Genomic DNA, 72089 nt, shown 5'->3' on the forward strand with positions numbered 1-72089 from the left:
ACGTGATCCAAAAACTTGTTTCCGCTCATAAGGATGAAAAATTGATGAAATATTCCTATCATCAGATTCTTAAAACAAGGGGATAGTTTTCAATGCCATGCCTTTCCGGTGATATGGTTTCTTCATTGCCCTCATTTCATCATCTTCTGTCTCAATTCATTTTACATCCGCCCAACTATCGTCATCTTCATGTTCTATCACATCGGAAGTTCATCTGATGGTTCTTTGTACTGCAAATTCAGTGACTCTTTATTCCATGTCATTATTGTGATACGACATATTATGCCATTTTCCATAGAATCCTCATTCTGTCCTTACTTCTTAACTTACATATACCACAACGATTGCATTCTTCGAACTACAATGATTGTTCTTATATTTGATTTTATTCTTACTCGCAACCTATTAGATCTTATTTCCTTAAGTTGGGTTATACCAAACTTGTAATGTAACTTGCCTTTCGATTTTTTTTTCTATTTGATTCTGATTTAAATTTTCAGTTTTGTTCTCCCAAACTTGCGGAACGAAAATAATCGTGCCAAGTTTCATTGTTCCAAACTTACTGTACAAAAACGTTTTTTTGTCTCACTCATTATAATTCTTTTAGTTCTTCTTCCTCCGGCACCGCACATATTTTTCCTTCGACTTACAAGGCATTTATTTTTGTGGTCCCAACTAAGCTTGCTCCACAGCACCCAGGTGGCTGAGGAGCGCCAGATCCTCTCCTCCACTCTTGCTTGGTTTCTGCTGTCGTCTGTAGATCTACTCTCTTTTCACTTGTACTCCTGTTGGTCACTGCAATTTCACTGCTCGAAGCAGCGGCACCAGCAACAATTAGTGCCGCTGTTCATTTGTCATTGCTCTCCTCACTCTCCATAGTCGAGAAAACCCCAATGGAGTCGAACGCAATGCATGAGATCCAGGAAAAATTGCATGTATCCTGCTTAGCCTTCTTCAAATAAGGGTGCACGTGTTTCTTTTGTGCTGATGCTCTGTTCATATCCGTAATACGTGCACCGGAATAACGATGCATAGTTTTTTTTCTCGGCTTGATGTTAGGGTTCTTATTCATAGTGCCCAATGTGGAAGGACTCAAAAGGTCTGTGCGGCCTTGCCCAGACGGCAGACACCTTCAATCTTACTCTACCACAAGACTTTGTATATCGCATGGTATCTTAGTACAATCCCCGTTGTCTCGTCCATACGGTTAGGGTTTTTGAAATATTTGTCCACTCGTTTTTCTTAATGTTGGAACTATATATGAACTAGTGTTTGGAACTATCACATTTGAGTCCGTGTACTATTTGGAACTATCATATTTGAGCCTACATACCTATGAACTAGTGTTTGTATAGTTTGGAATTATCATATTTGAGTCTCTGCAGTATTTATTATTATTACTTAGAATTTGTGTTATGTTATCATAAGAGAGTTATTGTTCTTATTGTGTGACCAATTGTGTTTTTGTGATTCATTTCTAGAATATTAATTATTTTATACCGCTACGTATTCATTCAAGTATCATCACATGTGAGCAGATTTCATTTTTGAGTCATGTATAACAAGGTATAATCTTCATGGCAATGTAGCTATGCAATTCCATATTTTATCATCCAAAAAAGATTTGGTTTGAAACATGAGAGACGTTGCAGTTTGCTTAGTGAATTGGAAGTCCAAATCAATTACGGAGCTCTCCAATACGGACATCCAAACAAAGCATGAGGGTTGAAATCGTCCCAGGAAAAGTGAATCTTTTGAGTCAAAATAGAGACTCTATATGAAAATGAAGAGTTCCTGATGGTTTCCTTGAGAAGAGATTCTCACCAGTGAACATGCGCCTACAGTGGAGATGATGACCGAGTGACTAGCTCGTCTGAATGCAAAAGCCAGCCATTGCTCCGCTCTTGTAGTTTGGCTTCCCGAGGAAGGAACTCCAACACAGCCATCTCAAAAACAAGTACGACGCCCTTCTTCTTTGCCGCAAGGTTGGCTGGATCTTTTTTCTCCAGATTCACACTAGCTTTCTTATTACCGGCGAAGGCGATGTTTTCCCCCCGCAAGTGGCGTTTCTTCCCTAGCGGGTGCAAGATCCATGACCCCTTCATCTTCGCAGCCGTTCACATCCCCCTCATGGCCTCGCTGGCCGGCAACACCAACTACGACGGCGACTGATACGTCTCCAACGTATTTATAATTTTTTTTATTGTTCCATGCTATTGTATTATCATTCTTGGATGTCTTATATTCAGTTTATATCAACTTTATATCATTTTTTGGGACTAACCTATTGACATAGTGCCAAGTGTCAGTTGATGTTTCTTGCTTGTTTTTACTTCGCAGAATATCCATACAAATGAAGTCCAAATGCCACGAAACTTTTTGAAGATTTTTTTCTACCAAGAAGACAACTTGGGAGCCAAGGAAGCACCTGAGGGGAGTCCCGTGAGGCCCACAACCCACCAGGGCACGCCGGAAGCCCCTGGCGCTGGGTGGTTGGGCCCACGGGAGTCCTCTCCACCGCCTCTCAGCTCTATAAATACTCAAATATTATATAAATCCTAGGGGAGTCGGCGAAACACAATTCCAGCCACGGCAAGTTCCAGAACCACGAGATCCAATCTAGATCCCTATTCCAGCACCTTGCTGGAGGCGAACACGATCACGGAGGGGTTTATCATCCTCATTGGTGCTCCTTTGATGATGCGTGAATACTTCACCATAGACCTATGGGTCCATCGGCAGTAGTTAGATGGCTTCTTCTCTCTCTTTTTGATTCTGAATACAATGTTCTCATCGATGTTCTTGGGGATCTATTTGATGTAATGACTTTTTGTGGTGTGTTTGTTGGGATCCGATGAATTGCGAGTTTATGATCAGATCTATCTATGAATATTATCTGAGTCTTCTTTGATCTCTTATATATGATTATTATAACCTCATATTTCTTCTCCGAAACTTCGGTTTGGTTTGGTCAACTAGATTGATTTTTTTTGCAATGGGAAGAAGTGCTTTGTGATGGGTTCGATCTTGCGGTGTCCTCATCTAGTGACAGAAGGGGTAGCAAGTCATGCATATCGTTGCTATTAAGGATAAAAAGATGGGGTCTATTCCTACATGAATAGATCTTGTCTACATCATGCCATCGTTCTTATTGCATTACTCCATTTCTCCATGAACTAAATACACTAGATGCATGTTGGATAGCGGTTGATGTGTGGAGTAATAGTAGTAGATGCAGGCATGAGGCGGTCTACTAATCTTGGACGTGATTCCTTGGATATCGTCATAATTATTTGGTCTTCTATCAATTGGCCAATAGTAATTTGTTTACCCACTGTATGTTATTTTCTCGTGAGAGGCCACTAGTGAAATATACGGCCCCCGGGTCTATCTTTTATCATATTGTTTTCAGATCTATTATTTCAAAAATACCTTGCTGCACTTTTTCTTTACTTATTTCTCAAAGAGGGTGCGGGAGGCCACCAAGGTGGGAACAACCCACTTGGGTGCGCCTGGGCTTCATGGATCAGATATGGACATAGGACACAAGTATGATCTTCCACATGCCAATGCCTCCTGACTTTGCTTGAAACCTTTTGCAACGAGTCTGGCCTTGTAGCGATCTACAGTGCCATAAGATTTCCTTTTAATCTGATACACCCACTTGCAATCAATTAAGTTTCTGCCTTGTTGTGGTGGAACCAAGTGCCACGTCTTATTCATCATTCATAGCCACCTTCCACCTATCATCACCAAGGGCATCCATTAGAGTTTTAGGTTCACCTGTCATACAAGATAATCCGTATTTGGAGAAGTTTTTATAATTAACTCGGGTAGAAACCCCCTTTTGTAGACGTGTGCGGAGTTCCACAGGATGTGCTGCATGTTGGTCGGGCCCAGAGGATCCTGGCGTGGAAGAATCACCCGTTTCCCCCACAGCGTCCGCGCCAGGAGATGCCACGCCCGATCCCGAGGCGGTCAGGGAACGCGTAGGCCAGGCAGCCATGCCCGATCCCGAGGCGGTCGGGGAACGTGTAGGTGAGGCAGTGTCGGGCGCAAGCGAGGCAGTGTCGGGCACATGCAATGTAGTGGCGGGCCCTGATGAGGCAGGCACGGGCCCTGGTGAGACAAGCGCGCCCACCCGCCCCGACGATTGGTGCGGCGCGCTGTCACCAACCGGGTGCGCGTGGTCACTGTCACCTGCCGGGTGCGCGCCAGGGACCGATCCCGATGTGGATTAGGATGCCGCCTGCAGCGGCACAGATCCCGAGGGGGATCTACCTCGTGACGCGTGGTTTCCTGGAGGGGGGCACATAAAATGACCTCCTGTTGTGGTGTTTTGCACTCTGTTTTGATCATCATTAATTGTTCCTGCAGCAATAGACTTTGGCATAATATAATGATTAGTCACAAAAGAGTCAGAACTATTATTTGTACCCTCATGATCAATACCGGTAAGGATGGAGGTAAGAGAAGTATCTCTTGACGAAGGAGAGCACCGACATTGGGATGACGATTTTCGAACGGAAATTTGGTCTCATCAAAAACAACATCTCTTGAGATGTAGACACGGCCATTAGCAACATCAAGGCACTTAACATCTTTGTGTTGAGCGCTGTAGCCAATAAAGACGCATTGCTTGGAGCAGAACATTAGCTTGTGGTTATTGTAAGGGCGTAGGTTTGGCCAGCATGCGTAACCAAAAACACGAAGAGGAGCATAGTCTGGTTTGATATGAAGAAGACGTTCTGTAGGGGTTTCATTGTTGATGATACGACTTGGTAAGATATTGATGAGGTGAACTGCGGTTAAGAAGGCTTCATCCCAGAATTTTAACGGCATAGATGCAGCGGCAAGGAGTGAGAGACCAACATCAACGATGTGTCGATGCTTGCGTTCAGCGGACCCGTTTTGTTAGTGTGCGTGAGGACATGAGACATGGTGAGAAATTCCTATCTTTTGAAAGAAAGAGTTGAGTTTCTCATACTCACCACCCCAGTCTGATTGCATGGCTATAATTTTACAGTCAAATTTTCTTTCAACAAGAGCTTGAAAGTAATGAAAAACTTGGAAGACATCAGATTGCTTTTTAAGAAGATAGATCCAAGTATATTTACTGTAATCATCGATGAAGCTCACATAGTAAGTGTGTCTACCAACAGAGGAAGGGGCTGGCCCCCATACATCAGAAAATATTAATTGCAATGGTTTAACAGACACACTGGTTGAAACAGGATATGGCAACTGATGACTTTTTGCTCTTTGGCAAGAGTCACAAATAGTTTCACAATTATGCTCACCAACAAACGGGAGATTATTATTACTAAGAACTTGAGGAACAATAGAAAACGAAGGGTGGCCTAGGCGATTATGCCACCTTTATGAAGAGACTCTAATGGCTCCGAAGGCTCGTTTATTGAACTTGCAAAGTGTAGGAATTAATGGGTAGAGACCGTCCACGCATCTACCGTGATAGAGAACCCTCCTCGTGGCCTGATCCTTTATCAAAAAGAAAAAAAAGGATGAAACTCAATGAAGAGACCCTTGTCAAGAGTAATTCTATGAACTGAAGCAAGATGTTTTGATGCATGAGGAACAAGTAGAACATCATTGAGACGAATATCACGATGAGGGGTTTTAATAATAGATTGACCAATGTGACTTATCATCATACCTTGACCATTTGCCGCGGTGTAGATTTAATCATGGCCATGATACTTCTCTTGCATGGTCATCCTCTCCATGTCCGGGGTGATATACTCGGTGGCGCCCGTATCTGCATACCAATTGGTGTCCACTCCATAGGACATATCTGCAGCTGCTGCAACTTTCTTCTTCTTTTCTTCATAGCGCTAGCGACAATCTTTTGCTATGTGGTTAGTTTTTTTTTTACAAATTTGACATTTTCCCTCATACTCATCATAACCTTGAAAGTTGTTGCCGCCGCCATAGTTTCCACCATAGCCACCACGCTGACGCCCCTGATTGTTGTTGTAGAAGGGACATCCATGGTGGTTGTTGTTGTTGTTGTAGAAGAAACTGCCGCCGCCATTGTTGTAGTTGCCGTTGGCGTTGCCGCCACCGCCATTGTTGTTGCTACCACCACCGCGATACCCGCCACCACCACCATCGGTGGGTTTGAGCGAGCCACGGTTATTGCCCTTGCCGCCGCCACCACGATTCCTCGCAGCCATATTGGCCGAGGACTTGAAGCCTCCTGCTCCAGAGCCGTGGAAGAGCTTGACTCGCTGGTCGAAGTTCGCCACCATGGCAAACAGCTCGTCAATGGAGATCGGGTCGGTGCGGACGTCGAGGGCTGATAGTCCATATCTAGCCCTGCGACGATGAAGGAAAGCAGCTCTTCTTCTCCGATGCCCCTCCCTGCAGCTGCAAGTTCATCTGAAAGCGATCTCATGTATCCAAAATAATCAGCAGCAGATTGGGAACCTTTGTGGGCATTGGTCAGGGAGATTCCGAGGTTGTTTGCGTGGGATTTGGATTGGGAGGCAAACATGGTGGAGAGTGCTATCCAGATCGCACGGGATGTCTCCATCGAGGCGACTTGCACAAAGATTTCTTTGGAAAGGTTTCTTGTTGACAAAAGCTCTCTACTAAAACTAATTTAGTTGTGTCTTTATCTAAACAGCCCCTAGCTTTTATTTTCGTGTTCTTTACTTTCTTGCAAGCTTACCCAAAAACACCTACAAAGTACTTCTAGTTTCATACTTGTTCTAGGTAAAGCGAACGTCAAGCATGCGTAGAGTTGTATCGGTGGTCGATAGAACTTGAGGGAATATTTGTTCTACCTTTAGCTCCTCGTTGGGTTCGACACTCTTACTTATCGAAAGAGACTACAATTGATCCCCTATAGTTGTGGGTTATCAACCATGCCTAGTGGTAGCTTCACATTGGGTTTAGAAAGTGAAATCTTTTAAGGCTCGACAATCACAATATTGGTCATACAAGCAATTCACGAATAATTAGTATAAGGAAGAAAACTTTCACATGCAAATACAATATATGGAAATCTTTTATGATTGTGAGTTCCCATCAAAATATTATATGCCAGAATTGTTGACGTTGGACAAGAAAGACAACATAATGGTTTATGTTTGTTCATATTCATATAGAAGTTATATTGTCATAGATCCTTCAACATGTGGTGCTTGCCCCCCATCTTTGCTAGCCAAAAATTCCGCACCAAGTAGAGATACTACTTGTGCATCCAAAAACCCTTAAATCCAAATCTTATTTTCAAGAGTCCACCATACCTACCTAGGGATTGAATAATATCCTCCAAGTAAGTTGTCATCGGTGCAATAAGGCAATAAAAATTGCTTCTAAAAGTGTTAGATCATTTAGTGTAAGAGAAAATTGAGCGTTGTACAAACTTGTGATGGCAAAGAATAAAAGCGACAGACTGCATAATAAAGGTTGCTATCATAAGGGGCAATATATCGTGACGTTCTTTTGCGCTAAGGGGTTGAGCATTCAAACAAATAAGTGCATGGCAACTTCTGCTTCCCTTTGCGAAGGGCCTATCTATGTATTTACTTTTATGCAAAGAGTCAAAGTTCTTCTCTCTATTCCTTTTTATTTTTCTCTTTTGGCAAGCATCATGTGGTGAGGAAAGATCTAGGCACATATGTCCAGTTGAATATGAGTAGCATGAGTTATTATTGTTGACATCACCCTTGAGGTGAATACGTTGGGAGGCAAAACAATAAGCCCCTATCTTTCTATGTGTTCGGTCGAAACATTTTGTTCATGTGTATGCGGTGAGTGTTAGCAATCATAGAATACTATATGATGGTTGAGTATGTCACTACTAGGGAAAAGCCTAGCAGTAGCGCTGGTTTTTGGCCTATCAGTAGCGCGGGCAGCCACGCTACCAATAAGGCGCTACAGCTATTACTTAGCAGTAGCGCGTGCGACAAGCGCTAGTGCTAAGACACATAGCGGCATCGCTTGTTCTGTCCCGCGCTGCTGCTAATCTAGCTAGTTGTAGCGTGTTTCTTATCCATCGCTACTAGTACTCTTTTTTTCATTTTTAGTGTATTTATACGACGTTATACAAATTTTGGTACAATACCAATTATGAGGTTTATATCATTGTGTCCATAACAGTGTGTCAAATGAAGGTGGATTAGGTTCAAGTGGAGGCAATATGTGGTGCATGTGAAAAGTATACTACTAATCCAAACTTGATCTAGTTTGGACTAGTAGTACTTTCGATGTGCACCACATGTTGCCTCCACTTGAATCTAATCCGCCAGCACAAGCTATTTAATCATCATCATAGTCATTACCACCAACAGTATTTATTTAATCACCATAGTCATAGTGTAGCACATCATCATCTTCAAACTCATTCTAGCTAGCTAATCATCACAAACACTAGCTGCGATAGCTATCTAATCACCACCAACACTAGCTAATAATAATCATCAATCATTACCACGAACACTAGCTATTTAATCATCATAGTCATAGTGTAGCACATCATCATCATCTTCAAACTCATTTCTAGCTAGCTAATCACTCCTGCTGCTCTCTCTCGGGTAAAATAACATAAAACATGTATAGCACTCCTCCTTCATCAAGTTGGAGCATGCAGATGAACCTGTCTCCTAATCATGGGCTGCGCTTTTGATTGCTGCCCCCTAGTACTTCTCTGCGATCATTCAAAATTTTGCTCCAGTCTTCCACTATTAAGCATTCCTCGCTATTAGAAATCCTGAATGCACTAAAGTGCATTGTAGGATATCTTGGCCATAAGCTAACAATATTCATGGTACCTTTAGTCTCGATCCAATCAGGCACAACATTCATCGGGAGTCCCTGGTGAAGAATATCGTATAGTAACATACTTAGCAATGAAGTTTAGCTTAAAAATAATGTATGCAAAAGATGAACTGAGGACAAATAGTAAAAATCTTACCATCTTTCCTAAATAGATGTGACCGTAGTTCAGTACAAACAATATTGGTCGCATGTTTTCAGTACTAACATTTCTAAGTGCAGGAAGAAAATTTGTCTTGACAGTATCAAGATCCTGAAGCCATGAAACATAATGACTTAGCTCCTCGCAGTTTAGTTCAGCCCCGGGACAGTAGTAGGTCCTGTCTACCAAGCACTGGTCATGTTTGCTTGAACGGAAATAAGCTGACAATAGAAATTAGTTGTCAACTATTTTTGAATAAACAATATCAAAGACATAAATATGGTTAAGAAACTCACATAATGGTATAACTGGAGGCGTCTGCACATCGACCCAGATGTCGGTATTACCTTCAATATCATCTTCCGGACGAATATCAAAGGTGATAACCATATCAGGCTCAAATGCATAAGTATTGCATAGTGCTTGCCAAGTTTTGCATCCAAAATACGTGTAGTCGTCTTCGATGTATAATTTTGCATGGAAAATATAACCATGCTGGGTCTTCAAGTAAACTTTCTTTACCTCCATAGTACGACTGAAACCTATCTCATCCAAGACAAAAACTCTTGCATGGCAGGGGATACGCTAGTAGAATAGTAAAAAATTTAAATTATAAGTTGAAGCAAATGAAGGAGATGTCATGCTTAATTATGAAAAAAGACTTGCCGTTGTGACTTACTGTATCCACTTCGAAGTTCTCGTCCAGCTTGATGCTGAAGCGCCTATCATCATCTAGGAAGATTCCGTCGCATAGGCCGCGCTCGTCTTCGCAGTACTTGCAAATACTAAAATCCTTTTCGTCGTCAGACATTTCCTATGTTCATAGTTGAAACATTAATTGAAAATCGATCGAAGACAACTACCAGGATACTCAACACACAAATCCGGGACACTCGATATTTCCTACATATTCTGGCACAAGTCATGCCAAAATTCACGGAAAAATCCGGCATGACCTTTGCTAAAATAGGACATCTTGAGCGCCTGAAATTTGCCGGAACGGAAATGAATCAACACTCCAGCAAAACATAGGCCACTCGGAGGTGTAACCTGCAAACATGACCGGCCACTTGGGCAAGCACATATCCTATTTGAGCAACAGAAGATATACACTTCAAAATATCTTATAGGACTCATATTGACATGAGTATTCAATAAGCAAAACCAAATCGTAAAATAAGTAAGTATTCAAATTAGCATGCATTCAATAAGCAAAAGTAAATCATCTCATGCGTCCGTACATCATCGAATATTATCACTAACACATCCCGAATAGTATCATACATATAACATCACTAATACAACTAAAACCCTAGCGCACGACGGGTATCGGCGCGGGCGGTGGACACCCACAGAGAAGGAACCATCACAGGATCATAGCTCTAGTGAGATCCCTGGAGAACCTGCCAGGTATTGGAGAACCTGTGCTCCAACGCAAACAAGTAGCGACAGACGTGCGCGTCCTCCTCACTGACACGGTGACGCACCACCTCCGCGGGGTCCTCGAGCCTCTGGACCGTCACTGGCCCACGCGACCACCACCAAAGAAGGTTCGGGTCAACGACGGGCTGACTCCTCACCAAGCTGCGCCCCCGGTAGGTAGCGCCTCCCAGTACCACCCCGGCGAAGCCCAGTCCCGGACATGACCCACCTGGTGACGCAGGTGTCCTCTGCCGACTCGACGACGAGGATGCGGGATAGGCATCGTCGACGTCGATGCAGGAATAATTGCTTTAACTAAAAAAGTAAACTAGTTCTATTAATTTTCGTACTAAAAATAAAATAGTTGTATTAACTCAACTAGTTCAATTAAGCACTTACTATGAATAAAAATAAACTAGTTTTTACTAAAAATAAACTAGTTCAACTAGTTATATTAATTTTCTTACTAATTCTATTAAACACTTACTAAAAAATAGTAAAAAAGCTAGTTAGATGAACTCTAAAATTTAACCCTAACCGATGAACTCTAAAATTTAATGAACCCTAACTAATTTGATGAACTCTAAAATTTAACCCTAACTAATTTGATGAACTCTAAAATTTAATGAACCCTAACTAATTTGATGAACTCTAAAATTTAACCCTAATTAATTTGATGAACTCTAAAATTTAACCCTAACTAATTCGACGAACTCTAAAACTAATTCTATTTAACAACTATTGCCATAATTAGCATCTAATTTGATGAACCCTAACTAATTAGATGAACTCTGAAATTTAACCCTAAGAACCCTAGCTAGGCAGAGGTAAGGGAGGAGGAGGAGGGCGTGCTCACCTCTGGCGCCGACAGAGTTAGGGAGAGGGGCACGCGGTGTCGAGGTCGGGGACGGGGTCGGGGTCGGGGCGGCGGGCGCACGACGGAGGGCAGCGATGTAGGGGGGCATCGAGGTCGGGGCCGGGCCGGCGTCGAGGTCGCGGTCGGGGGCGGGGGCGGCGTCGAGGGAGTGCAGAGAGCGATGGGTCGCGCGCGGTGGCCGACGGCGATGCGGGGCGGCGACAGCGGAGGAGTAGGGATTTGGGGGAAGTGGCCGTGGGGGAAGAACGAACCGCGCGGTTAAGTTAGAAGTAGCAGTAGCGCGTTCCAGGAAGTGCGCTTCTGCTACGGTAGCTATAGCGCGTTTCTTAACAAGCGCTACTGCTATTCCTTCTCTTTTTTATTTGCTTTCCATTTAATTTTATTTTCGTTAGCAGTAGCGCCTTTGTTCGTAAACGCATTGCTACAAAACAAGTAGCGGTAGCGCGGTTCTACGTAGATCGCTACTACTATGTGTAGCCTATCGGCTAAGCCGTGGGAATTTTAGTAGTAGCGCTTTTGTACTCGGGCGCTACTGCTATAACTGTATCTGTAGCGCGGTTTAAAACACCGCGCTGCTGCTAATTAGCACCAACGTGCGTTTTTAGCCCGCGCTACTGCTAATGTTTTGTGTATAAGGTTTTCCCTAGTAGTGTGTGGAGCTCTTACTTAAACTCTGTTGAATAAGTTGAATTACAATTGCTTAGTGACTGAGAACATAGGTTGTTGAGTTTCAAGAGAATTCATTGTTTGAACCTTAACATGTGAATTGGTTGCTACTATAACACGATAATTTTTATAATAAAGAATTGTTGTTATGATGCTAGAAAAAGTGATTGAAATTATCATTGATCAAACTTATGCCCTTTGCTAGCATTCACACTTCATAAATTATTTCTTTTATCATTTACCTACTCGAGGATGAGTAGGAATTAAGCTTGGGGATGCTGATACGTCTCCAACGTATCTATAATTTATGAAGTATTCATGTTGTTTTATTATCATTCTTGGATGTTTTACAATCATTTTATAGCAACTTTATATCATTTTTTGGACTGACCTATTGACCCGGTGCCCAGTGCCAGTTGCTGTTTTTTTGCTTGTTTTTTACATCACGGGAAATAAATATCAAATGTAGTCCAAACACCACGAAACTTTTTGGAGATTTTTAATGGACCAGAACACACAGGATGGGCCAGAGAAGCACCTGGGGGGGTGCCCTTAGGAGGGCACAACCCACCAGGGCGTGCCTGGAGGCCCAGGCGCGCCCAGGTGGGTTGTGCCCACCTTGGTGGCCTCCCGCACCCTCTTTGAGAAATAAGTAAAGAAAAAGTGCAGCAAGGTATTTTTGAAATAATAGATCTGAAAACAATATGATAAAAGATAGACCCGGGGGCCGTATATTTCACTAGTGGCCTCTCTCGAGAAAATAACATACAGTGGTTAAACAAATTACTGTTGGCCAATTGATAGAAGACCAAATAATTATGACGATATCCAAGGAATCACGTCCAAGATTAGTAGACCGCCTCATGCCTGCATCTACTACTATTACTCCACACATCGACCGCTATCCAACATGCATCTAGTGTATTTAGTTCATGGAGAAATGGAGTAATGCAATAAGAACGATGGCATGATGTAGACAAGATCTATTCATGTAGGAATAGACCCCATCTTTTTATCCTTAATAGCAACGATATGCGTGCCTTGCTACCCCTTCTGTCACTAGATGAGGACACCGCAAGATCGAACACATCACAAAGCACTTCTTCCCATTGCAAAAAAAATCAATCTAGTTGGCCAAACCAAACCGAAGTTTCGGAGAAGAAATATGAGGTTATAATAATCATGCATATATATATAAGAGATCAAAGAAGACTCAGATAATATTCATAGATAGATCTGATCATAAACTCGCAATTCATCGGATCCCAACAAACACACCACAAAAAGTCATTACATCAAATAGATCCCCAAGAACATCGATGAGAACATTGTATTCAGAATCAAAAAGAGAGAAGAAGCCATCTAACTACTGCCGACGAACCCATCAATGGAGCACCAATGAGGATGATAAACCCCTCCGTGATCGTGTTCGCCTCCAGCAAAGTGCTGGAATAGGGATCTAGATTGGATCTCGTGGTTCTGGAACTTGCGGTGGCTGGAATTGTGTTTCGTCGACTCCCCTAGGATTTATATAATATTTGAGTATTTATAGAGCTGAGAGGCGGTGGAGAGGACTCCCGTGGGCCCCACCACCCATCTGGGCGCGCCAGGGGCTTCCGGCATGCCCTGGTGGGTTGTGGGCCTCGCGGGACTCCCCTCAGGTGCTTCCTTGGCTCCCAAGTTGTCTTCTTGGTAGAAAAAAATCTTCAAAAAGTTTCGTGGCATTTGGACTTCCTTTCTATGGATATTCTGCGAAGTAAAAAATAAGCAAGAAACATCAACTGACACTTGGCACTATGTCAATAGGTTAGTCCCAAAAAATGATATAAAGTTGATATAAACTGAATATAAGACATCCAAGAATGAAATACAATAGCATGGAACAATAAAAAAATTATAAATACGTTGGAGACGTATCAGTCGCCGTCGTAGTTGGCGTTGCCGGGCAGCGAGGCCATGAGGGGGATGTGAACGGCTGCGAAGATGAAGGGGTCATGGATCTTGCACCCGCTAGGGAAGAAACGCCACTTGCGGGGGGAAACAGCATCGCCTCGCCGGTAATAAGAAAGCTAGTGTGAATCTGGAGAAAAAAGATCCAGCCAACCTTGCGGCAAAGAAGAAGGGCGTCGTACTTGTTTTTGAGATGGCTGTGTTGGAGTTCCTTCCTCGGGAAGCCAAACTACAAGAGCGGAGCAATGGCTGGCTTTTGCATTCAGACGAGCTAGTCACTCAGTCATCATCTCCACTGTAGGCGCATGTTCACTGGTGAGAATCTCTTCTCAAGGAAACCAGTAGGAACTCTTCATTTTCATATAGAGTTTCTATTTTGACTCAAAAGATTCACTTTTCCTGGGACGATTTCAACCCTCATGCTTTGTTTGGATGTCCGTATTGGAGAGCTCCGTAATTGATTTGGACTTCCAATTCACTAAGCAAACTGCAACGTCTCTCATGTTTCAAACCAAATCTTTTTTGGATGATAAAATATGGAATTGCATAGCTACATTGCCATGAAGATTATACCTTGTTATACATGACTCAAAAATGAAATCTGCTCACATGTGATGATACTTGAATGAATACGTAGCGGTATAAAATAATTAATATTCTAGAAATGAATCACAAAAACACAATTGGTCACACAATAAGAACAATAACTCTCTTACGATAACATAACACAAATTCTAAGTAATAATAATAAATACTGTAGAGACTCAAATATGATAATTCCAAACTATACAAACACTAGTTCATAGGTATGTAGGCTCAAATATGATAGTTCCAAATAGTACACGGACTCAAATGTGATAGTTTCAAACACTAGTTCATATATAATTCCAACATTAAGAAAAACAAGTGGACAAATATTTCAAAAACCCTAACCATATGGACGAGACAACGGGGATTGTACTAAGATACCATGCGATATACAAAGTCTTGCGGTAGAGTAAGATTGAAGGTGTCTGCCGTCTGGGCAAGGCCGCACAGAACTTTTGAGTCCTTCCACATTGGGCACTATGAATAAGAACCCTAACATCAAGCCGAGAAAAAAATTATGCATCGTTATTCCGGTGCACGTATTACGGATATGAACAGAGCATCAGCACAAAAGAAACACGTGCACCCTTATTTGAAGAAGGCTAAGCAGGATACATGCAATTTTTCCTGGATCTCATGCATTGCGTTCAACTCCATTGGGGTTTTCTCGACTATGGAGAGTGAGGAGAGCAATGACAAATGAACAGCGGCACTAATTGTTGCTGGTGCCGCTGCTTCGAGCAGTGAAATTGCAGTGACCAACGGGAGTACAAGTGAAAAGAGAGTAGATCTACAGGACGACAGCAGAAACCAAGCAAGAGTGGAGGAGAGGATCTGGCGCTCCTCAGCCACCTGGGTGCCCTGCATATAATGCCAGTGCACAAGGTCCACTATGGGAAGGTTCACCGGTTCCGGGTGTCGGAGCCGCAGTGCCTACTCCACGGGCAAGGGGACGGCAGCGTGTTCCTCCTGGCCGTTGGTGCCCTAGACATGGCCACCGTCGTGTCTGCAGTGTGCATCAGAGCAGGAGCGTCCCCATGCCCACGGTACGCTGTCAAGGTTTGGGCAAATGGTCCACCACTACCGAGCAGCGCGGCGGGCAGCATTCTACTGGACATGAAGGCGGTGACGAGCAGCACTAGGCCCGGCGAGGTCGCTGTGGAGGAGCTGCCGTCTTTCTTGGTGGTGTCGCCTACGTATCTGGTTGGTTCTGGGGCGTCCAAGGAGGTGTCTCTGGACGTTCGCATTGACAGGATGTAATCAAAGATGGTGCTCTTAAGTTCAGATGGGAATTAGTTGGTATTGTTCCAGTACGTGGTTGCTACGAAATGCTGCCAATCTATGGCCATACGCAGCAATACTATTATAGTATTTTGTTGCAGCTAGTACTCCAAATATGTTGCTTGATTGATCCCGAATTTGGGAACCTTGTGCTCATCCTAAATGTGATGTCTAGCTGCATAAAAAACCCTTCATGCAAGGTAGTGCTATTAAGAGGCATGTATCCTATGATATTCATGCCATTATTATTACCAACATTTCATTATACTCCCTCTATCGTAGTTTGTAGGCGTGCATGTTTTCTGGGATTTCAATTTGACCAATATTTTCTCCAATGGTGTGGTTTATGCTATACAAACAGTAATTATATCTTCTCAATCCCATGGCACAACATATATATCACGGGTTCTGTTCACCGATAGAATAAAAACACAAAGTACTCCAAAACATTTTTTGGGGGGTGATTGCGGCTTGTAAACAAATTTGATAGTTCCAACGAAAGAAAATTCAACTTCGCATCATCATATGTGAACTAGAGGTGTGTGTGATCATCGTGTTGCCAACCCCTCCGATGCCCGGCCACCACCCCTCCTCCTCTCTCTCCTCTCGGGCGCCACTTCGGCAAGCCCAATTGCCACTTCGCCGCCTTCATCTCCTCTTAAGCAAGCAAGTCCGATGTGTGTGCACCCGCAGCCACTGCCAATGGATCTGCCGAACCGAGTTGCCTCAGATCGAGCAGTCATGCCGCCAGGAGCATGAAGTATAGCTCAAACTGTGCAGCATGAAGAATGGATTTGTTTCTTTTTACGCGCGGGGGGGGGGGGGGGGGGTGGATTTAGTTGTTCAACCTACACCAACCATCGTCTTCCTCTCATTGATTCCTCCTACTCACGGGTGCCTAACCGACCCTGTTGCATCCCTCTCCATCCGAAATGAGTCATATCTACCTTTTTTAAGGCTAAACACACTCAGCTTTATTCATTGACCAAAATGTTCTTGTGAATAGAATGCAAATCTGGAGACAGTAGAAGCCATAAATGACGGCCTTGAGACAGACCCAAAGCGTGTCCAACGAGACTGTGTGCCTCGATGTTGGACTCCCTACTTTTGAAGATGAAAGAACAAGATCCAAAAAGAGCAGTCGTAGCTATAATATCCTTAATGATGTTTCCATGCAAGCTGCCAGTATCATTCCCGATGTCTTCAACAACCTCTTTGCAGACTGAAGCAATGACCATATGGGAGATATTCAGATCAGAAAATAGAGCCAGTGTCTCGCGACATGCGATTACTTCCAGACATGCAGGGTAAATGACACCCAAGAATTTTTAGAGCACATGACCCAACATAATTCCCCGACAAATCCCTACAAATGGTACAAGAAGATCCTTCATTGTTCCCCTCGCAATAGCCCCATCGACCCATTTTTCTCAACACCAGGTGGAGGAGGTATCCAACATGTGCTAGGCCCAGATATCCCCCTAGCTGCTCGAGTTGGAGCTTTTGGGGTTTGCAACTATCAACTTCACTGATGTATTTCTTGATAAATTGGTGGGTCGCCCGCGGGCCTTGAAAGAACTGTTTCCGCAAAGCTTCCAATATCCATCATCTTGCATCAGGTTCCATATTTGCCATTAGAACATCAACCAAGTCCGGCTCCTCGAGTGCTCAAACACAACACGACATGTTCTATTCCAAAAGCGAGTGTCTCTATGAATCGTTGCTCACACAAATACCGCAATTGCGAAGGTATGACATATGACGGTGCTGAAGCACGTCGACCGTTGGTAAAGATTGTTGGCAAGGACGGTGATGGCAATAAGGAGGAGGAAGAGGATGGCTCCTTCAGCATCATAGCGGCTCCGACATGGACGATGTCGATCAATAGATTAGGTTTATGCATTGGTGTTATTTTGTCACTAGCTATGTTTAGGGGTTATGCCTGTAAAATTTATAAACTTTAAATAAAATTTGTGTTGTTCACATGTTTGAATGTCCAATATTTGCCCTTTTAGTTACTTATTGCACAACGTGACAAGTGGTGACCCGCATTTCATTAGTTTTGTTAAAATAATTGGGTGTTTTCATTTAAACAATGCCAAATTTTCACCCAAACAGTCCAGAAGCGGCTTTATATTTTTTTCCCACAAACTAGTGCAATAAGATGGCTCAACACAAAGGCTTTTTTCATTTTCTTTGATTTTTTTTCTAAATAGGGTCAAACTTGCAATGTTGACCATTCATACCAAATGATTTGGAATTTCAACTTTAGTTATCCCAAGTGCATGCACCATCAACTTTAGAGCATAATTTTTTTCTCAAATTTTAGGATCAAAGTACATCACACTTGTAGTTCAAATTTGAGCAAGTTCTGATAATTCATTATAAGTCAACTAAATGGATGGAATATAGCAATAATACTCTGAAATTATTGAAACTTGGTCAGTGGGCATCCAATGTGGCCTACTTTTGATGAACAATGAAAATGCCCAATTTTCAAACTTATTTGAGGCACTTCCTTCACAAAAAAAGTCATTTGTGGGACTTGAAAAGTGGAAAACTATTATTTTTATTAGAAAAATAATTCATAATTCCAATGGCAAGATTGTTCACAATGGTAATGGCATAGTTGTGCCAAATTTGGGCATGTTATCATGGACTATGCCATGGATGTGGCCATGGCCATGGGCATATGGCTTGAAATCGATGCAAGTACATACTAGATAGGTCATTTTGTGAATGTTTTTTTCAAACTTGTTGTATTGTAATTTTATGATTTTTCCCACAAACTAGTGCACATAAGATGACTCAATGCAAAGGAAATTTAATTTTTGAGGCATTTTTTGTTTTTTGTTTTCAAAATGGGGTCAAACTTGCAATGTTGATCATTCATACCAAATGGGTTGAAATTTTAACTTTGGTTTGTGCCAAGTGCATGCACCACCAACATTTGAGCATAAGATGATTTTTTTTTATTTTCAGACCAAAGTACATCACGCTTGTAGTTCAAATTTGAGCAAGTTCTCATATTTCAGTATGAGTACACTAAATGGATGGAATATAGCAATACTACTCTGAAATTATTGAAACTTGGTAAATGGATATCCAATGTGGCCTACTTTTGATGAAAAATGAAAAGGCCCAATTTTTAAACTTATTTGAGACACTTCATTCACAAAAAAGTGATTTGTGAGACTTGGAAAATGGAAAACTATTTTTTATGAGAAAATAATCATAATTTCTATGGCAACACCATTGGAGACGGATCGAGGAAGACCACGCCGAACTAAGGATGAAAGACGAGAGCCACACAAGTGACCTTGTTATAGTATACGAAGGCTACTTAACTTTTTTTTGTCAACCAGAGTTCGTTTGATACTCGAACGGATTAATATGGAGGTGTGATAGTAATACAAACAAATAAATAAAGTTTGCAATAAAACTATCAAAGTGGGTTGCTATTTCCCTCTCTCCTTTCAGCCCAACACCCCACCTAACCCCCCCCCCCTAAATTCTAGCCCAAATAGCCCAATAACCCCCTGTTCCTATATAAGGCAGGTCACCCCCTTCCATTTGGGGCAAACCCTAGAGAGGAGTGAGATATCCCCCTCAAATTCCGCGACAGCCGCCACCTTCGCCGTCACCCATCCACACACCACCACTTGTTCGCTCGCGCCGCTGCTAACCTTCTCTTAACTGGTAAGGATGAAATCCCGCTTCTTTCGTTGTCAATCGCCGCCATACATCCTCACTACTCAAAGTTTTGGTGTGTTGCAACTGATTAGTTGGGTTGTAATCTGGAGTAAGCAGTGGATCGCCATGGACGGTGATAACCTACCAAGAAGATCAGCTAGGAAGAGGAAGGTACAATACCATCCTGGAATCCCACCATCGCAAGTGCTTCGATTCACTTTTTAAATCCCTCTTTGATTGATCCACTCATGCTATCTAGTATGTTTTCAAATCTCTCTAGTTTCCACATCTGCTTTAGATGTTACTACTTTTTCATATAGTGTGTGGGTCTATTCTACAAACACCCTTAAGACCTTATTCTATCTAACAAACCGCCTAAGAAAAAAATGCAGCTCACTCAAATCTGTACAACGCGTGTTTCAGAATAAGTTAAACGCATCAGCACCTCCAGTGCGCTTGGTCGTCGAATGAAGTTCACATGGTGTCCGACCATGTGAACTGCATCCAAAATTGCAGCGAAAATGGTAAAAAAATTAGTGTGCAGTTCTCTCTATTGCAATTTAGTGTGGTTGCCCGTTTGATGCACTTCACTTCATCGATGGATCCGCAAAAAAGTAGTGTCCGCATTTCGGTAAATTCAAAACCACTTAAACCATGATTAATTAGATAAAGTGTTATACATGAAAAAGTTCCGCCTTGTCGATATCTTTCCAACATTATATCATTTGCAATGTTTTGACGAGGGGTTTGAAAAATTTCATGAAAATACGCTTGCTGCCACTCATCGGGTGGCGCGCCATTTTTGAAACTGCTCTTAGACTATAAGAAATCTCGAAAAGTGTTCTATATGAAAAAAAATCGCCTAATTCATAGCGTTCTAATGGTATATCACACGCCTTGTTCTGTCAAACTGTTTAAAAATTGGATTGAAAACAATACCAAAATTGTGTGTAGTTTTTTTTTTTGGTGTTACAGTTCATTTGCTTTCTGCTGAAGGTTTAGAAGTGCTTGCGGAATAATGTATATACCACTGTTTATTGGTTTTCCACGCTTGAGCATTGTCACCAAGGAACATAGCAAATGGGTAGCTTCACATCCCTTTGGTAGCTTGATGGTAACTACTTTTGCACTAAATTCTGCAAACTACTTGTGATACTCTTATTTGTTTAAAACACACTATTCGTTGTTTTATAGTTCATACACCTTGTTTAAGAATAATGTCATGCTGGACTTGTTGTTGGGGAACGTAGTAATTTCAAAAAAATTCCTACGCACACGCAAGATCATGGTGATGCATAGCAACGAGAGGGGAGAGTGTTGTCTACGTATCCTCGTAGACCGAAAGCGGAAGCGTTAACACAACGCGGTTGATGTAGTCATACGTCTTCACGATTCGACCGATCCAAGTGCCGAACGTACGGCACCTTCGAGTTCAGCACACGTTCAGCTCGATGACGTCCCGCGAACTCCGATCCAGCAGAGCTTCACGGGAGAGTTCCGTCAACACGAGGCGTGGTGACGGTGATGATGTTGATACCGACGCAGGGCTTCGCCTAAGCACCGCTACGGTATGACCGAGGTGGAATATGGTGGAGGGGGGCACCGCACACGGCTGGGAGAGATCAACTGATCAACTTGTGTCTTTGGGGTGCCCCCTGCCCCCGTATATAAAGGAGTGGAGGAGGGCGAGGGCCGGCCCTCTCTATGGCGCGACCTAGGGGAGTCCTACTCCCACCGGGAGTAGGATTCCCCCTTTCTTAGTAGAACTAGGAGCCCTTCCAAGTAGTAGGAGTAGGAGGGAAGGAAAGGGTCTTTTTGACCGTGTGATTGGAGGGCGTCTTTTAACTACAAATACAAATACATGAGAAAGTTACATATATTGTTGGCCATGTGTATTATGCCGGTGCTAAGAACGTTATACGTGTCATAGGCGACACTTCCCATTTGTCAACGAAGGCTCGCACCATACAGACTTACCGAGGGACCCATTCATTGAGAGATTCCACCGCAAAGCCTAGGTTAACGACCCAATTGATCGTGTATCAATTCTAAATTGAAGACCTGAGTTGAATGAGGGGCTTTAAAACTAGGGAGCTTAAAAGTTAGAGATTTCATTGCCACAACCAAGGATTGACTGAGTCAAAATCAAGACATTAAAATTGTATACCTCAAATGAATGGGTCATCTCCAAAATTAATTAGGTACTCTCTCCGTCTCGGTGCATTAGTCATCTAACGAAAATCAAATAATCCCAAAATGCTAAGGCGAGAGACAGTACTACTAGTTGCATGCATATCAATTAGACCCCATCTAGACCCGGTCAAAATTAGATGACCTAATTTCAAATTGGAGATCTCAATTGGTTGTGAGGCCTTAAAAACTAGGAAGCTTAGTGTTACAGTATAGATACAATCAAAGTTGTAAAATTCATCTAAAATTTGTGTACGCAGTTTTTTGGCTAATTTTCTTTTGCATGGTTCTTATTAACATTGGCAAAAATGTGAAACATTGTATAAAGCCAATTAGCCCTTTGATACAAACCACTTCACGGGCGATCGTGTGACATTTTTTGACAAATGTGGATTTTATCGACTCAAAATGAAGCATCCAAGGAACACAAAAACAATGAGTCTCCGTTTGACTAGAAATGCACACAACGATGCCAACGCATGCACACAATGAAACACATCAGCAAATAGCAAAGTTTTACAAGACCAAGGGTACATTCCGCAAGCCAAACAGGTACATTCTTAGCACGGTCTTAAACGTAAGATGCCATGTAATGTAAGTGAAGGACACGCCTCGCACAAGCACATAGTCATGTTGTGACAAAGATTTGGCCTCCACTAATGGCCTCAATAAGATCATCTCCGCACATGCAATGAAAATTAATGATCGAGGAAGGTTAACGACATTGCCAAAATCCCAACTTGGGACGCTCCAATATTCCCACGTCGTCCCTCTCACTTCAACGTCCAAGACCCTCGGCCCTGAGGACCATCTCGTTTGGTCCCAGAGACCTCCACCCGCATATCTGTAGATGATATCATGATCGCTGACGCCCCGCCACAAAAGACCGTCTGCTCGGCCAAAAAAGTTGCCGCTGCTACACAACCATGCCCTCTTCCTCAGGTCATCTGCCATATACCGCGTCTCGCCTCAGGGTAGCCTCTTCAGTGCCTTGAGTGTCAAACCGCGACGGTGGCATCGGCGCTCACGATTACAGCTAGCGGGGCGTGGCCTAGTAATGCTAGCTCATTGTTCCGCTCGTGTGGCTAACTTGCTTCGTTCTGTTTTTGTGTGTGCTAGCTTTAGAAAAACCATCCAACTGATAACTAAAGAACACATCAACTACTGGCTAAAAAAATAGCTCTCGATTTTTTTGATAGATTTTGAAAAGTTCACGAATTCACAAAATGTTTGTGAATTTAGGGGGAAATCATGAATTCAAAAAACTCATGAATTTAAAAAAAATGTCTGTGAATTCAAAAAATATTTGTGAATTAGTAAAACTATTCATGAATTTTTAAGATATTCACAAATTTGTGGATTTAAAATTGCTCGTGATTCAAAAAAACACAAATCTGAAAAATGTTCACAGATTTAAAAAATATAAAAATGAAAACTATTTACAGATTTAAAAAATTTCTTGACTTTGAAGAAACTTCATTTAATATGGGAAACAATTGGTGAATTTGAAAATTGTTCACTAAATTAAAATTTGTTCGTGAATTTGAAAATGGAAATAGAAATGATGAAAGAAGTAAGGAAAGAAAGAAAAAGCGAACAAAAAAGAAGAAAGAACCGAAAGAAAAAAACTGAAAACAACTGAGAAAACAAGGAAAAGACAAAAAAACACGCATGAAACCAGAAATTCAATTCAGCTCCTGGGAGCACGTGCTCCGAGCAAAAAAATCATTTTTCAAATGCCAAAAAAATCAAGACAAAAATTTATGTGTTGTTAGTCACATCCAAATGCTACCTGCCAATTTTGAGGCAAAAAGGTTAAGCATTTTGGCCTGTTAAAAAAAACAAAATGAACACCAAATGTTACCCCGAAATGTCACCCCAAATTTGTTTTTCACCGACAAAACACTACTGCTTCGTTTCGCATGAAAATTATCAAGCATGCTTGTGACACTAACACTAACATCCATAAAATATTCAGAATTTTTTGAAAATATTTAATATATTTTTCACGTTACTGTTCACCCAGGAGCATGTGCTTTCGGGAGCCAAAACGCCCCTCGCGCATGAAACCTTCTAAAATCTTCACCAAACCAGTTGGGAGCTCAACCATACCCCCCTTAATTACATGGGCCGGCCCACTTAGGACCATCGCTACTGCACACTATATGTGTCACCAACAGAAGTACTAATAAGTTCGTCTCAAAAAAAAGTACTAATGAGTGGCTAAGAGGAAACGCCGACCTTCGGTGGATGTCATAAAAAGGTTCCTTGAGGTGGGACCGGACACCTCATCTTTCAGATCGATTCACATAATAATGCTTGCGCACAAGAGATATTTTACGGTGCATCATACTACCCAATATAACGGGTAGTATTAAACTGATCCAACGGTGTTGATCATTTCTAATTAAGGGTAAATATGTCCTTTGTTTCAACCTTTAATTGTGACGATTCATATATTTAATTAAAATATGATTCATCACGCGGTCGTCCTCAACCTCCGACATCCCGTCGTCGCCAATAACTACAGCCGGCCAAGCCTGGAGTCCGCCGGCGGCCGCCGGCCGCCCCTAACCTCCGCTTCCCAACGCCACTTGCAGTCCCCCACCCTCAGGACCTCCATCATCTTGACGCTCCCTGCCCTCCTCCAGGCGCGCGCGCCCTCATCTCCATGGCGGTGTGCGTCAGCAGGGCTGCCGGTTGGGCTGGCAAGCTTATGTAGCTGAAGGCTCATCCAGGTATGTAGAGATTGGTACAATTCTCTACCCAGCAGCCATACAATCCATCACACACACTCAACGCACTACAAATCTAGCGCCCCGCACACATCCAGTACTAAGCAGCGCACACACCCATCATCCATCCAGTACTCGCACGAATCAGCAAAACACACAGGCCACAGTTACCAGATGAGAGATAGAGGGGATGGACTGAGCTATCTTCGTGAATCGTGAGAGACGGGGGTTTACGAGGACGACGTCAGGTCGTTGGCGACGGTAGGCGTCGGTGGTATCACATGGGAGGAATCGATCTCCGAGCAGTGGCCCGGTCGTGGCGTCTGTGGCGTGGGGCTCTATGTGATGGAGAAAGGCAGCTCCGGTGCATGAGTAGACGGCCGCCGAGCGGCATGGCGAGGCTGCGTTGGATTGCCGGGTCGTCCGGCTGTGACTTCGGCGGGTCCTTGCCTGGCTGAGGTTTAACTGATGATTACTACCCAAAATACTCCTGCCGTCTTAATATACTACCCAAACCGTGCAGTAGTATTCGTAAATCTGGAGCGTTCGTCCGCTTAAATGGACGGTTAATATATCATGGATGTACTGTAAAAGGTCTCGCGCACAACGGTGCACACATTTTTCACTGACCTTCAAAAGCTCCCTATAGTACGGAGCACTCAAAGTTTCTCACACTGTCGAGCAAGACTTTGATATCAATTAATTTTTTTTCGAAATAACCACATATATTTCATTAGACAAACATATTACAAAGAGTACACATGTGATCATCGCAAGAGGCATACATAAATGATATAAATGTCTTGCAATATTGCATCAAAGATTTCGCAAGAAGTAAAACTAGAATTTCACTTCGGCAGAATCTTGTGCCACGTCAAAACGTCGCCCACCATCGTCCTCCTTCACCGCCGAGGCAACGTCAAAGAAAGAGGGAAACTTCCTTCATACCAAGATCTAGAGGAACACCTTTACATATAATGATGCTTTTCGAGCGGATGAAACGGACCTCCGCAAGAGCAAACACATCTTGGACGTTTCTTCACCGACTGGCCACTTTTGGGCCTGTCGGTGGAAGTCCTGGTTTCCGGCTCGGCAACGGTCTCTAGCTACGTTTGCATTGACCAACAAAGCATATATTGTGCAACAATAATACATCACTTTTTTTTGAACCGGGCGAATCCCCTTTCCATTACTAGAACATAAATAAAACTTCAATGATCTGTTTTGCGGCATGCAATTTACATTTCATTAGCAAATAGAGGACCAGGTGTGGGCGAGTGATGTACTTTGACACGGCTGCACTTTTTTGACACGTGTTAGCAAAAACCAAACCCACCATGCACGATGCGCCCTCGCCGACTTGAGCCATGCACGCCACCGCGCAGACAACCAGACATGGGCGAGCTCCACATCGATCGTCTTATTCCTCACGCACATACAGTAGGTGGCTAGGGGCAAACAGTACAGTACAGTAGGCTCGTGTGTTCTTCCGTCCTGAGGTGCATGCATGCAGGAGATGAGATCCCGTCTCCTAGCTCGATCGGTGTCGGGTGAAGACGAAGACGGGGGTAGTCGGCGCGCGGCGACGTGGCAATTCGACGACCACCTACGAGGCTTGGAAGAATTCGGCGCGACCGCTGCTGCTGGAGCTAGCTGGCCTTCTGGGGGTACGTGCGTGCAGCTGGTGCGGCCGGTGGAACGCACCTTCGTGTTCCCCGTCCACGTGCATCATCCCGCTGGCCCGCCACTTGCCAGGAAGATCGATCAGCCGCGCGCGCGTATATATAGTACATGAGCTCGCTGCGATGAACATCATATTCAAAGCTGATATCATTGCCACTTTCAGGAGAGTGCTCTGTCGAGGTTCATGGCGTCCATGGAGAACATCCATGTCCGGACGGACGGCGAGCCGGGGTGCGCTCTGCCGCCGGAAGCACACGCTTTCTCGGGGGATATCGGCGGCGGTACGACGATCGAGACGCCTTTCTCTGTGTCGTTGAGCGTTCCGGCCTCACCGATGGAGACGAAGATCGGTGTCCACCACCCCGCCATGCCCCTGAGGCAAGCCCGTCAACACTCGCTGCCGTCCCCGGTAGTCAGAGGTAATGCCGACGCGCCGGCCGTGCCGCGGAGCGACACCATGCGGAAGCGGGACCGGCGATTCGACCGCTTAAGGACCTTCTCCGGCCGCCTCGACCGCCAGCTCTCCACCCTCCGCGGCTTGTCACAGGAACTGCCGGCTGCTGACCCCGAGCGTGGCAGCGCCAATATCTCCGAGGAGGACACTGATGAGGACCACGACGTCCCCACCGCCGGCCGCTACTTCGCCGCACTCGAAGGCGCCGAGCTCGACACCCTTCGTGTATGTATATATCACATTTTACCATTTCCCGCAAGCAAAACCAGGGGTCGTTGCTTTGTTTTTTAACAACATGCTGAATGTTTGCAGTCGACGGAGGTGGCGGTGCTGCCCAAGGACGAGCTGTGGCCTTTCTTGCTTCGGTTCCCCATCAGCGCCTTCGGGATGTGCCTCGGCGTCAGTAGCCAAGCGATGCTATGGAAGACGCTCGAGTCAGAGCCCTCCATGGCGTTCCTCCGCGTGCGCCCCGCCGCCAACCATGTCCTCTGGTGGGTCTCCGTTGCCCTCACCGCCGTTATCTCCATCGTCTACCTCCTCAAGGTCGTCTTCTACTTCGAGGCCGTCCGCCGCGAGTTCCATCATCCGGTCCGCGTCAACTTCTTCTTCGCTCCCTGGGTCGCCTGCCTCTTCCTCGTCAAGGGAGTGCCCCTCCCAGAGTGGGAGATCCACCATGTCTTCTGGTACCTTCTCATGGCGCCCATCTTATGCCTCGACCTCAAGATCTACGGCCAGTGGATGTCCAGCGGCGAGCGGCGCCTCTCGAAGGTGGCCAACCCATCCAACCACCTCGCTGTTGTTGGCAACTTTGTTGGTGCGCTACTCGGTGCCAGGATGGGCCTCCGGGAGCTGCCCATCTTCTTCTTTGCTGCTGGGTTGGCCCACTATGCGGTGCTCTTCGTCACCCTCTACCAACGGCTCCCCACTAACATGCAGCTCCCCAAGGAGCTCCACCCGGTCTTCTTTCTCTTCGTTGCCGCACCTAGTGTCGCATCCATGGCATGGGCGAGGATCTCCGGCGAGTTCAACAACAGCGCCAAGCTCCTATACTTCATCTCGCTCTTCCTCTATGTATCGTTGGTGGTGCGTGTCAACCTATTCCGGGGGTTAAGGTTCTCGTTGGCTTGGTGGGCCTACACGTTCCCGATGACGAGTGTTGCCCTAGCGACGGTGTTGTATGCGTCAGAGGTGAACAACATGCTAACACAAATGCTTGCGGTCGGGCTATCAGGAATTGCCGTTGTCACCGTCATCGGCGTGTTGGCGACCACCGTGTACCACGCCTTTGTGCGTGGGGACCTGTTCCCCAACGACGTTTCCATCGCCATCACGCAAAAGAGGCCCAAATTTAGCAACATACTTGCACACCTCCGCTCGCCCACTCCGGCGTCAAGTAGCTCATCCTCTTCATCCTAATTTCATTTCCAAGCATGACACCTACTTTGATGAGTCTATCTCCAACTCTAGGACAACGTGCAGCGTCGGTGAGACTCCGGTGGTGCATGGGCATGGAAGAGCAGAATGTTATATGGTCGGTGACCTGCAGGATGCATGTTGTGAATGCACACAAGAGTTGATATTGATTAGTACTCCCACTGTAAACTAATATAAAAGCGTTTAGATCACTATCTAAACGCTCTTGTATTAGCTTACGGAGGGAGTGCCAACTTATTTGTACAAAGTTCCTTCTCTTTGTTTTCTTTTGTTCTTTTTCCATCATTTGCCAACTGACTACACGTAGTGGCAGATGGCAGTGATATCCTTGAGCAATTTGCATTGCCATGGACCATGGTACGATATATAATTTCTAGAATTAACATTTGTGTTTGCAAATTGAGTGGGTTCTTGAGAAGTTTAAATTAGTACAATATCGAATTTTCAAGTATTGGTCGCCTTTCTAAGACTCTATTCTCATCTCCAATAATTCCATCGGAGGTGCTAAAAATCAGTCGACTGAGACTTCGACTTCGCGAAGTCTCAGTCGACAGTCTGGCCGTTTGATGTTTGTCGCTTCAAGATTGACGTAATATAATGTCTTTCTATCAATTCGGCCTGTTAAGATGCGACCAGCCCACTTTCTTTTCTTTTTTTGCCACGAAAGGCTACACGCGGCTGGCCAGCGGCTGGATGGCCTTTTCCATTGTTTTGCTTTTGTCTACAACAAGCAGGAAACTTGCTAGCGCAGCCCACTCTCGTGTATACCTGTATTTTCTTTTTTGTTTTTATTTCCCTTTTCTGTTTAAATGTATATAATCATCAATTTATTTTTATTAAAATGGTTTATTCGTAATTTCTTTTTATCTTTAGGCAATATGGAACATCTAAATTTTGTAGAACAGACTTTTTTACATGCATGAAGGATTTTACGCTCGATTGTTGATATCTTTTGTACATGGATTTTTGTTTATTTGTATGTTGCCAGTTATTTTTTTTTTGTACATGGATTTTTTGTTTTTTTGTATGTTGCCTGTTCTTTTTTGTAATTTTTTTTGTTTCACTCATGTATTACCCAGGAATATATTTTTTGTAATGTTGATATGCCCTATTTTTCCTACATATGGTTGACAGAAAAATGGTTGCATTTTCTTTCTTTTTTTTGTCACAAAAACTCTTGTTCCCCTTACGTACAACTAGAATTATTGGAATCCATGCAACTACGTGGGTGCAACACATATGCAATTGTATGCATCCAAAACTACGTGCAACTCAATGGATAAAATGTGTCCGCAACTGTGACGAGACTTGTGTGGCGATGAGATCGAAACATGCATAATATGGGAAATTTTATTATTTAACTTTATTTTATTTTATAGTTTTTGTACTTTCTTTTTCCCATCCACATGGAAGTCGACATCCAGTGGGATATTCAATTTCTTTTGTTTTTCATGCAATTTGCCCCGTCGATGAGGTGTTTCTTTCTTTCTTTTTATTGCTCTTTTCAAACCTTTTTCTTGCTACCTTTTTTATTTTTCATTTTTTTATTAAATAACTGTTTCACTTTTGAAAATTGGAAATGTTGCCATCTAGTTGCACAATCGGCCCCAACTGCAACTACATGTCTTCAACATGATGGTAACTCAGTGGTGTTTTTGTTGGGGAGGGAGTAGCTAGCAAGGGTCACCCCTAAGTATAGATGTACATCTTCTACGGGATTGCAACTCTTTGGTGTTTTATCGGAATATGTAGTAGTTGCATGTCTATCACTAGGCACACAACTCCAAGTGCCCGCCAACTACAACTCTATGATTTTCCATCGGGAGGACAGTTGCATGCTTGGAACTACCATGCAGTTGTGTGTGTGTGGGGGGGGGGGGGGGGGGGGGGGGTGGAGTTGCATGTATGCAACTAGGCACGCAACTCTGATTGTCGTGCCCCATCTGCAACTGCATGTCTTGTAACCTGAACGCAAGTGGACTTTTTTGTTCTGTCGGAGGGGGAGGGCCAGTTGCAAGCCCGACAACAGCCCCGCAACTGCAAGCACCGCACCCGACCGCAACTGCATGTCCTCCAACACAGTTGCAACTGGACCTTTGTTTTGACGGAGGGGGCGGGCCAGTTGCATGTCTGACACTAGGCATGCAACTGCAAGTGTTGCACTCGACCACAACTACATGTCTTCTAGCTCGACGGCAACTAGACTTTTTTATTCTGTTGGAGGGGGTGCCGGTAGAGGGGGCGGACCAGTTGCAAGCCCGACAGCATCCCCGCAACTGCAAGCGCCGCACCCAACCAAATTTGCATGTCCCCCAACGTGGTTGCAACTAGACCTTTGTTTTGTCGGTGGGGGAGGCGGGAGAGGGGGCGGGCCAGTTGCATGTCCGACACTAGGAATGCAACTGCAAGTGTCGCACCCGACCGCAACTGCATGTCTTGTAACCCGACCGCAACTAGACTTTTTTGTTCTGTCGAAGGGGCGCCGCTAGAGGGGGCGGGCCAGTTGCAAGCACGACAACTGCAAGCGCCGCACCTGACCGCAACTGCATGTCTCCCAACATGGTTGCAACTGGACATTTGTTTTGTCGGAGGGGGCGATGGGAGAGGGAGCGGGCCAGTTGTATGTCCGACACTAGGCATGCAACTGCAAGGGCCGCACCTGACCCCAACTACATGTCCCCCAACATAGTTGCAACTGGACCTTTTGTTTGCCGAAGGGGGAGGCGGGAGCGGGGACGGGCCAGTTGCATGTCCGACACTAGTTGCACGTCCCCCCATGCGCAACCACATATGTTGTAGTCTGCATGCAATTGCAAGTGACACCACCTGAGCAAAACTAGGGTGTATGTGTGTGTGTGTGGGGGGGGGGGGCGGTTGGTTGCTTGGGCAGACCGATATGACAGGTTTATTTTTAGCTTTTTCATTTTCTACTTTTTTGTGTTTTTGTGTTTTGGATTTTGTGTTTTTCCTTTTCTTATTAGTGATGTCTAGGATTTTTATTTTAAATAACGCCACTCGACTTGCATACCCATGGGCCGAACAGTCACCTGTACTCGGGCCTTGCCCATCCATGTACAACTTAATATATTTTTATTTTTATAAGATAGTGCCACTAGTTATGCACGTGCCACCCGCATGTCAATCGTCCACGCGTAGTTGCATGCTCGTCATTTCTATGCAACCTTTTTTCTCAAAATATTGTCATCTGATCGCTCACACGTTGATCACACGCAATTGCATGTCCGTCATCTGCGTGTAACTTATTATTTTATTTTAAATATATTTTATTTTCCCACGGATCACCTAAAACTAGTGATACACACTAAGAGAGAAGTAGATGGTCCCAGACTAGGCATATGCAACATTAGTCTTGTTTCAAATTACATTTTTGTTGATCAGAGAGTGACCTTTAGTTTTCTACTATCTGCTTCCCCTTTTTAGCAGTTTTTACGACAGGCACCAGGAAGCTCATTTTTAGTTCAACCAAAGATGTTCTCTAATGATCTTAAAAAAATATGTTCTCTAATTTATTTTTCTATTTCTTGTGTCAAAAGTATGTGCTCAAGTAATACATACACACATTTTTTTATGCATTATGTTATGTTTCATGGAGACACACTCCACGCCTAGCAGCGTTGACACAGACACTGATATATTTGTCAGGCCAAATACAAAAAAAATAACCAACCAAGTAGGAGACTAGACAGCCCAGTACACTTCAGAAAAATAGGCACCGGAAAAGAAGACAGCCCAGCACGAGACAAGCTTTTGGGAGGACAAAATAAAGGAAAAGCAGACCACTTAAGAAAAGAGTCGTACACACAGCCCACATGAACGAAGAGGAAAATCAATCGTCCGGGTCAAGCCTATACGTACGATCCTGACGTCAGTCGATTGAGACTTCGTGAAGTCTCAGTCCACTGAGTCCTAGCTAAACCCTAATTCCATACATAACTAACAAACTGAAAATGGCACGACAGGGTGTTCCTACAATTTCATATAGATAGGGAAAAGAAAGAAAATACAAAGTGGCCTGGTTTTTTAAGAGGGAAACAAGGCCAAAGACCGAAAGAGAACAAACAATGAGAAACAAGTAAAAACGACTAAGCGGTCACCGGATGAACAAGAACAGCACCACCAGCATATCCATCAACTGAAGAGAACTGAGTGGTTTCTTGGAAGACGCCTTCAAAAAGGAAACATTGCACCCACAGGCACCGTTGCCGCTGGCATCGACCCTTGTCGAAGACTAAGGTTTCGCCCAGAATCACCCACGACCACATCGCTGAAACCATTTGAAAGGGTCCGGACACGTCATCTTCAAATTCAAGAGCCTCGGTAAATTGATGTGCACTAGTAGAAAACGGAGATTTAAAACCGGTTCGTAAGGGCCTTTAGTGCCGGTTTCATAACCGGCACTAATTGGTGGGCACTAAAGCCCCCCCCTTTAGTACCGGTTCGGCACGAACCGGCACTAAAGTGCCACCACGTGGCGTGAGCTCGCGCCCTGGTATGGGGGACCTTTACCAACCGGTACTGAAAGTTTTTTTTTTGAAAATTTTGGAAAAAAAATTTGATTATTTTTTTTTTCAATTTTTCTAAATTATTTGGTGATTTAGTCTTTAATCACCTCTCTTAACTGCTCAAGTGTGGATCACTCATTCTAAATCATCTAACTTCCCGACCGGTCACCCATCCCTCTCACTACTCCAGCCCGAGCACGCTTAACTTTCGGGTTCTATTCTCCTTCGTTTCCAAGTCTGCACTTGTTGTTTTCCTAACAATAGTAAGATGCCAATCCTATTAACCCTCAGGAGTTTAGCTTGAGCATGAAGTCACACATTTCACTGTTTGAGTTTTTGAAACTATTATTCTAAAAAACAGTAATTATTTAGTAACACTAATATTTCTTGAATAAGTTTGACCACAGTTTGACCATAGTTTGACCAGATTTGACCAAAATTCAAAAAATTGGAATAATTATTTAGTAACACTAATATTCTTGAATAATTATGTAGTAACATTAATACTTCTTGAATAAGTAGTTTGACCAGATTTAACAAAAAAAATTAAAAAAACTGAAATTTGACCATATTTTTTTTCCTTTTGGAATTTGAGGATTCTAAAAAATTGCAAACAGGCCACAGGCGGTCTCCATCGGATGCGGATTTTCGTGCTGAATTTTTTGATATATTATACGTTTTTTTCCGACATCGTATGCAAAAGTTATAGCCGTTTTACATTTTCCCTACACTTTTTGCGAAACATGTCCAAATTTAAGTTTTCAAATTTTCCTAACTAGTAGATGTAGTAATATAACTACCTCTCGAAGGATTTTATTTTTTGAAGTTTTTATCATTTCCTTTTGATTTTTTCAGAACTGAAATGGCGACACGCGGGGGGGGGGGGGGGTTAGAGTTTGAAAATTGCCCTATAGTGCCGGTTTGTGTCACAAACCGGTACTATAGGTCAGACCCCTTTAGTACCGGTTCGTGGCACAAACTGGTACTAAAGGTTAGCCCGTTAGTACCGGTTTATGCCACGAACCGGTACTAAAGGTGATCGTGGGGCCCCAGCCTGACGCCAGCCTGCCATCACCCCTTTAATACCGGTTTGTGGCACGAACCGGTACTAAAGGTTCAACACGAACCGGCATTAATGCATAGTCGTTCGAACCGGCATTAATGGTACCATTAGTGCCGGCTCAAATTCAAACCGGCACTAATGTGCTTCACGTTTAACCCTTTTTCTACTAGTGGTATCACCTTAAAATTCAAGAACCTCGTGAAACTTATGAACCAAATAAAGAACTTATCAATCAACCTGTCCATGGGGTCAAGAGGCCGACTTATTTTGGCTCTATGCGCCGTGTTAATTATTGCCAGGCGCCAAAGCTGATGGACCCAAACATACTGAGATATTTACGGGACAACAGCAGCGCACAGATTCAGATTCCATCTCGAATTTTATGGGGGAGCAATCCGAAAATGGAGAAGCAGCCAATTACCGTGCAGTATGCACGATGGCTTGGTCGGCAGGGCGCCAGGTGGCACCAGGATAGGGTACTGCTCTCGCTCGCCACGTCGGCCATGGCGCACAACAAAACCCTGGAAGGAGAGAGGGAGAGGGAGAGGGAGCAGTGCAGAGCAGAGCAATGGAGGCCGACATGGACGCGAGCTTGGACTTCTTGGAGCTGGAGGCCCATCTGGTGTTCGATCTCGGAGACGCCGATAGGTACGTACGTGATGAGATGAGATGAATTCAAAATATTGCATTGCTTCTCAATCTCGCGTCAAACTATTGCATTGCTGACGACGTCTGTTTCGCTCTGCCCTGCCTAGCAAACGTTGGATGAGCCTGGCTGACTGCTGCAGCTCGTACCTGCCGGCCGAGGACTCGCTCTCCGGCCTCGACTCCTGCTACAACGACTCCACCGGCTCGCCGGACGGCGCCACCAGCTCGCGGTCCACGGCGTCGACGAGGGCCACCAGGGCCAGCAAGAACATCGTTGAGGAGAGGGACCGGCGCAGGCGGCTCAACGAGAAGCTCTACGCCATCCGCGGCGTCGTCCCAAACATCACCAAGGTCTACTTCATACTAGCTAGTACAGTTTGATTTGATAGGGTTTTCTCTTAATTTGTGCGGCGTTAGATGGACAAGGCGTCCATCATCCAGGACGCCGTCGCATACATCGAGGAGCTGCAGGAGCAGGAGCGCCGGATCCTCGCCGAGGTGTCCGACCTCGAGGCCGGCGGCTGCACCGCCGTGGTGGTCAAGTCGGAGGCCTCCACCGGTAGCGAGGGGGTGGAGGACGCCGGCGTTGGCTTCTCGCCGCCGAAGAAGACGAGGAGGACTGCCTCCTCCTCCTCCATCAACGACCCCGTCACTTCTCCTGCAACGCATCCGGTCCTCCTTGAGGTAAAGATTGCTCGCCGGAGAAGTTGAGTAGCATTTTTCGGGTCTTTGTATATAAAATGATCGAGAAGTCCAAATGTAAATCTAGTGAGAATGTTTCTGACCAAAAGAATAAAAAAAACTTGTGTAACAACTAAAATGTTAGCAAAGAGAAATACTCTATGAAACATTTTATAGACAACAAAACGCTTCCAAGATAACATGGCAAATGTGAAACATTTTGGGGCAACTCTATGAAACAAGACCAGGATGTCAAAACACACCATTGAATAACCGCGTGGTTTATCATTTCTACAGCTGGAGGTGATGCCCATAGCGGAGAAGCTGGCGGTGGTGAGCATGAGGCACGACAACGCGCAACACGTCATGGCGAAGATGTACAAGGCGCTCGATTCGCTCCGTCTCAAGGTCATCACCTCAAGTGTCACCGTCGTGGACGGCCGCACAGTCCACACAATGTTCATCGAGGTAGCCATCCGTGATTTGCTGCATTTCTCGTCCAATTAGTTTCCTCTAGTTCTCCTCCTGATTTCATGAACGAAAAGCTTGCTTCCATCTCTTTCGCTCGGTCGCTCTCGAATTCTTTGAGTGATGTCACATGAATGACATCATAAGGAATGTCACTGTTGGTTATGGGAGTTCTTCTATACTAATATAAAAAGACCTAAATGGGCAGATCCCATTAATCTCGGCCATCAAAACATGCAATCCAACGACCTAGACTGCTTCAATGTCGAGCGCTCAACACGTTTAGCGTGCAGTTAATTTCATGTCAAATATAGTCTAATCACATAATAACACGCAAATAATATCATACTTAATATCCGCATGCACTTAATATACTTTCAAATTAACGTGCATTGCACGTATACATTGACTAGTAAATTTAGGAGTCATGTTTTACTTCACAAGGGAACCAAGTCCCTATTTGGTTTCAAAGGAAAATTACGGCAATAGTGGGGAAACACAATTCATACAGAAAGTTTTCTCTTCAGCCCACTTGGAACGTAGGATAGCAGCCCCACCCCCCCTCCCCCCCCCCAAAAAAAGTTTTTTCCTATCTTGTGCTCCAAACGAGGCCTAAGAGGGTTGCCATCATCTCTTGTTCTTCAACCCTGTCCAATTTTTGTATGTTCTGCATTTTTTGCTTTTATCATTGGATAACTGAGACGATTTTGCACATGCTCGAAATCCTGCCCACAGGTGGGAGATATTTGAAAAAGCATTGTGAAAAAAAGTAAATGTATAGGCATGATTTGAAGGTTTGGATACAATTTTTCTTGTCTATTATTTAGTTTCATGGATATGATTATGAAAAATATTATTGAAAAAATAACCATAAAAGAATGTATGATCTAACAAATGTTCATCTAACATGTCATCCTAATGGAAGACGACAAAGAAATAATGGGCACCAGTAGAGAATCATTCACCATTTCAATCTCCCCAAGTTCCCCACATCACCGACACCTCATTAGTCAGTGAGAGGCAAGGGAACCACTTATCAATGCTTGGTGTTCATTTCTTATACGTTCTTTGTTAGGTTTGTCTGCTTTCGGCGGTTGAGATGGTGTCATGCCGAACATAGATGTTTTGGCTCCATCACTTCCCTGGCATTGTTATCATGGTCTAGGTCTACCATATAGAGCCAATGGTTCTCATTAGTAGTCGCTTCATACTTTTTATATTCTTCCTCCTCAATGCTGACTAGGCATCATTTTGACAAGTTTTCCATGTGAGACGTTTCGACCCGTACATGGCTCATTTAAAAAAAAATCTTGAGGTGTGCAACTATTAAGTCTCTTTAAACGTTATGAGGTTGGCTCTTTAGACCTTATGAAGTTAGTCCAACTTGTATGGAATTTGTAACTTCATCATCAGGTACATGGGGAAACATCAAGATGGGATCTAAAGATGTCCGCTTCGAAGGACCTTGACATGATCTTTGGTCTTGTTGTTGGTTTTCATTTTAGGTCTTCTGATCTACTGGACTTTATTTCATGAATCAATAGAGCCATGCCGCTGTTCTGAAAAAGGGATTGCCAGCAAACTTATTGCATAACATAATTTTTCCAATTACGTTGATCAATGACCGTGTTGCCAGTTCATATGACTATGTATTTTAGTCACACTTTCTTTCATACGACTCATTAGACATGTGTTGGCTTGACTTAAGCTTGTGAACACATGGATTACACATATGCATTTGGTAGCATGCACATAATTTCACTATATTTTGTGCAAATATCTGCAGCCATTTATATTCTTTGAAAATCTAGTTATTATATTTTTCAGATGGAAGAAACGGATAGTGTTGAGACGATCAAGGAGATGGTACAGGCTGCACTCAGCCATCTCGAATTCTTGATGTGAGAAGAAGCCCAAAAAAGTCCATGAGTCATTGATGAAGATTAAGTGTCTCAAAGAATGCGTAATGGGCACCCCAACTACTGATGCTCCATCATGATCAATATCATGGAGGAGAGCACGTGGTTTGGTCCAATCTGGTACTACAACATTCTAATAAAAGTGACTACAACTGCAATCACTTGTATGGCCCAAAAAATAGTAATTGTGCCTAGAATTTATGTAAGCTCATAGTATTAGTACTCCCTCCCTTGGGATTTGTGAGGACATCTCCATACATAATTATAGAACTTCAGTTCAGTTTACATCTTTGTGCACCCAACTACTGGTATGAAATCTGCACTTTAACTTTACCATGGTCGGCATTGCAGATTCTTTTTACATATTGATCAGGGTAAAAGGTAATATAATCTCGAAAGGCGATGGTGTGACCCTCGTCATCACGATCATAGTGAGTTGCAACGTGCAGGTCCAGGTAGAGTATCAGGAGCGGCTCCATGTATATCGGAACAGCCACACACTTCCGCGATAGCGGGAGCTCGCCATCGATGACCTCCGCCTTGTTCTCTTCTCCACGAGAAAAGAGCACGACACTCTCACCGTCGTAGAGTTCGTGGTGCGCGGTGATCTCGCCATAGACATGGTAGACGGTGCCAGTCCCAGTGGCACCGGCCGGGAGGCGCGAGATCAAGGTTGACGTACACGTTAGCCTATATAGCCTTGTGCAGCGCCATGAAGGTCATGTCTATCTTGCGGCCGTGTCTATGACTTTGTTGCACGCGTACGGGTTCACCGTGAACGAGAAGTTTCCATTGTCGTGATCATCGGTTTCGCCGTTATCCTCCGGGATCTTGATTTTGACCCAGAAGGTGTCCGTCAGGGCGCTCCTCGACTCGAGTATCAGATTGTTCTGTGGATCGACGATGTCTCCTCTTTGCGAGGACCAGATGTGGCAACCAAAGCCGTCGGTGGCGGCAAAGGACCCCGTGAAGTGGAAACGAGGGCGCACGGTGAAGAGCTCCACCCGGTACTTAGTAAAGGAGTAGGCTAAGTTCAGGTTTTTGTTGTCTCCATTGTAGTCGATCATGTGACCGGGTGGTGGATAGTCCCTCTCATCACAGCCATCGCCGTCTCCTCGCTGATGTAGTTGGCCATGTCCTGCGGTCTGTAGAACCCCCCATTGTCGACATCATCATACTCGCTAGCTGCTCCTGCGGTCGCCGTCGTCATCATCATCGCCGCTGTCGTTCATAATGACGCCGTCATTGCCGATGCGATGGAGCCCGCTTCGATCATTGTCGCCCCCGATGCCTTCATCGCCGATGCCATGGTACCCATCGCCGGCATTGTCGTTGTCAGGACCCCGATTCTAAGTCACATCGATCTAGCCGGTAACACCTCATATCATTTTGCGGCCTCACGCATGGTATCCCACGGGTGTCGCCTTACCATGGCCCGGGACCGTTTGCGCCTTTTGGCTCACGTATATGATAGTATCGCTAGCATCCATATAACAGAGAACCCGGGCCGACATGGCTAGTCGTGAACCCAAAGCGGCACAGACCTATGGAGACAGGCATACATGAATCACATCGAGCATGTCGGTCATCAGCGAGTGATTCCGGGCTGTAGCACTGGGCTAACAGGACTCCGGGGGACCCGGGCTGTAGCAGGCTAGGCAGGACTCCGGAAGTCACCGCGTGACATTTCCCCAAGGGACAGACATAGGAACGAAGTGAAACACATGCCGGCCAGTCAAGTGTCCTGAACAGTAGTGCTGGGCTAGCAGGACTCCGGTGAACCGGGCTGTAGCGGACTACTATGACTCGAGGAACACTAGACTACATTTCTCCATAAGAAAGGCTGCCAAGGATAAACAACTAGATTGTCGGATCCCACTCATACCAAGCATTTCAATCGTACACACAATATGCCCGATATAAGTACATACAACATGGCATCACAACAAAACTCTACAACTCAAGTACTTTATTTAAAAGGCTCCAGGGAGCCATACATAACATGTTCATACAGATAGGGGTCACATGACCCGACACTCAAGTCATACAATCATACAAGCACATGCGGAAGCAACCGGTCTGAGTACAGACACTAGAAAGAAAGAAGGCTTCTCGAAGCCTGTCTATCTACATAGGGCCCTCCATGGCCAGGATCACCACCTGGGTGGCTAGTCACTCGTTGACATCAAGGTCTACATAAAAACCCATCGGAGGGGCAGTGTTGTCGTCTGAAAACAATAAATAAGCAAACATGAGTACAAAGGTACTCAACAAGTCTTACATCAGAACCTAATATACATGCTCATTCTCAAGAAGGTGGTGGGGTTATTGCAGCAAGCCAGCTTTGACTCTTGGCTAAGCTATCCTACGGAACTTCACCAGTAAAATAGTTTTCGCACACGAGTCCACTACTTACCAACACAATACTCCACCATGGATCCTCCCTCGTCATCCTACGAGAGGGCCATCCTCGGTACTCACACTTATCTTGAGTCTTTTAGTAGTATCCATTAACTTGTCTATGAATTGTATAGGCAACCAAGTAGTCCTTTACCGCGGACGCGGCTATTCGAATAGTTTTATACCCTGCAGGGGTGTACTTCGTCATACACGCTTTCACCACTTACCGCCGTTTACACGACATGTACTCGGCAACCTTCAAGCGGAAGCCCAGCGAGGGTGTCGGCCACGGCCTACCTAAACACTTAAGTCTTTAGTCCAGGTTTATCGCCTATCCAGGTTCCATCCGCAGGGAGTCCGGCCGAGGTTTCCACATACGGCCCCGAACGATGTGAACAGGGTTCCCAAGACACCAAATGGGTGACTCGGTACACCGTGCCACGGTGTATCTACCGTAACATAGCCCACCCCTAGGGTCAGCTCTACGCACGGCCGCCAACACATAACCTACAAACACCAGAAACTATTTGCAACTCCTGGACAGAGTACTAGGGTGATTAAGAAGCTGAGAGGGTCAATTAAGGATCCCAATGCATGGTAGTAGCTGAATCTTAAATCACACATACAGATCTCAGTTCTTAGGGACGATCTCAATGAAACAACCCACCATGTACTCCTACATGGCCTCTCATCGATACCTTTACCAAAACATGTTCAACACATCCCTCATATTACCGACATAAGCATTTCACTCTAGCCCATCACCCAGATGAACCAGACCTGACACAACTCTAAGCATAACAGGCATAGCAAGGTAGGAATCACATACATGGCTCAATCAACTCCTACACATGCTAGTGGGTTTCATCTAGTTACTGTGGCAATGACAGGTCATGCAGAGGATAAGGGTTCAACTACCGTAGCACACAGCAGTTTGAATCGCGTTGTCTTAATGCAGTAAACAAGAGCAAAAGCGAGAACATGGGTTTGTATCGGAATGATCAATGGGTTGCTTGCCTGATGGAGTGGTAGTGGGATACTGCCCTTCAGTTGGATACTCGCGAATATCCTCGGAGGCAGAACCTACCACGAAGAACACATCAGAACACAATCAACACATGACGATATGCAACAATATGATGCATGCTATGACATGGCAATATGAATGTGTCTTGGCCTAATGCAAGCTATAACAGAAAGGAATGTGCTTATTTGAATCAAAGATTCAATTATTAGCTTATTAAACATGGCTTTAATAGTGGCATTTCCTTATTCTGCTTAAACAGCAAGGTAAACTTGTTTTGTCATGCATGAAACCATTACAGATGGATAGATTGAATTTTTCTGATCATTTTTCATATATAAATCTTTGCATTTGGAGCTATGGTTGATTTTCTATGATTTTTAGAAGTTTTGACTATTTTCTGGAATTTCCTGAATAAAAATAAATCCAGAAAATGCATTACTGCGTCAGCATTGCGTCATGCTGACCTCAGCAGGTCAAAGGCGCCAGCCCAGGTCAAACCTGACTGGTGGGCCCCTTCTGTCAGCCTCTCAGCTAATTAACAGGATTAGATTAACACTAATTAGCTGTCAGTGGGGCCTGGGCCCACATGTCAGTGACTGATTTAATTAAAATTAGTTAAAACTAATCCTAGATTAGTTAGCAGACCGGCCCCACCTGTCATAGACTCAGGGGGGGTCTACCTGGGCCCACCCAGGAGTCAAGCTGGGTCAAACTCGCCGGCGACTCGACGCCGGCGAGGCCCGAGACGGTGGTGCGGCTCGGAAAACGCCCACAGGGCACGGGCGAGGCCGTTCTTGGGCTCGTTGGAGAGCTCTTGCAGTCGCGCATCTAGTGGTGGTGGAGGCCGGGCCTACGGTGGCCGGAGATGACGACGGCGAGCTCCAAGGCGGCGGCCGGAGTTCGGCCATGTGCGGGGTGTGGGCTGCGGTGTGCAAACGCGAAAACTAAGGCGCTAGCGAGGCACTACGCGATGCGGCAAGCATGTTGCATAGCACGGGATGACCAAATGGTCGCCGGAGTGACGCCGGCGACAAGCTCGAGCGGAGACGAGCTTCGGCCATGGTGGAACTATGGCCTAGAGGGTGCAAACGCGTGGGAAAGAAGAGGGGAAAAGCGGCGGAGCTCACAGGGAGGTCGATGAGCAGATCAGTGGGCTCGGGGGCGACCGGAGCGAGGCGAATCGATGAACGGCATCCGGCGGGTACCGAGGTTGAAGACGGCGCGATAGCGGCGATGCAGGGCCTCCGGCGAAGCGTGGCTCGATGGGGAGGGCGAGGGCGTCGTGGCGGAGCGATTTGGCTTGTCGGAGGGGCGAGGGGGTGGCTCTGGCGTCGTCTACGGCGAACGGCGGCGAGGAACGCGCTCGGGCATCGCGGGAGAGAGTGAGGGAGACAAGGGGGAGAGTGAGCGAGGATGAGAGGGGGATGTGGGGGTCGCGTGGCATCCCTGGACGTCTCCAGGACATCGGCAGAAGCAGGAGGTGGCCGGCGTGTGGTCGCGGGCGCCGGCCACGCGCTCCGCATCCTTCTGGCGGGAGGAGGACGACGACTGGCAGCCAGTCGGCTGGGCCGAGCCAGGTGGGCTGGGCCAACACAGGTAAGGCCCAGGTAGCTTCCCTCTCTCTCTTTTATTTTTATTTGTTTCTGTTTTTCTATTTAACTGCAAATGTTGGGCTTTAATTAAAATACTAAAACATTTCCAAAAATCCTGAAAATAATTTTGGGCTCTGTTTAGAATATTTTCAACAGCAACCATTTATTTCCAGAATTATTTGAGCATTTAAATTATTTTATAGCATTTAAATTCCCAAATTCAAATACTTATGATTTAATTCAATGACCTTCTGTTGACCTAGAAAATTGTGCACCAATTTTGCCAGAGGTTCTAACCCAAGACAAAGAGGGTGAACTTTTTAGAAGGGCATTTCAGGTTCATTGAAAATAATTTTAGTAAACCCTAGTTGTTTCCAGGGGGTGTTGGGGGTTTCTGCCTTCCCCATTTCAAATTTAAGAGAAATTTAAACATGATGCACACTCTAATGCTTGAACTAGCTAGGGTGTGACAACTCACCCCCACTCAAAAGAATCTCGTCCCGAGATTTAGGATCTTCTGGAAAGAAGGTGGGGTACTCGAGTCGAAGACGATCCTCCCTTTCCCAAGTGGCTTATTTCTCGGAATGGTGTGACCATTGAACCTTGAGAAACTTGATATTATGACGTCGAGTGGTACGCTCGGCTTGATCAAGTATACGAACGGGATATTCCCGATATGAGAGGTTATCTTGTAGATCAAGCGTTTCGTGGTCCACTCCACGGATAGGATCCGCGAAGCAATGCCTGAGTTGTGAAACATGGAAGACATCGTGAACTCTGGAAAGATGCGGAGGTAGTTCCAATTGGTAGGCAACTTCTCCTCGTTTGGCAAGAATGTGAAAGGGTCCAATGTAACGAGGAGCCAATTTGCCTTTGATACCGAAACGATGGGTTCCCTTTAACGGGGTAACCCGAAGGTAAGCCTTCTCGTCGACTTCATAAGTCATAGGCTTATGTTTACGATCATATTGACTCTTTTGACGAGATAGGGCTGTTTTCAATTTCTCATGAATAACGCGAACCCGCTCTTCTGCTTCCTGAATCATATCCGGGCCAAAGAGTTGTCTTTCCCCGGCTTCTGACCAGTTAAGAGGCGTTCGACATTTTCGTCCATAGAGAACTTCGAAAGGAGCCTTGCCCAAGCTGGCTTGATAACTATTGTTATAAGTAAACTCCGCGAATGGAAGGCATTTCTCCCAACTTATTCCGAACGAGATGACAGAAGCTCGGAGCATATCTTCCAGAATTTGATTGACTCGCTCTACCTGACCACTTGATTGAGGATGGAAGGCGATACTAAAAGAGAGACGAGTTCCCATAGCATTTTGGAAACTTTCCCAAAATCGAGAGGTGAAGAGACTCCCATGGTCTGAGTTAATTTCCAATGGAACACCATGAAGAGACACTATTCGGGAGATGTATAAATCGGCTAGCTGGCTAGTGGTGATACTCTCACGAACAGGTAGGAAATGGGCTACTTTGGAAAGTCGGTCGATCACGACGAAGATGGCATTATTCCCTCTCTTGGTCCTGGGAAACCCAGTGATGAAATCCATACTGATTTTATCCCATTTCCACTCGGGAATAGCCAAAGGTTGAAGGGTGCCAGCAGGCCGTTGATGCTCTGCTTTAACACGACGACAAACGTCGCAATTAGTAATGTATTGAGCGATTTCTCTCTTCATCCTAGTCCACCAAAACCTCTGGCGTAGGTCTTGATACATTTTAGTACTACCGGGATGAATGGTGAGAGGGGATTCATGAGCTTCCTTAAGGATCAACTGGCGTAGATGTTGTTTCTTGAGAACCACCAAATGGTTCTCGAAGAAGACAGCACCTCGCTCATCCATGGAGAAACATTTAGCAACTCCGCTAGCGATGTTTTCCTTAATTCGGGATATGCCCTTATCATACCGCTGGGCGGTTATGATTTGATCCATAAGGTTAGGTTTCGCTACCAGGGTGGATAGAAAACCTCGAGGAACAATGTGAAGATTAAGCTTACGAAATTCCTCATGGAGAAGTGGTTGACTTTGTTGTAACATCAGGTTGTTACAATAGGACTTACGGCTTAGCGCATCAGCCATGACATTGGCTTTGCCCGGGGTGTAAGTTATTCCTAAATCGTAATCCGAGATCAACTCAACCCAACGTCTTTGCCTGAGATTCAAATCTGGTTGGGTGAAGATATATTTCAAACTTTGGTGATCGGTGAAGATCTCGCAACGATTACCGAGAAGGTAATGTCGCCAAGTTTTAAGTGCATGGACTACAGCTGCAAGCTCTAGATCATGTGTGGGATAATTTTCCTCATGTGGGTGTAATTGCCATGAAGCATAGGCAATTACCTGATGATCTTGCATGAGTATGCAACCTAGTCCTTGTCGCGAGGCGTCGCAATAGATAATAAAGTCCTTGGAGAAATCTGGTGGTACCAGTACGGGAGCAGATGTCAGGCGTCTTTTCAGTTCCTGAAAACTGAACTCGCACTGTGGAGTCCACTCGAACTTTTATCTTTCTTGAGGAGTTCAGTTAGAGGTTTAGCAACCTTGGAGAAATTCTCAACGAAGCGGCGGCAATAGCTCGCTAAGCCAAGGAAGCTCCGAACTTGCTTAACCGTCTTAGGTGGAGTCCAATCAAGGATGGCTTGAACTCGCTCGGGATTGACAGCAATACCCTTACCAGAGATTACATGGCCTAGATAGGTCACTTCTGGCAACCAAAATTCACACTTGGAGAATTTGGCATAAAGGCGATGCTCTCGGAGTTTCATCAATACCAACCTTAGATGTTCGTGTTGGGGAACGTAGTAATTTCAAAAATTTCCTACGCACACGCAAGATCATGGTGATGCATAGCAACGAGAGGGGAGAGTAAGATCTACGTACCCTTGTAGATCAACAACGGAAGCGTTGACACAACGTAGAGGAAGTAGTCGTACGTCTTCCCGATCCGACTGATCCAAGCACCGTTACTCCGGCACCTCCGAGTTCTTAGCACACGTACAGCTCGATGACGATCCCCGGGGCTCCGATCCACAGCAAAGCTTCGGGGAGGAGTTCCGTCAGCACGACGGCGTGGTGACGATCTTGATGTTCTACCGTCGCAGGGCTTCGCCTAAGCACCGCTATATATGACCGAGGATTATGGTGGAAGGGGGCACCGCACACGGCTAAGAACGATCACGTGGATCAACTTGTGTGTCTATGGGGTGCCCCCTGCCCCCGTATATAAAGGAGTGGAGGAGGGAGGGCCGGCCCTCTCTATGGCGCGCCCTAGGGGAGTCCTACTCCCACCGGGAGTAGGATTCCCCCTTTCCTAGTCCAACTAGCCTTCCAAGAGTTAGGAGAGCCTTCCATGTAAGGGAGTAGGAACAAGGCAAGGGAAAGAGAAGAGAAGGAAGGAGGGGGCGCAGCCGCCCCTCCCCCTAGTCCAATTCGGACTAAGCATTGGGGGGGTGCGCAGCCTCTCCTCTCTCTGTCCCCTAAAGCCCAATAAGCCCATCTATTCTCCCCGGTGAATTCCCTATACTCTCCGGCACTCCGAGAAATACCCGAATCACTCGGAACCTTTCCGATGTCCGAATATAGTCATCCAATATATATTTTCGAGATTTTTACGTCCTTTCGACCCCATTCGGCAGTGACTCCTCGTCATGGAGTACCCATGACGTAATAACAACTCGATTCCTGGGAGACGCGAATCTAGTTACCCAAACCCTTTCTGTAGTAGTTGAAGTATCTCGGTACATCAAAATGGCTCTTACATATTACATATATCACTTCATATAAACTGTTCATCTGAAATCTAAGCGTTCTGGGTTTGCTTGGGACTCGCCTACTCATTATATAACTTCATCGAAGAACCTAAGCGTGCGGACCCTACGGGTTCGAGAACAATGTAGACATGACCGAGACACTGTCTCCGGTCAATAACCAATAGCGGGACCTGGATGCCCATATTGGCTCCTACATATTCTACGAAGATCTTTATCGGTCAGACCGCATAACAACATACGTTGTTCCCTTTGTCATCGGTATGTTACTTGCCCGAGATTCGATCGTCGGTATCCAATACCTAGTTCAATCTCGTTACCGGCAAGTCTCTTTACTCGTTCGTAATACATCATCTCGCAACTAACTCATTAGTTGCAATGCTTGCAAGGCTTATGTGATGTGCATTACCGAGAGGGCCCAGAGATACCTCTCCGACAATCGGAGTGACAAATCCTAATCTCGAAATACGCCAACCCAACATTACCTTTGGAGACACCTGTAGAGCTCCTATATAATCACCCAGTTACGTTGTGACGTTTGGTAGCACACAAAGTGTTCCTCCGGCAAACGGGAGTTGCATAATCTCATAGTCATAGGAACATGTATAAGTCATGAAGAAAGCAATAGCAACATACTAAACGATCGGGTGCTAAGCTAATGGAATGGGTCATGTCAATCAGATCATTCAACTAATGATGTGATCCCGTTAATCAAATAACAACTCTTTGTCCATGGTTAGGAAACATAACCATCTTTGATTAACGAGCTAGTCAAGTAGAGGCATACTAGTGAGTTTTTCAAGTAAGTAGGCATACTAGTGACACTCTGTTTGTCTATGTATTCACACATGTATTATGTTTCCGGTTAATACAATTCTAGCATGAATAATAAACATTTATCATGATATAAGGAAATAAATAATAACTTTATTATTGCCTCTAGGGCATATTTCCTTCAGTCTCCCACTTGCACTAGAGTCAATAATCTAGATCACATCACCATGTGATTAACATCGATAGTTCACATCATCATGTGATTAACACCCATAGTTCACATCGCCATGTGACCAACACCCAAAGGGTTTACTAGATTCAGTAATCTAGTTCACATCGCTATGTGATTAACACCCAAGGAGTACTAAGGTGTGATCATGTTTTGCTTGTGAGAGAATCTTAGTCAACGGGTCTGCCACATTCAGATCCGCATGTATTTTGCAAATTTCTATGTCAACAATGCTCTGCATGGAGCTACTCTAGCTAATTGCTCCCACTTTCAATATGTATCTAGACCGAGACTTAGAGTCATCTAGATTAGTGTCAAAACTTGCATCGGCGTAACCCTTTATGACGAACCTTTTTACACTCCATAATCGAGAAACATATCCTTATTCCACTAAGGATAATTTTGACCGCTGTCCAGTGATCTACTCCTAGATCACTATTGTACTCCCTTGCCAAACTCAGTGGTAGGGTATACAATAGATCTGGTACACAGCATGGCATACTTTATAGAACCTATGACTGAGGCATAGGGAATGACTTTCATTCTCTTTCTATCTTCTGCCGTGGTCGGGCTTTGAGTCTTACTCAACTTCACACCTTGTAACACAGGCAAGAAACCTTTTCTTTGACTGTTCCATTTTGAACTACTTCAAAATCTTGTCAAGGTATGTACTCATTGAAAAAACTTATCAAGCTTTGATCTATCTCTATAGATCTTGATACTCAATATGTAAGCAGCTTTACCGAGGTCTTTCTTTGAAAAATTCCTTTCAAGCACTCCTTTATGCTTTGCAGAATAATTCTACATTATTTCCGATGAACAATATGTCATTCACATATACTTATCAGAAATGTTGTAGTGCTCCCACTCACTTTCTTGTAAATACAGGCTTCACCGCAAGTCTGTATAAAACTATATGCTTTGATCAACTCATCAAAGCGTATATTCCAACTCCGAGATGCTTGCACCAGTCCATAGATAGATCGCTGGAGCTTGCATATTTTGTTAGCACCTTTAGGATTGACAAAACCTTCTGGTTGTATCATATACAACTCTTCTTTAATAAATCTATTAAGGAATGCAGTTTTGTTTATCCATTTGCCAGATTTCATAAAACGCGGCAATTGCTAACATGATTCGGACAGACTTAAGCATAGATACGAGTGAGAAACTCTCATCGTAGTCAACACCTTGAACTTGTCGAAAACCTTTTGCGACAATTCTAGCTTTGTAGATAGTAACACTACTATCAGCGTCCGTCTTCCTCTTGAAGATCCATTTATTTTCTATGGCTTGCCGATCATCGGGCAAGTCAACCAAAGTCCATACTTTGTTCTCATACATGGATCATATCTCAGATTTCATGGCTTCAAGCCACTTTGCGGAATCTGGGCTCACCATCGCTTCTTCATAGTTCGTAGGTTCATCATGATCTAGTAGCATGACTTCCAGAACAGGATTACCGTACCACTCTGGTGCGGATCTTACTCTGGTTGATCTACGAGGTTCAGTAGTATCTTGTTCTGAAGTTTCATGATCATCATCATTAGCTTCCTCACTAACTGGTGTAGGTGTCACAGAAACAGTTTTCTATGATGTACTACTTTCCAATAAGGGAGCAGGTACAGTTACCTCATCAAGTTCTACTTTCCTCCCACTCACTTCTTTCGAGAGAAACTCCTTCTCCAGAAAGTTTCCGAATTTAGCAACAAAAGTCTTGCCTTCGGATCTGTGATAGAAGGTGTATCCAATAGTTTCCTTTGGATATCCTATGAAGACGCACTTCTCCGATTTGAGTTTGAGCTTATCAGGATGAAACTTTTTCATATAAGCATCGCAACCCCAAACTTTAAGAAACGACAGCTTAGGTTTCTTGCCAAACCATAGTTCACATGGTGTCGTCTCAACGGATTTAGATGGTGCCCTATTTAACGTGAATGCACTGTCTCTAATGCATAACCCCAAAACGATAGTGGTAGATCGGTAAGAGACATCATAGATTGCACTATATCCAATAAAGTACGGTTATGACGTTCGAACACACCATTATGCTGTGGTGTTCCATGTGGCATGAGTTGTGAAACTATTCCACATTGTTTTAATTGAAGACCAAACACGTAACTCAAATATTTGTCTCCGCGATCAGATCGTAGAAACTTTATTTTCTTGTCACGATGATTTTCCACTTCACTTTGAAATTCTTTGAACTTTTCAAATGTTTTAGACTTATGTTTCATCAAGTAGATATACCCATATCTGCTCAAATCATCTGTGAAGTTCAGAAAATAACGATATTTGCCGTGAGCCTTAACACTCATCGGACCGCATACATCAGTATGTATTATTTCCAATAAGTCAGTTGCTCGCTCCGGAGAACGGAGTCTTAGTCATCTTGCCCATGAGGCATGGTTCGCAAGCATCAAGTGATTCATAATCAAGTGATTCCAAAATCCCATCAGCATGGAGTTTCTTCATGCGCTTTACACCAATATGACCTAAACGGCAGTGCCACAAATAAGTTGCACTATCATTATTAACTTTGCATCTTTTGGTTTCAATATTATGAATATGTGTATCACTACGATCGAGATCCAATGAACTTTTTCATTGGGTGTGACCATATAAGGTTTTATTCATGTAAACAGAACAACAATTATTTCTCTACTTAAATGAATAACCGTATTGCAATAAACATGATCAAATCATATTCATGCTCAACGCAAAAACCAAATAACACTTATTTAGGTTCAACACTAATCCCGAAAGTATAGGGAAGTGTGCGATGATGATCATATCAATCTTGGAACCACTTCCAACACACATCGTCACTTCACCCTTAACTAGTCTCTGTTTATTCTGCAACTCCCGTTTCGAGTTACTAATCTTAGCAACTGAACTAGTATCAAATACTGAGGGGTTGCTATAAACACTAGTAAAGTACACATCAATAACATGTATATCAAATATACTTATGTTCACTTTGCCATCCTTCTTATCTGCCAATCACTTGGGGTAGTTCCGCTTCCAGTGACCAGTCCCTTTGCAGTAGAAACACTTAGTCTCAGGCTTAGGACCAGACTTGGGCTTCTTCACTTGAGCAGCAACTTGCTTGCCGTTCTTCTTGAAGTTCCCCTTCTTCCCTTTGCCCTTTTCTTGAAACTAGTGATCTTGTCAACCATCAACACTTGATGCTCTTTCTTGATTTCTACCTTCATCGATTTCATCATCATGAAAAGCTCGGGATTCGTTTTCGTCATCCCTTGCATACTATAGTTCATCACGAAGTTCTACTAACTTGGTGATGGTGACTAGAGAATTCTGTCAATCACTATCTTATCTGGAAGATTAACTCCCACTTGATTCAAGCGATTGTAGTACCCAGACAATCTGAGCACATGCTCACTAGTTGAGCGATTCTCCTCCATCTTTTAGCTATAGAACTTGTTGGAGACTTCATATCTCTCAACTCGGGTATTTGCTTGAAATATTAACTTCAACTCCTGGAACATCTCATATGGTCCATGACGTTCAAAACGTCTTTGAAGTCCCATTCTAAGCCGTTAAGCATGTGCACTAAACTATCAAGTAGTCATCATATTGAGCTAGCCAAACGTTCATAACGTCTGCATCTGCTCCTGCAATAGGTCTGTCACCTAGCGGTGCATCAAGGACATAATTCTTCTGTGCAGCAATGAGGATAAACCTCAGATCACGGATCCAATCCGCATCATTGCTACTAACATCTTTCAACACAATTTTCTCTAGGAACATATCAAAATAAACATATGAAAGCAACAACGCAAGCTATTGATCTACAACATAATTTGCAAAATACTACCAGGACTAAGTTCATGATAAATTTAAGTTCAATTAATCATATTACTTAAGAACTCCCACTTAGATAGACATCCCTCTAATCTCTAAGTGATTCGTGATCCATATCAACTAAACCATAACCGATCATCACGTGAAGATGGAGTAGTTTTCAATGGTGAACATCACTATGTTGATCATATCTACTATATGATTCACGCTCGACCTTTCGGTCTCCAGTGTTCCGAGGCCATATCTGCATATGCTAGGCTCGTCAAGTTTAACCTGAGTATTCCGTGTGTGCAAAACTGGCTTGCACCCGTTGTAGATGGACGTAGAGCTTATCACACCCGATCATCACGTGGTGTCTGGGCACGACGAACTTTGGCAACGGTGCATACTCAGGGAGAACACTTTCTTGATAATTTAGTGAGAGATCATCTTATAATGCCACCGTCAATCAAAGCAAGATAAGATGCATAAAAAGATAAACATCACATGCAATCAATATAAGTGATATGATATGGCCATCTCATCTTGTGCTTGTGATCTTCATCTCCGAAGCACCGTCATGATCACAATCGTCACCGGCGCAATACCTTGATCTCCATCGTAGCATCGTTGTCGTCTCACCAATCTTATGCTTCCACGACTATCACTACCGTTTAGTAATAAAGTAAAGCATTACATCGCGATTGCATTGCATACAATAAAGCGACAACCATATGGCTCCTGCTAGTTGCCGATAACTCGGTTACAAAACATGATCATCTCATACAATAAAATTCAGCATCATGCCTTGACCATATCACATCACAACATGCCCTGCAAAAACAAGTTAGACGTCCTCTACTTTGTTGTTGCAAGTTTTACGTGGCTGCTACGGGCTTAAGCAAGAACCAATCTCACCTACGCATCAAAACCACAACGATAGTTTGTCAAATAGACTCCGTTTTAACCTTCGCAAGGACCGGGTGTAGCCATACTTGGTTCAACTAAAGTTGGAGAGACAGTCGCCCGCAAGCCATCTGTGTGCAAAGCACGTCGAGGGAACCGGTCTCGCGTAAGCATACGCGTAAGGTTGGTCCGAGTCATCTCGTCCAACAATCCCGCCGAACCAAAGTATGACATGCTGGTAGGTAGTATGACTTATATCGCCCACAACTCACTTGTGTTCTACTCGTGCATATAACATCAACATAAATAACCTAGGCTCTGATACCACTGTAGGGTTTCGTAGTAATTTCAAAAAATTTCCTACGCACATGCGAGATCATGTCATGCATAGGAACGAGAGGGGAGAGTGTTGTCTACGTACCCTTGTAGACCGAACGGAAGCGTTGACACAACGTAGAGGAAGTAGTCGTACGTCTTCCCGATCCGACTGATCCAAGCACCGTTACTCCGGCACCTCCGAGTTCTTAGCACACGTACAGCTCGATGACGATCCCCGGGTTCCGATCCAGCAAAGCTTTGGGGAGGAGTTCCGTCAGCACGACGGCGTGGTGACGATCTTGATGTTCTACCGTCGCAGGGCTTCGCCTAAGCACCGCTATGATATGACCGAGGTGGAATATGGTGGAGGGGGGCACCGCACACGGCTAAGGAACGATCACGAGGATCAACTTGTGTGTCTTTGGGGTGCCCCCTGCCCCCGTATATAAAGGAGTGGAGGAGGGGAGGGCCGGCCCTCTCTATGGCGCGCCCTAGGGGAGTCCTACTCCCACCGGGAGTAGGATTCCCCCTTTCCTAGTCCAATTAGGAGTCCTTCCATGTATTAGGAGTAGGAGACAAGGCAAGGGAAAAGAGGAGAGAAGGAAGGAGGGGGCGCAGCCCTTCCCCCTAGTCCAATTCGGACTAGGCCTTGGGGGGGCGCCCAACCTCTCCTATCTCTTTCCCCTAAAGCCCAATAAGGCCCATATACTCCCCGGCGAATTCCCGGTAACTCTTCGGTACTCCGAAAAATACTCGGATCACTCGGAACCTTTCCGATGTCCGAATATAGTCGTCCAATATATCGATTTTTACGTCTTGACCATTTCGAGACTCCTCGTCATGTCCCCGATCTCATCTGGGACTCCGAACTCCTTCGGTACATCAAAACTCATAAACTCATAATATAACTGTCATCGAAACCTTAAGCGTGCGGACCCTACGGTTCGAGAACAATGTAGACATGACCGAGACATGTCTCCGGTCAATAACCAATAGCGGGACCTGGATGCCCATATTGGCTCCTACATATTCTACGAAGATCTTTATCGGTCAGACCGCATAACAACATACGTTGTTCCCTTTGTCATCGGTATGTTACTTGCCCGAGATTCGATCGTCGGTATCCAATACCAAGTTCAATCTCGTTACCGGCAAGTCTCTTTACTCGTTCCGTAATACATCATCTCGCAACTAACTCATTAGTTGCAATGCTTGCAAGGCTTATGTGATGTGCATTACCGAGAGGGCCCAGAGATACCTCTGCGACAATCGGAGTGACAAATCCTAATCTCGAAATACGCCAACCCAACATCTACCTTTGGAGACACCTGTAATGCTCCTTTATAATCACCCAGTTACGTTGTGACGTTTGGTAGCACCCAAAGTGTTCCTCCAGCAAACGGGAGTTGCATAATCTCATAGTCATAGGAACATGTATAAGTCATGAAGAAAGCAATAGCAACATACTAAACGATCGGGTGCTAAGCTAATGGAATGGGTCATGTCAATCAGATCATTCAACTAATGATGTGACCTCGTTAATCAAATAACAACTCATTGTTCATGGTCAGGAAACATAACCATCTTTGATTAACGAGCTAGTCAAGTAGAGGCATACTAGTGACACTTTGTTTGTCTATGTACTCACACATGTATTATGTTTCCGGTTAATACAATTCTAGCATGAATAATAAACATTTATCATGATATAAGGAAATAAATAATAACTTTATTATTGCCTCTAGGGCATATTTCCTTCAGTTCGGCATGTTCCTCTTCGTTCTTGGAGTAGATGAGTATGTCATCGAGGTATACTACGATGAATTTATCCAAATACTCCATGAAGACCGAGTTCATTAACCGGGAGAAGGTGGCTGGGGCATTGGTTAAACCGAAGGACATAACGGTGTACTCGTATTGGCCATAACGAGTAACAAAGGCCGTTTTGGGAATGTCCCCGTTTCTGATTTTGATTTGATGGTAGCCCAACCTCAAATCCATCTTGGAGAAGACTGAGGATCCAGCGAGCTGATCATACAGATCGTTGATCCTGGGAAGCGGGTATTTGTTCTTGATGGTGACCAAATTGACAGGTCGATAATCCACAACCATTCGATCCGTTCCATCCTTCTTCTTGACGAAGAGGACGGGGCAAGCCCAAGGAGAGGAACTAGGACGGATGAAACCCTTTTTCAAGGACTCATTGAGTTGGTTCTTAAGCTAGGCTAGTTCTAAGGGTGCCATCTTGTAGGGTCTTCTAGAAATTGGAACGGTTCCTGGAACAAGGTCTATCACAAACTCAACATCCCTGTCAGGTGGAACACCTAGCAGTTCTTCTGGAAAGACATCCGGAAAGTCTCGGACTACCGGAACATCCTCAAGGTCTGGAAGGGGGTTGGCATTTAAGGAGTAAAGCTGGCGCTTGGCTACTCGAGTTAAGACATTGACTGTCTTGCCCGATGGGTGAGTAAGTTGAACGGTTCTAGTGGCACAATCAATCTTAGCATAATGAGCTAACATCTAGTCCATACCCAAGATGATGTTTATGTCCGAGGACTTGAGAGCTATTAAGGATGCAAGGAAGACAAGTCTATCGACAAGAATTTCGTTCCCATGGCTTACTCTAGAAGTTTGCCATTTGGAACCCGGAGTTTGAATTACCATGGAAGTGGGCATGTCACAGAATGTCGTGTTATGCAATCGAGCATAGTTCTCGGATATGAATGAATGAGATGCTCCAGTATCGAAAAGAACAGATGCCGGATGGCAGTTAACAAGGAGCGTACCAAGGACGCGTTAGGATCCTCATGAGCCTCCTCAGCTGAAACATAGTTGACATGGCCATGGGCAGTGGTGACCGGCTTGGCGTAGAATGTCTTTCCCGCAGGCTTACCACGGCCAATAGACTTTCCAGTTTGGATGGGGTTGTTGTTCTGGGGACACTCTCGGCTATAGTGACCCGGCTCTCCACACTTAAAGCATGTCACCACATTGGGGCGTGGAGCAGCATTAGCAGCGGGGCTACCATAGGGCTTGGGCGGTGCAAATTGCTGGTTGGGACGAGGGGCCTCAAAGGATGGCCTTGGGATGAACCTGGGTGGCAGTGCCGTGCTTGGAATCCACACCCGGCGCTTCTTAGCTCCAGAGCCGGATGAAGAGCCAAAATCACGGGAGTGCTTGCGTGAAGCGTCATAATCAGTCTGGCCTGTCTCAGCACTGATGGCTTTATTGACCAACTTCTGAAAGGATGTGCACTCGTGCAGATGGAGATCGCGGCGAAGCTCAGGACTAAGTCCCTTGCGGAACCTTGCCTGCTTCTTAGCGTCAGTAGATACCGCTTCAGGGGCATAACGTGCCAGATTCCCAAATTCATGACTATAAGCATCCACAGTCAGTCTTCCTTGGGTGAAGTTGCAGAACTCCTCCCTCTTGCGATCCATGAGACCTTCCGGAATGTGATGCTCACGGAAAGCCTCACTGAATTCAGCCCAAGTAGTGATTTGGCCGACCGGGCGCATAGCTTCAAAATTCTCCCACCAGAGGCTAGCAGGGCCTTCGAGATGATAGGCAGCATAATTAACTTTGTCGGCTTCGGCTACGTTGGCAGAACGTAGCTTGTGGGTGATGCTGCGAAGCTAGTCATCCGCGTCAAGGGGCTCGACGGAATGGTTAAACTTTGGTGGGTACAGCTTGATAAAGTCATTGATTGACACCAAGTCATTTCGTGGGTGGCGTGTAGTGTTCTGCTCAATCCGCTCCAGCAGGCGGTTAGTCTCACGCTTGTTTCTTTCCGCTTCCAGCATCACTTCGGCCAGAGAAGGCGGGTGAGGCAGATTTTCACCCCTAGCTGCACTGGCTTCCCCCTGCTCCGAGGCAGCAGGGTTGCTGCGGGTGTTGACCATCCTAGGAGAAAACAAGACAATGGTTTAGATAAGGATGGCTCAAACTTAGCAAGGAGTGCAAAATGTAATGGATAACACAGAATGCAGAGATGTTCATCCGTATGTCATGGTAATATAAAACTGCCATATATATATACCAACGGTCATACACATCATACATAGTTTAGTACAAGCCCAGGCTACAGTACAACTATGATGAAAGACGTTACATCTCATCGGAGGCATTCCAAGCTCCTATACATTATTTGTCTACACCTCCGGAATTGACTACACGCCAAGTCATATTCCACAAGTCACGCAGGACAGTGGAGATACAACTATTACAATACTAGTGGTACTACTACTAACTCAGACAGCTCCGTAGTAGTCCTCATAGAAGTCACCTCCATAGCCTGGAAGTTCAACGTGACCATTCGGGAACAGACGGTCCTGAGGAGCCTGTGGACCATAGGGACTAGGATGAGGTCTTGGACCAACAAACGGTGGCTTGCGGGGACCACGGGGTGGGGTAATGCCTCCCACATCATGCCAATCCACCATGTCTGGCAGAGCTGATCTCACAGGATACAGATCCCTTGTATCCATACATCCAGCTTGCACCGCAGGTGCAAACCGAGTCAATGTGGCCCAATGATCAGCACGGGTATTGAAAAGCTCCAGCCTCAAGGCCCGATTCTCTCGGTCCTTATCTACGAGCATCTCGGCAGTGGTGCGAGTTAATGAGTCCTCCTGAGTGGAGTCAGCATAGATAGCCTGAAGATACCCTTGCGCTCCCGGAAGTGAAGCTGGCATGTAACGGAAGTCGGTGTTCCGAAGCAGGCCAGTCCGGACTCGCATGATGGTCATCATGGAATAGGCAGCATCCTGCACAGCCATCTCAACAGTAACCCCGAGTCCATAGGAACAGTGAAGGGGCTCGATAGATCCAGGATAAGAAGGAAATATCCTGACGGTGCAGAAATATTGGCTTTGATTAAAGTCTCGGAATTGCTCTTCGACGGTGTATTCGGGGTACCAACGGTAACACGTCTCGATCATTACCCGGACTAACATAGCAGTATGACCGGGCACATCGAGGCACCGGGTCAGGCGAACCACTTGGTTTTGAACACGGTTGGCCATCTGAAAGCACAACCACAATGCAAAGACATCAGAATTTCTAGGGAAAATTGGACAGCATAACAGCTGTAAATGCTCAGAAAAAGATTTGATACATCCACAACAGTTCGCAATACCACTCAACATCATCATATCAAGGTTCTGATCCAATTAGCAACATACTAAGAATAGTAGAAACTGAACTGGGACTTGTAACAACAATCCTATAAGCTACTATGGATTAGTAACACGTGAACCTGATAGAAGAAGAAAGCCTAGTCCTTAACCCACGTTGAATGAGAAGAGAATGACTCAGATCAGAGACATAGGGTAAAGGAGTAAAAGAGCCTTACGTTCCCTCCCATAATCAATTCCCCTACATATAACTAAAGCATTTCTAGACTCGACATCGACCAGTTTGGCTCAACGAACCTACAGGCAGTCCGGCTCTGATGCCAACGCTGTCAGGACCCCGACTCCAAGTCACATCGATCTAGCCGGTAACACCTCATATCACTTTGCGGCCTCACGCACAGTATCCCACGGGTGTCGCCTTACCATGGCCCGGGACCGTTTGCGCCTTTTTGGCTCATGTATATGATAGTGTCGCTAGCATCCATATGACAGAGAACCCGGGCCGACATGGCTAGTCGTGAACCCAAAGCGGCACAGACCTATGGAGACAGGCATACATGAATCACATCGAGCATGTCGGTCATCAGCGAGTGATTCCGGGCTGTAGCACTGGGCTAACAGGACTCCGGGGGACCCGGGCTGTAGCAGGCTAGGCAGGACTCCGGAAGTCACCGCGTGACATTTCCCCAAGGGACAGACATAGGAACGAAGTGAAACACATGCCGGCCAATCAAGTGTCCTGAACAGTAGTGCTGGGCTAGCAGGACTCCGGTGAACCGGGCTGTAGCGGACTACTATGGCTCGAGGAACACAAGACTATATTTCCCCATAAGAAAGGCTGCCAAGGATAAACAACTAGATTGTCGGATCCCACTCATACCAAGCATTTCAATCATACACACAATATGCCCGATATGAGTACATACAACATGGCATCACAACAAAACTCTACAACTCAAGTACTTTATTTAAAAGGCTCCAGGGAGCCATACATAACATGTTCATACAGATAGGGGTCACATGACCCGACACTCAAGTCATACAATCATACAAGCACATGCGGAAGCAACCGGTCTGAGTACAGACACTAGAAAGAAAGAAGGCTTCTCGAAGCCTGTCTATCTACATAGGGCCCTCCATGGCCAGGATCACCACCTGGGTGGCTAGTCACTCGTTGACATCAAGGTCTACATAAAACCCATCGGAGGGGCAGTGTTGTCGTCTGAAAACAATAAATAAGCAAACATGAGTACAAAGGTACTCAACAAGTCTTACATCAGAACCTAATATACATGCTCATTCTCAAGAAGGTGGTGGGGTTATTGCAGCAAGCCAGCTTTGACTCTTGGCTAAGCTATCCTACGGAACTTCACCAGTAAAATAGTTTTCGCACACGAGTCCACTACTTACCAACACAATACTCCACCATGGATCCTCCCTCGTCATCCTACGAGAGGGCCATCCTCGGTACTCACACTTATCTTGAGTCTTTTAGTAGTATCCATTAACTTGTCTATGAATTGTATAGGCAACCAAGTAGTCCTTTACCGCGGACGCGGCTATTCGAATAGTTTTATACCCTGCAGGGGTGTACTTCGTCATACACGCTTTCACCACTTACCGCCGTTTACACGACATGTACTCGGCAACCTTCAAGCGGAAGCCCAGCGAGGGTGTCGGCCACGGCCTACCTAAACACTTAAGTCTCTAGTCCAGGTTTATCGCCTATCCAGGTTCCATCCGCAGGGAGTCCGGCCGAGGTTTCCACATACGGCCCCGAACGATGTGAACAGGGTTCCCAAGACACCAAATGGGTGACTCGGTACACCGTGCCACGGTGTATCTACCGTAACATAGCCCACCCCTAGGGTCAGCTCTACGCACGGCCGCCAACACATAACCTACAAACACCAGAAACTATTTGCAACTCCTGGACAGAGTACTAGGGTGATTAAGAAGCTGAGAGGGTCAATTAAGGATCCCAATGCATGGTAGTAGCTGAATCTTAAATCACACATACAGATCTCAGTTCTTAGGGACGATCTCAATGAAACAACCCACCATGTACTCCTACATGGCCTCTCATCGATACCTTTACCAAAACATGTTCAACACATCCCTCATATTACCGACATAAGCATTTCACTCTAGCCCATCACCCAGATGAACCAGACCTGACACAACTCTAAGCATAGCAGGCATAGCAAGGTAGGAATCACATACATGGCTCAATCAACTCCTACACATGCTAGTGGGTTTCATCTAGTTACTGTGGCAATGACAGGTCATGCAGAGGATAAGGGTTCAACTACCGTAGCACACAGCAGTTTGAATCGCGTTGTCTTAATGCAGTAAACAAGAGCAAAAGCGAGAACATGGGTTTGTATCGGAATGATCAATGGGTTGCTTGCCTGATGGAGTGGTAGTGGGATACTGCCCTTCAGTTGGATACTCGCGAATATCCTCGGAGGCAGAACCTACCACGAAGAACACATCGGAACACAATCAACACATGACGATATGCAACAATATGATGCATGCTATGACATGGCAATATGAATGTGTCTTGGCCTAATGCAAGCTATAACAGAAAGGAATGTGCTTATTTGAATCAAAGATTCAATTATTAGCTTATTAAACATGGCTTTAATAGTGCATTTCCTTATTCTGCTTAAACAGCAAGGTAAACTTGTTTTTTCATGCATGAAACCATTACAGATTGATAGATTGAATTTTTCTGATCATTTTTCATATATAAATCTTTGCATTTGGAGCTATGGTTGATTTTCTATGATTTTTAGAAGTTTTGACTATTTTCTGGAATTTCCTGAATAAAAATAAATCCAGAAAATGCATTACTGCGTCAGCATTGCGTCATGCTGACCTCGGCAGGTCAAAGGCGCCAGCCCAGGTCAAACCTGACTGGTGGGCCCCTTCTGTCAGCCTCTCAGCTAATTAACAGGATTAGATTAACACTAATTAGCTGTTAGTGGGGCCTGGGCCCACATGTCAGTGACTGATTTAATTAAAATTAGTTAAAACTAATCCTAGATTAGTTAGCAGACCGGCCCCACCTGTCATAGACTCAGGGGGGTCTACCTGGGCCCACCCAGGAGTCAAGCTGGGTCAAACTCGCCGGCGACTCGACGCCGGCGAGGCCCGAGACGGTGGTGCGGCTCGGAAAACGCCCACAGGGCACGGGCGAGGCCGTTCTTGGGCTCGTTGGAGAGCTCTTGCAGTCGCGCATCTAGTGGTGGTGGAGGCCGGGCCTACGGTGGTCGGAGACGACGACGGCGAGCTCCAAGGCGGCGGCCGGAGTTCGGCCATGTGCGGGGTGTGGGCTGCGGCGTGCAAACGCGAAAACTAAGGCGCTAGCGAGGCACTACGCGATGCGGCAAGCACGTTTCATAGCACGGGATGACCAAATGGTCGTCGGAGCGACGCCGACGACAAGCTCGAGCGGAGACGAGCTTCGGCCATGGTGGAACTATGGCCTAGAGGGTGCAAACGCGTGGGAAAGAAGAGGGGAAAAGCGGCGGAGCTCACAGGGAGGTCGATGAGCAGATCAGTGGGTTCGGGGGCGACCGGAGCGAGGCGAATCGATGAACGGCGTCCGGCGGGTACCGAGGTTGAAGACGGCGCGATAGCGGCGATGCAGGGCCTCCGGCGAAGCGTGGCTCGGTGGGGAGGGCGAGGGCGTCGTGGCGGAGCGATTTGGCTTGTCGGAGGGGCGAGGGGGTTGCTCTGGCGTCGTCTACGGCGAACGGCGGCGAGGAACGCGCTCGGGCATCGCGGGAGAGAGTGAGGGAGACGAGGGGGAGAGTGAGTGAGGATGAGAGGGGGACGTGGGGGTCGCGTGGCATCCCTGGACGTCTCCAGGACGTCGGCAGAAGCAGGAGGTGGCCGGCGTGTGGCCGCGGGCGCCGGCCACGCGCTCCGCGTCCTTTTGGCGGGAGAAGGACGACGACTGGCAGCCAGTCGGTTGGGCCGAGCCAGGTGGGCTGGGCCAGCACAGGTAAGGCCCAGGTAGCTTCCCTCTCTCTCTTTTATTTTTATTTGTTTCTGTTTTTCTATTTAACTGCAAATGTTGGGCTTTAATTAAAATACTAAAACATTTTCAAAAATTCTGAAAATAATTTTGGGCTCTGTTTAGAATATTTCTAGTAGCAACCATTTATTTTCAGAATTATTTGAGCATTTAAATTATTTTATAGCATTTAAATGCCCAAATTCAAATACTTATGATTTAATTCAATGACCTTCTGTTGACCCAGAAAATTGTGCACCAATTTTGCCAGAGGTTCTAACCCAAGACAAAGAGGATGAACTTTTTAAAAGGGCATTTCAGGTTCATTGAAAATAATTTTAGTAAACCCTAGTTGATTTTAGAGGGAGTGTTGGGGGTTTCTGCCTTTCCCATTTCAAATTTAAAAAAAATTTAAACATGATACACTCTAATGTTTGAACTAGCTAGGGTGTGACAGTCGTCAACCTCTTTCTGGTTGAACTCGGCAGCAGAGTCTTTTGTCTCTGCCGTTCCTGTTCCGATAGCGGGCTCAGTGGTGCATGTCTGCAGGTCGCCCAAGATGGACCCGGGGATGGTCTTTCCGGCGGCCCTCCGGCGGCAGCCATACCGCGCACGCCCTTGCCAAGAGTCGCCGGCGGTGATGAAAACCTAGAGCGATCGATCTGGTTGATTAACTACTTCGGTCTCCTGAGACGGACCTTCTAATTTATCCACGTCAGCCATCAAACCTGGGCCGGGCCTGGTTCTGTGTACAGTTCCTGGCCCAGTCGAGGAGGGAGACACAAACCTGGACCGAAACTGATTCGGCGCATTAACTTCCCTGGGCCAAGACCACCGTCCGAAGGGGAAAAACGAGAGAATACAGCGAGAACGGCGGCGGCGGCGGCGGCGCCACACTTGCCGGCGATGTACGCGGAAACGGAGCCCGGCGGCGCCGCGGAGCGCACGGCGTTCCGGCGGGCCGAGAAGCAGTACAAGCTCTACAAGCCACCCAGTCGCAAGGGCAGGTCGAAATCCAGGTCTCTCTCTCTCCCTGTCTCTCTGCCATCTCTGTGCGGAAACAGCATAGCAGAACCCTGACTTTTCAAGCGCTACAGGGGCAAGCAAGCCGGTGGTGGTGGGTTTGGCGGCGGCGGGGACCTGTCCGCGGTGGTCGACTTCCACGCGCTGCTTGCTGCCGGAGAAGGCGAGCTGCCCGCCGGGATCCGGAGGTGCGACCGCGCCAGCTTCCACCTGCCCGTGTTCTGCTTCCTCGACCGGCCGGGTAACTCCACAATTTCTCCCAATATTGCTTTGTTTTCGATACTTACGATTATTCTTGATCCAGTTTGGATTTCTGTTCTTACAAATTTGCAAGTCAGGACATTGCATTTGAACAGCGGCAACTTGCAAAATTTCTTCCTGATTCTGGTTTTGGGTCATAAAATTATTTCTTACTCCCTCCGTCCCGTAATATAACAACTATATTATGGGACGGAGGGAGTAATTGTTTATTCCAGTGCTTGTGCAATTTTCACATTAATGCTAACTTTGTCCCAAACATGAGCGGCAGAGAATGTCAAATTTTCATATGGAACTCATGATTTCCCTTAACGCCTCCTATGTGGAACATATGCTATGCCTGAACTATTATGTCAGCAAGTTCTTCATCATGAGTAGATCTGTATATGTGTATCCAAAAAGGAGGACGAATGGCATCATAACTTTTGAGTAATTAGGGTTTTGCTTGCCTATTTATGTCAACATTTCAGGTTCCAACACTTGATCGTCACACCTAATATCCATCAATCATCGTAATCTCATTATAATGTTCGTTTGTGAAATAGTACTGATAATACCCTTCGCGCCTCAATTTTTGTAGGATTCTATTTCATCCCTGGTGCTCTATCAACTGAGGAACAATGCTATTGGATCAGGGAAAGCTTGAAAACATTCCCACAGCCTCCTAATAGAACTAACTTGACTGCTACATACGGTCCAATTTCTGACTTGTTCATCGCTGCTAAAAACCAAAAGATTTTGGTTGAAGTGCAAAGTTCCAATGGCCAAGAAAGAGTTGAGCAGAATAATGTTGGGGAAAATGCACATCCGGGTAAATTCAAATTTGTGGATGGCTCAGAGATCCAAAAGGAGGAAAGACCTAAGTCGACCATGGCAGCTGCTCTTGTGCGCAAGCTCCGGTGGAGCACCCTTGGCTTGCAATTTGATTGGTCAAAAGTATGTATGTACAATAAATGTGTCTTTATTTTCATTTTTCTTGAATTTAATTCTTTTAGCTTGTGATGGTATTAAAATTTGATGCTTTACATATGAATATGAATAAACCAGCAGGCATAATTTTCTTCAAATTTTTCTGCAGTTGTGACAAACAAGCCCAATTCATTATAATCATATTATGATGATGATGAATTCATAATTCCATGTTAGCGCATAACAAGTTTTATTACTTAAGGAGCTTTGTTTGCTTATGATAGTTCTTCCTTGAAAGCTATTTTTAAGCATGATGATCTCTGAAATCATTATGCAACTAATCCCAGTGTGCATACATCATACGCTAATATCATGATGTAACTTATTCTCGTACTCAGCCATGAAACTTGATAGCTGCAATCTCTTGCGCGGTGCTCGCAGTTAATTAAAATCATGTACTTATTGCACTGTAAGATACGCTTTTGGTCGCAACTGCATATTAACCAGTTCCTGTTTCTGTCAGCGTAACTATGATGTATCGCTTCCACACAACAAGATTCCAGATGACCTTGCTACTCTAGCAAAAAAGATGGCTGTTCCAGCAATGCCTTCTGGAGAAGAATTCACTGCAGAAGCGGCCATCGTTAACTATTATGGTCCAAGTATGTAGCTTGTCTTTTCAAACAGTGAATAACCTAACCTCGTAGATATACTGATATACACCATGGCACATTACCTCGAAGTTGCATGCTTGCCTCTCTGTCCATACAACAATAAGCTTTGACTTCTGTAGGCGACATGCTTGGTGGCCATGTTGATGACATGGAAGCAGATTGGACAAAACCTATTGTGAGCATAAGGTACTACGGTTCAGTTGCTTATATAATGATCTTCATTTGAGTGTAGTCTCTTACTTTTTTGTTGTTTTAGTTTGGGTTGCAAGTGTATTTTTCTGCTTGGAGGGAAGACAAGGGATGAAGCTCCAACGCCAATGTTCCTGCGAAGTGGTGATATTGTACTGATGGCTGGGGAAGCACGAGAGCGCTTCCATGGTAATTTATTTATTTTTAATGGGAAAAATTTATGTCTTAATAAGAAAGTAAACTGAAATACCATGGATCATCAGCTTTGTAGAATAACCCATGGCCTCTATTCTACAGGTGTCCCACGGATCTTCACAGAGGGTGACCAGCAAGATATCTCTGGGCTGGTATCAGAACTATCTGATGGTGATGACCGCTTTATATTGGACTACATTCATAATTCAAGGATAAATATCAACATAAGACAAGTATACTGAAGCTACTTTAGTTATTATTGAAAGTTTGCTCTCCTGCTGCCTCTCGGGCCTACACTAGATGAGCAATTGTTTGATTAACTGTGTCTGGAGTTTGTTTCTGAAATGTTGCTGGAAGATGGGGTAATTTATTGATCGGGGGAAGCGTTCATCTTCTTTCAAAGGGTAGGCCTTCCATGGACAGGGCATTTTTGATAGTTTCGTACCCTCAGCAAGACCCCAGTTATCATTAAAAAAATCCAGCTAATGCGAGAGAATGTAAATCACTTAATGGCTTACTGCCTGATGTGTGAGAAGTTGTTCATCTTGAGTATTCTTTTCCAGGAAATTTACTTGCCAATATCTCTATCTGTTGATTCGTTGAACAAAAACGTACCTTCTGCAGTGCAGATGGACAAGCTACATGTAAATTGGTCAGATGGGTTCATATTTTTTCAGCCAGTGTCCTATCAAATATAGAAATGTTTGGGCACAATTCAAAGTCACGGAGAAGTCAGCAATTTGACATGTGATCTTCTTGTGTTGGCTCTTAGTCTTACCATAGGTCATTATGTCAATATTCAGTCGTCTCCTTAACTGCCTTCGTTTTCGTCCCTTTGTCGATCGATAATGGCAACTCATTGTCTCCATGGAAAATAAGAAATAAAATTGTATTTGCTTAAACTGGATGTTTTGACAAGGTTGTGTCATCAAGGTTAATTGTATGCATTTGGGGTTAAGTGAATGTATGGCAAGAAGCTGTGTACACTATTTGTAGCCTTTCCGGTGGCAAAATGCAGATAATATAAGTAGAACAGCTGTAGTCTTTTCACTTAGCAAAGTGCAGATTACATGAAGTAAAGCTGGATGGCAATTATATGCTTCTTGTATGGGCAGAATACAACCATCGGCTATAGTAGAGGGAGAAGACTGGATGGGATGTAAATCTCTCATCTCATCAAACATGTGAACTATTTCTCAACAATCTCTTGGATCTGCTCCGGAGTCAAGATTGATGCACTGGTATCGAAATCAGCACTCTCCAACTGCTTGCGCAACTGCATTGGCAATAATGTCAAGGTAAGCGTTATGCATTGCTTCTTCTGCTGATAAACGGTCAAAACAAAACTCTGGTTGTGTATGTTTTACTGAAAGGGGACGAGCATAGAGAACATACAGTCTCAAGTATGACAGATTGGCTCTCGGGGCTGTATTTTCTAATTTGAACAAACATCTCCAGTTGCTGCAACAGCAATTAAAAGGATCTAATTACCATCTTCAATACAGTTAAGATGGATGTTTTGAAGAAGGCACTATAAAAACATCTTTGCCTCACCTGTTGTTGCAATTCCTGTTGAGTGTGCATTTTCTCGGCAAACTCTAGAGGCTCAAGCTCGGCCTCGTCAATAGCCATCTCTTCTCTATCAAATTAATGGGGAAATAATCAGAACATGGCTTTTAGACAATAGTTCAGGTCAAGTTTGTAAACCACAAACTATTCTTGCCAGAGAGCAGAGGGCAGGTAACTGTGGCTTTATATTCATTTTACTTGTTCCGTTTTATAGCTGGTGGATTAACTGATACAGCTCTTTTCCTTGAAAATAAATAAATAAAAGAACACACCACTACACAGATCAACGTGGACTATATTCAAACTTGCACTACCATATAAGTTGTTTTAATTAGAAAAATTAATATGTCACTGAATTATGTAAAGGCCATGCAACATTGGAACTAATATATGAATCTATGGGGTGTAACATACACAAATGAGATCAGAAAACTGCTAAATCCAAAATAGTGAATAAATAAATTAAGGTTTACTGGCAGGTCTCTTAGCCCACTACTACCTCCGTCCGGCTTTATTAGGCCCCCTCTTATTTTGGGCTAAAGTTTGACAATAAATTTCACTAATAAATTGTATAATATGTGTCACAAAAAACTATACTATGAGAAAGCTCTTTCAAATACAAAGCTAACAATATGCTTTTTGTATCATATAATTTATATTTTATTAGTTTGATAGATGATCAAAGTTTGACCCAAAATATACAAGAAAAAAAATCAGTAGGCTCTCACTTGGCAACAAACTGGTAGAATTTAATCATCAAATCCATGTCATTCTCATACACGACGTTCACCTTTCCCAGGCAGCTAATACCAAAACCTGGATCTGATGTTCAGAACATGTCAGCGTAAGTCATGCATGAAACATTACTGTATATATCAAGTCAAAGAAAATCATGATTCATTCAGAACCCTTCTATAAGAAAAATAAATTAGCAATCTTACTTAGCGTACAAGTGACAAGTAGAAGTTTGATTTTTTTTTTTTTACATTTACAAAGCATTTTATAGACTTGACGCAACAAGGACTCCATGGAAGACGGCGAATTGATTCCAAAGCGCTGAAGATTACAACATGATGCATTTGGACACAGTTGAAGCAGAAACTAGAAACATTTGGTGATGTCTTTGCGTTGGTCAGCTATGAGCAATTGGTTGTTCAGATTTTTGACTTGCATCCAAGATCACTACACTGTTGCTGCTGTGGACTCATAGTTTTCTACCAGACCAAACTCACGATCGATTTATCACATAACAAAAGATTGATTTCCTTTATTATTCAGCACAAATATTTTTCAATCGGCATCGTGTATTCTACGTACCTGAAGCTGCATTGTGTTGCAACCCATCATATGAAGAGAGATTTAATTTAAGAAGTAAAATTCCTAGTAAATGAATACACTGATCATGGCTGTAAGGCAGTGGCAGCAACAGTGGGCTATTGGCTAAACAGTAACTCCATGTATGGCACATGTACTCACTGTCAATACCTAGCATTTGACAGGAAGTATGGACCTCTTCAATAAACTAAATTTCCATACATCAGGATATGTTACATAGCTTTACAAATATGCTACTCCCTCCGATTCATATTAATTGTCACTCACTTAGTACAAGGTACAAAGTTGTACTAAGTGAGCGACAATTAATATGGATCGGCGGGAGTACCAATCGTTGAAATCTTTCTAGTTTCTACATGACTAAATTCTGCATTTGGGCATCACTACTAACATAGACATGGTAGGCCATTGTCAATTCGAACCTCACATCTGCACAAGAATCGCTGGAGCGAAGCAAGCCAGAAAAGACATGGAGCTAAGAATGCAGTTAGGAACATATACCGATCCCCATCTCGCGAAGGATCTCCTCTTGCACCTCGGTGGTCACCGCCACGGCCTCCTGTGGAACAAGAAGAACACACGGATACTGTAAGAGGGAGGCTCCACACGAACTAAACCATCTACCATCCAATCCAAGTCGGTCACATTTCAAGAATTGTCCAAACTGAATGAAATTACAGAGGACCGAGTCAATTCACTTCAATTGCATCTGCACAAATTACAGATACTACTACTGCTGCTAGCAAAGGAATGCGGGGGAAAGAACAGAGAAAGATTTCCAACCTGCTTGTCGCTGACGGCGTCGGCGATTCGGTCCTTGAACTCTGGAACTCCGCGGCAAAGACCACGATTAGGAAGGGGAGGAAAGTGACGGGGGATCAGTGTTGAAGGAAAATAAGTCGGCGGGATGGGATGGGAGACCTGGGAGCGAGGTGAGGAAGGAGAAGCGGGAGAAGAGGTGGAGCAGCTGCTCCCTCGTCATCATGCTCCCGCCGCCGGCCGCCGTCGCCATGGCAGCTCCCCACACTCCCTCCTCGAGTCCTACGGTCCTACCAACCTTTGTGTGGCTCGTGCTGCTCCTCCTGAGCGAATCCGGATCTCTTATGGGCCTGGGCCATGCCGGGCCGTACAGGGCTCATCTAGTTCCGCTCTAAGTTTCTCAATCTGAACAGAAATGAAACAAGTTTCCTGAAAAAACAAACGAGATCTCACTAACTTGAGGAATTCAGACCCAATTTCTCCATACCTGTTTTTGCTAGTAGCAGAGGGCCATTCGTGCCTTTTAAAAACCCAAGATGAATCACCTCACCTCAGTGGATTTCGAGTAGCTCCGTCGGCTCCATCGATAAGCCACTTGCTTTTTGCAGATGATAGCCTGCTGTTTGTTAAAGCCAGTTCTTTTGAAGCAAATGAGTTGTCTTCTTTGATGGATAATTATTGCAATGCCTCGGGCCAGAGAATAAACTTATCAAAATCCTCGGTGTTTTTCAGTAAGGGCTGCCCAACTTCTCTCAAAATCGAGGTAAGGAATGCAGTGAATATTATAAATGAATCGCTTACAGATAGATATCTGGGAATGCCATCTGATGTGGGTAATTGCAAGAATGGAGCTTTCAAATTTTTAAAAAGAGTCTGGAACAAGGTAAAAGGGTGGACGGAGAAGCTTCCGTCAGCGGGAGGCAAAGAAGTTTTGATTAAATCTGTTGCACAGGCGGTCACTGCATATTCCATGTCTTGCTTCAAACTTCCCCGTGGCCTTTGTGAGCACATTAACTCATTGATCGGAAAATTTTGGTGGGGCGGCAAAGAAGGGCAGAGGAAGCCAAGTTGGGTCTCCTGGAGTACAATGACTAGGTCGAAATATTGTGGAGGGCTTGGATTTCGTGCCATAGAGCTTTTCAATCTAGCCCTCCTAGCCAGACAGGCGTGGAGAATCTTAACGGGTCCAGTATCCCTCGGCGCTCGAGTACTGAAGGCCAAGTACCACCTTGGTGTTGATTTTTTTCACTCTGAGTTGGGCTCGGCTCCTTCACAAATCTGGCAGGCCACTATGGATGGCCTGGATGTTCGCACCCAAGGGCTGATCAGGCGCATCGGTGATGGACTCACCAAACACATATGGGAACGGAACTAGCTGCCGAGACTAGCCAACATGAGACCTATATTAAGCAGGGTTGCAGACCCACCTTAGTGGGTCGGTCAACTGATTCTGTCGAGTGCGGATTGGGACCGAGTTGTTGTCTCGGAGATCTTTCTACCAACGGATGTGCGGGCAATCATGTCCATACCCTTGTGCACTAGACACATTGATGAGTTTCGTCCTAGGTACATAAAAAGAACATAGCTTCCTCTGTTCGATCTGCCTACCGCATGCTTGTTGACACCAAAATGAGGAGAGAAGCATGGCTTGAGGGTCGTGCTAATTCTTTAGACACTAGCAGAGAAACCAAGGCTTGGGAGAATCTATGGAAAGTTGATGTTCCGTCCAAAGTAAAAATCTTCTTATGGAGTCTCGCCCAACAGTCAATTCCCACAGCGGATGTGCTAAACCATCGGAATATGTTGACCAGCACAACGTGCAGTTTATGCGGGGCTGAAGATTCATGTCAACACTCTTTGCTTCATTGCACAGTAGCTTGGTATGATTGGGCGCTACTGAAGGAAATATGCCCTGGAGGCAATAATAAAGTTGTTATTTTATATTTCCTTATTCATGATAAAGTTTTATTATTCATGCTAGAATTGTATTAATCGGAAACTTAAATACATGTGTGAATACATAAACAAATACCGTGTCCCTAGTAAGCCTCTACTAGACTAGCTCGTTGATCAAAGATGGCTAAGGTTTCCTAACCATAGACATGTGTTGTCATTTGATAACGGGATCACATCATTAGGAGAATGATGTGATGGACAAGACCATCCGTTAGCTTAGCATATTGATCGTTCAGTTTATCGCTATTGCTTTCTTCATGTCAAATACATATTCCTTTGACTATGAGATTTTGCAACTCCCGGACACCGGAGGAATACCTTGTGTGCTATCAAACGTCAATGTAACTGGGTGATCATAAAGATGCTCTACAGGTATCTCCGAAGGTGTTTATTGAGTTGGCATAGATCGATATTAGGATTTGCCACTCCGTGTATCGGAGAGGTATCTCTGGGCCCTCTCGGTAATACACATCATAAGCTTGCAAGTAAATGACTAAGGAGTTAGTCACGAGGTGATGTATTACGAAACGAGTAAAAAGACTTGCTGGTAACGAGATTGAACTAGGTATAGAGATACCGACGATCGAATCTTGGGCAAGTAACATACCGATAGAAAAGGGGAATTACGTATGTTGTCATGACAGTTCGACCGATAAAGATCTTCGTAGAATATGTAGGAGCCAATATGGGCATCCAGTTTCCGCTATTGGTTATTGACCGGGGAGGAGTCTCGGTCATGTCTACATAGTTCTCGAACCCGTAGGGTCCGCAAGCTTAACGTTCGTTGACGATATAGTATTATATGAGTTATGTGATTTGGTGACCGAATGTTTTTGGAGTCCCGGATGAGATCAAGGACATGACGAGGAGTCTCGAAATGGTCGAGAGGTAAATATTGATATATAGGACGATGATATTTGGACATCGGAAGTGATTCGGAGGGTACCGGGTACTTATCGAGTCACCGGAAAGGAGTTTTGGGCACCCCCGGCAAAGATATGGGCCTTATGGGCCAAGAGAGGGAACACACTAGCCCACAAGGGGCTGGTGCGCCCCTATAGTGGCCGACCCTATGAGCAGGAGAAGGAAAGAGGGGAGGGAAAGGAAAGTGTGGAGTAGGACTCCCCCTTCTTTCCCTCCCCCCTCTTTCCTTCCCCCTTGTTGATACAAGGAAGGGGGCGTAGGGCAAGGCAGCAGCCCTAGGGCTGCCTCCATGTCTCTTGGGGCGCCCTAGGGGCTGCCTCCTCCCCTCCCACCTATATATACATGGGTAGGGAGTGCAACACAAAGAACACAACATTGTCTTAGCCATGTGCGGCGCCCCGTCCATCGTTTACTCCCTCGGTCATATTTTCGTAGTGCTTAGTCGAAACCCCGCGGAGATCACATCACCGTCACCATCACCACGCTGTCGTGCTACCGGAACTCATCTACTACTTCGACCATCTTGCTGGATCAAGAAGGCGAGGACGTCACCGAGATGAACGTGTGCTGAACGCGGAGGTGCCGTACGTTCGGTACTTGATCGGTTGGATCGCGAAGAAGTTTATGCATAGATGATATGCACGAGTAGAACACAAAGAGTTGTGGGCGGTAATAGTCATACTTCTTACCACCAATGTCTTATTTTGATTCGGCGGTATTGTGGGATGAAGTGGCCCGAACCAACCTTACATGTCCACGCACATGAGACCGGTTCCACCGACAGGCATGCAACTAGTTTTGCATAAAGGTGGCTCGCAGGTGTATGTTTCTCCTACTTTAGTTGAATCGAATTTGACTATGGACGGTCCTTGAAGAAGGTTAAAACAACAAACTTGGTGAAACACTGTTGTGGTTTTATGCGTAGGTAAGAATGGTTCTTGCTAGAAGCCCATAGCAGCCACGTAAAACTTGCAACAACAAAGTAGAGGATGTCTAACTTGTTTTTGCAGGGCATGTTGTGGTGTGGTATGGTCAAGACATGATGTGATAAATGTTATTGTATGAGATGATCATGTTTTGTAAGTTATCGAC

The 72089-nt window shown here is 44.8% G+C and overlaps 4 protein-coding genes across 6 annotated transcripts; 3 read left to right on the forward strand and 1 right to left on the reverse strand.

Annotated features, from left to right (window-relative positions):
- Window positions 1-26081: 26081 nt before the first annotated feature.
- On the forward strand, window positions 26082-28697 carry LOC125547605 (S-type anion channel SLAH2-like). Its single transcript, XM_048711424.1, has 2 exons — window positions 26082-26708; window positions 26796-28697. Exons 1-2 carry the CDS (start codon window positions 26214-26216, stop codon window positions 27897-27899), a joined length of 1599 nt encoding a protein of 532 aa, XP_048567381.1. The 5' UTR covers window positions 26082-26213; the 3' UTR covers window positions 27900-28697.
- Window positions 28698-33997: 5300 nt separating this feature from the next.
- On the forward strand, window positions 33998-37504 carry LOC125542378 (transcription factor BHLH6-like). Its single transcript, XM_048705399.1, has 5 exons — window positions 33998-34151; window positions 34259-34502; window positions 34569-34835; window positions 35130-35300; window positions 37128-37504. The coding sequence occupies exons 1-5, from the start codon at window positions 34072-34074 to the stop codon at window positions 37203-37205; spliced, it is 840 nt and encodes a 279-aa protein (XP_048561356.1). The 5' UTR covers window positions 33998-34071; the 3' UTR covers window positions 37206-37504.
- A 24512-nt stretch (window positions 37505-62016) lies between these two features.
- Window positions 62017-65021, forward strand: LOC125542379 (alpha-ketoglutarate-dependent dioxygenase alkB). The gene is made up of 7 exons (XM_048705400.1): window positions 62017-62225; window positions 62304-62470; window positions 63068-63423; window positions 63920-64058; window positions 64190-64256; window positions 64327-64448; window positions 64557-65021. Exons 1-7 carry the CDS (start codon window positions 62113-62115, stop codon window positions 64694-64696), a joined length of 1104 nt encoding a protein of 367 aa, XP_048561357.1. The 5' UTR covers window positions 62017-62112; the 3' UTR covers window positions 64697-65021.
- Window positions 65022-65478: 457 nt separating this feature from the next.
- Window positions 65479-68479, reverse strand: LOC125542380. Of its 3 annotated transcripts, none has more exons than XM_048705402.1 (7): window positions 68280-68478; window positions 68142-68182; window positions 67860-67917; window positions 66752-66845; window positions 66009-66093; window positions 65850-65915; window positions 65479-65730 (listed from the first exon to the last, which is right to left on the reverse strand). In XM_048705402.1, exons 1-7 carry the CDS (start codon window positions 68368-68370, stop codon window positions 65644-65646), a joined length of 522 nt encoding a protein of 173 aa, XP_048561359.1. In that variant the 5' UTR covers window positions 68371-68478; the 3' UTR covers window positions 65479-65643. The 3 variants fall into 3 exon arrangements, with proteins under 3 accessions (XP_048561359.1, XP_048561358.1, XP_048561360.1); XM_048705401.1 differs by having other exon boundaries at window positions 65850-65924; XM_048705403.1 differs by lacking the exon at window positions 65850-65915 and having other exon boundaries at window positions 68280-68479.
- Window positions 68480-72089: the final 3610 nt, after the last annotated feature.

Source organism: Triticum urartu, chromosome 3 (assembly GCF_003073215.2).
Source record: "Triticum urartu cultivar G1812 chromosome 3, Tu2.1, whole genome shotgun sequence".
Taxonomy (NCBI): domain Eukaryota; kingdom Viridiplantae; phylum Streptophyta; class Magnoliopsida; order Poales; family Poaceae; genus Triticum; species Triticum urartu.

Bases quoted from the DNA above. Each gene is read 5' to 3' on its own strand.
- LOC125547605 (XM_048711424.1), top strand. From the start codon at position 26,214: ATGGCGTCCATGGAGAACATCCATGTCCGGACGGACGGCGAGCCGGGG. The intron at 26,709-26,795 runs GTATGTATATAT...GAATGTTTGCAG, and splicing joins CCGAGCTCGACACCCTTCGT to TCGACGGAGGTGGCGGTGCT.
- LOC125542380 (XM_048705401.1), bottom strand. From the start codon at position 68,370: ATGGCGACGGCGGCCGGCGGCGGGAGCATGATGACGAGGGAGCAGCTG. The intron at 65,925-66,008 runs GTGAGGCAAAGA...TCCTTTTAATTG, and splicing joins AACAGGAATTGCAACAACAG to CTGTTGCAGCAACTGGAGAT. The intron at 65,731-65,849 runs GTATGTTCTCTA...TTGCCAATGCAG, and splicing joins AATCTGTCATACTTGAGACT to TTGCGCAAGCAGTTGGAGAG.
- LOC125542379 (XM_048705400.1), top strand. From the start codon at position 62,113: ATGTACGCGGAAACGGAGCCCGGCGGCGCCGCGGAGCGCACGGCGTTC. The intron at 62,471-63,067 runs GTAACTCCACAA...CAATTTTTGTAG, and splicing joins CTGCTTCCTCGACCGGCCGG to GATTCTATTTCATCCCTGGT. The intron at 64,059-64,189 runs GTATGTAGCTTG...TGACTTCTGTAG, and splicing joins CGTTAACTATTATGGTCCAA to GCGACATGCTTGGTGGCCAT.
- LOC125542378 (XM_048705399.1), top strand. From the start codon at position 34,072: ATGGAGGCCGACATGGACGCGAGCTTGGACTTCTTGGAGCTGGAGGCC. The intron at 34,836-35,129 runs GTAAAGATTGCT...TCATTTCTACAG, and splicing joins CGCATCCGGTCCTCCTTGAG to CTGGAGGTGATGCCCATAGC. The intron at 35,301-37,127 runs GTAGCCATCCGT...TATATTTTTCAG, and splicing joins TCCACACAATGTTCATCGAG to ATGGAAGAAACGGATAGTGT.